This window comes from Bubalus kerabau, chromosome X (assembly GCF_029407905.1).
Source record: "Bubalus kerabau isolate K-KA32 ecotype Philippines breed swamp buffalo chromosome X, PCC_UOA_SB_1v2, whole genome shotgun sequence".
Taxonomy (NCBI): domain Eukaryota; kingdom Metazoa; phylum Chordata; class Mammalia; order Artiodactyla; family Bovidae; genus Bubalus; species Bubalus kerabau.
In genome coordinates this window covers 68,257,429-68,329,517 of record NC_073647.1, presented here as the reverse complement: position 1 = coordinate 68,329,517, position 72,089 = coordinate 68,257,429, and the positions used below count along the sequence as shown (strand labels likewise).

General features: G+C 40.9%; 1 protein-coding gene and 1 long non-coding RNA gene across 2 annotated transcripts; both read right to left on the bottom strand.

Moving 5' to 3' along the window:
* Positions 1-11,718: 11,718 nt before the first annotated feature.
* On the bottom strand, positions 11,719-63,380 carry LOC129640057 (nuclear RNA export factor 3-like). Its single transcript, XM_055565311.1, has 19 exons — positions 63,341-63,380; positions 18,817-18,973; positions 18,443-18,596; positions 17,756-17,839; positions 17,545-17,649; positions 17,341-17,421; positions 16,925-17,044; positions 16,701-16,808; positions 16,447-16,553; positions 15,851-15,890; positions 15,419-15,487; positions 15,281-15,336; positions 15,075-15,182; positions 14,897-14,955; positions 14,678-14,793; positions 14,540-14,582; positions 13,945-14,017; positions 13,267-13,401; positions 11,719-11,752 (listed from the first exon to the last, which is right to left on the bottom strand). Exons 1-19 carry the CDS (start codon positions 63,378-63,380, stop codon positions 11,719-11,721), a joined length of 1,689 nt encoding a protein of 562 aa, XP_055421286.1.
* Positions 63,381-64,423: 1,043 nt separating this feature from the next.
* On the bottom strand, positions 64,424-68,675 carry LOC129638807 (uncharacterized). Its single transcript, XR_008708030.1, has 3 exons — positions 68,523-68,675; positions 65,527-65,585; positions 64,424-64,530 (listed from the first exon to the last, which is right to left on the bottom strand). It is a non-coding gene; the product is annotated as an uncharacterized LOC129638807 (long non-coding RNA).
* Positions 68,676-72,089: the final 3,414 nt, after the last annotated feature.

Here is a 72,089-nt window from a genome sequence, read left to right as displayed (position 1 = left end):
AGGTGTCTGCTGTACAAAAAAGATCTTAATGACTGGATAACTGCGATAATGTCGTCCCTCACCTACAGCCAGACATCTTGAAGTGTGAAGTCAAGTGGACCTTAGGAAGCATTACTAGAAACAAAGCAAGTGGAGGTGATGGACTTTCAGCTGAGCTGTTTCATATCCTAAAAGATGATGCTGTTAAAGTCCTGCCCCCAATATGCCATCAAATTTGGAAAATCCAACAACAGCCACAGGACTGGAAAGGGTCAGTTTTCATTCCAATCCCAAAGAAAGCCAATGCCAAAGAATATTCAAACTACAGCACAATTGCACTCATTTCACATGCCAGCAAGGTAACGCTCAAAATCCTTCAAGCTAGGCTTCAACAGTATGAGGACCAAGAATGTCCAGACATAGAAGCTGGATTGGCAAAGGAACCAGAGATCAAATTGCAAACATCTGTTGGACCATAGAAAAAACATGGGAATTCGAGAAAAGCATCTACTTCTGCTTCATAGATAACGCTAAAGCCTTTGACTGTATGGATCACAACAAACTGTGGAAAATTTGTAAAGAGACAGGAATACCAGAGCACCTTACTTGCCTCTGGGGAAACCTGTATGCAGGTCAAGAAGAAACAGTTAGAACCAGACATGGAACAAAGGACTGGTTCCAAAGTGGGAAAGGAGTACGTCAAGGCTATCTATTATCACCCTGTTTATTGAACTTATCTGCAGAGTACATCATGTGAAATGCTGGGCTGGATGGATCACAGCCTGGAATTAGATTGCAGGGAGAAATATCAAAAACCTCAGATATGCAGATGATACCACTCTAACGGCGGAAAGCAAAGAAAAACTAAAGAGCCTCTTGATGAAGGCAAAAGAGGAGAGTGAAAAAAATGGCTTAAAACTCAACATTCAAAAAAATGAAGATAATGGTATCTGGTCCCATCAGTTTATTGCAAATACATGGGGGAAAATGAAAACAGTGTTAGATTTTATAGTCTTGGGCTCCAAAATTAGTGCTGATGGTGACTGCAGTCATGAAGTTAAAAGACATTTACTCCTTGAAAGTAAAGCTATGACAAACCTAGACGGCGTATTAAAAAGCAGAGACATCAGTTTGCCGACAAAGGTCCGTATAATACTATGGTTTATCCAGTACTCATGCAATGATGTGACAGTTGGACCACGAAGAAGGCTGAACGCCAAAGAATTGATGCTTTTGAATTGTGGTGCTATAGAAGACTCATGAGAGTCCCTTGGACAGTAGGAGATGGAGCCAGTCAATCCTAAAGGAAATCAACCCTGAATATTCACTGGAAGGACTGATTCTGAAGCTGAAGCTCCAATATTTTTGCCACCTGATGTGAAGAGCCAACTCAGTGGAAAAGACCCTGATGCTGGGAAAGATTGAAGCGGGAGGAGAAGGGGATGGCAGAAGATGAGATGGTTGGATAGTATCATGGACTCAATAGACACGAGTTTGAGCAAACTCCGGGAGATAGCGGAGGACAGGGAAGCCTGGTGTGCTGCAGTCCATAGGGTTGCAAAGAGCTGGGCACGAGCAATTACTGAACAACAACAAGGAAGGTACTTCAAAGGTGCTTTCGTTTACCTCTGTTGACTGTTTATGGGGACTTTGAATGATCCTGGGACTAAATTTTCCCTGAAACCTGCCCTTTGAACATTTTCCCCTCTGGATGTTCATGAAGGCTCTCAACCTTTCCCGTCTCTGTGGTGTTCACTGCTTTGTTAACTGGTTGGTTAAACCCACGAGCTTGCCTTCATTTCAAGAGAGTTTATTTGGAAAGGACAGAGTGATGCATGTTGTGAAACTACTGTCAACTCAAGACCTTAGTTAAAATGCTGGGAAGTGGAGACACTTCCTAACTGTTGAATGTAACATTTGTTTAGAGACCGATTCCCTTCTCTTAGCCATGTGATTTCCCTGAGGCTGCTCAGTTGGGATGATCATATGGCAGTCATAAATGATTCCTGGGTCCATAACTATTACCTATCTGTGTGAGCATGTATACCTCATCTTTGACCCCTGGTGTCCCCTTTCCTTGGGGCACCTCCTACATGCTTGATCCTCCTGGCAAGTGTGCTGGGCTGAATGTACCCACATGCAGCATGTGGTCATCTTGTGGTCTGGGGGCCCAAGGGGATGTGTGAACAAATTGTGGCATCAGGTGTTCAGGGGGTTATTGGGGTGTGTTAAGGTGAGGCTCAAACTGGGGGGCTGGTGACAGCTTTCCTTGGCAAAGCCACCTGAGCTGGGGGAGCCAATCATGGCCTGCTGAAGGCTTTGAAGACCCCCGCAGCTCCCCTACTAGGCAATGAGCCCCCTAGGCCCGCTTGCTGGCTTCAATTTCATGGTCCACCCCATCTGGAGCCAGCTGGGATATTTTAAACCTTCACACCCTCGATCTTTGGCCTCACTTAAGCTTCTAGATATTGGGGAGGGGTGCACTGAAATGTACCCTCAATGTCTGAGGGCAAAGGACAGACCCCAGAACTTCCTCTGCACCCCAAGTTTCTGCAAGGCCCCCCAGGCTGCCCTTCAAGACCCATTCCCTGCAGTTGGGCCTGGCCCACCTCTCACAGGCTGCAGGTGGCCAGGCTTGTGGAGGGAAGCTGAGAGTGGGAACAGCAGATGACTCCCGTGTTGGGAGCCTGAGGATTCCCTACGGCAGTTCAGTTCAGTCACTCAGTCGTGTCCGACTCTTTGCGACCCCGTGGACTGCAGCACGCCAGGCTTCCCTGTCTATCACCAACTCCTGGAGCCTACTCAAACTCATGTCCATTACGTTGGTGATGCCATCCAACCATCTCATCCTCTGTCATCCCCTTCTCCTCCCGCCTTCAATCTTTCCCAGCATCAGGGGATTCTCCAATGAGTCGGTTCTTCCCATCAGGTGGCCAAAAGTATTGGAGCTTCCGCCTCAGCATCAGTCCTTCCAGTGAATATTCAGGACTGATTTCCTTTAGGATGGACTAGTTGGATCTCCTTGCAGTCCAAGGGACTCTCAAGAGTCTTCTCCAAACCACAGTTCAAAAGCATCAGTTCTTCAGCATTCAGCTTTCTTTATAGTCCAGCTCTCACATCCATACATGACTACCGGATAAACCATAGCTTTGACTAGACAGACCTTTCTTGGCAAAGTAATGTCTCTGCTTTTTAATATGCTGTCTAGGTTGGTCATAGCTTTTCTTCCACGGAGCAAGCGTCTTTTCATTTCATGGCTGCAGTCCCCATTATAAGCATGAATGTTTTTGATGTTCCAATTGTTCTATCTTTGGTCAGTGGGAGCCCCTCAGGTTATTTTTCTTTTTGATATAATTTCTGTTACGAGAGTTCAGTCCAGACCCACCTTGTACAATCCTTACCTAGACCAGAAATCAGGCATTTCTCCAGGACGCCTGGTGCCTTTCAGTGGGAAATGTGTTTAGAAAATTCAGTGCAGGGACTACAGTTGCTGATTGCTACTAGATTGGTCAATGTTTCTTGCCCCTTTCAGTGAATAGAGCTAATAAACATAAATCTCATAGTCAGAAAATCTACATCATTGTCATGCATCCTGGGTTGCTCTTCTGTCCCCTTATAGGTACACATTTTTATCATCAATTGTATTTACTGCACAGTTTAGAGAATGTAAGAAAAGATAACATACACTTGTTTCTCCTTTCAGATGTAAAAGTTGTCATACTTTATACCAGTGCTATCCAATAGAAATTTCTGTGGAGCTAGGAAAATATTCTGTATCTGTGCTGTTCAACACGGCAGTCATTAACTAACATTTTATTCAGGAATTGACCATTTAGCTACTAAAACGTGGCAACTGTGATTGATTCTTAATGCCATGTAATTTTAATTTAACTTACTGTAGGTAGTTACTTGAGGCTAGTGGCTATCCTATGGGACAGCAGCAGCTCTACACACTTTTCTGCACCTGTTGTTTAGTATCGCTGAACATTATATCCTGGCGATGACTCCATAGCAATAGAGAAAGAGAGTCTTATTGATTTTTTTAACTCTTAGTGGTTTTTATAGCTGCATAGTCCTTTTGGATGTAGATGGACCACAGTTTATTCAACCAGCGCCCCCCCCCCGCCCGCCCCGCCAACAGGGGGCTGGTTGAATATATATGATGTATATGTCTTGTTTCTTATCTTCTGCTGTATGAATTATTCTGGCAGGAATGATTTTGTACTTAAGTCTTTTTTTCTTTTGACATTGTTACTTTAGGGTAATTTCTTAGAAGAGGTTGCTGATTCCAATGGTAAGTCTCCTGGTAATTTTATAAAATCATAACAAATTCCCTGGTTGGGAGTTGTACCATGTCACATTACAACCAGCAACATATACGTCTCCATATTACTTCACAGACTATGCAAATGATGAGAAGAGGCATCTTGTTGTTGTTTTTTTTCTTTTTTCTCTTTGCATCTCTTAGTCAAGAGTTAGGTTAAATAGTTTTTAACATGTTTAAGGAACATATTTTCTGGAAATATTTCTTTGTATGTAGTACACTATCTCCTTCAGAATGTTCTAATTTGCCTTTTATTTTCATAAGCTTTCTGTACAAGGACATAAACTTCGTTGGTTAGATAAGTTGTATATTTTCCCCAATGTGTAATTTTTTCATTTTACTTTGCTTATGTGATTTTTTGCCATGCAATTTTTAATGGAATTGAGTGTTACCATGGTTTTCCCTTCCTGTTTCTGGATTTGAAGTCATCTTTGGAAAACTTTTCTCAACTACTAGCTTCTAGAGGAAACTACTGGGGGTGTACATTTGTGGACAGGAGAAAGAGAGCAAAGGATCATATTAGAGTGTCAGGTGTAAGAGGAACCCAGCAAACAAGTGACCATCATGTGAGAAATCTGGGAAAACCATTTCTTTAAGTCAGTAGAATTGGGCATTTGGACCAGAGTTTCTGTCCTGTGTTTGTCTTGATAGCTCAGTCTCTATTCTTTTCCATCTCTTGTGGATACATACCAGGCTCCCCCTGACTGGCAGAGAACATCTTTATAAAGCAGGAATTCCATGTCACCTCAAATGGACATGTCAGATGACTAAATGGATAGAACCACCCTCTTATCTCCTCAGAGGTAATAAATTCAAATCCAATTCCAAAGTGTACCATTTTGACAGAACAAAAGAAAGGGAAACCTGCAGCTGGATCTGGTGAGAAGAAGCAAAACTGAAACCAACACTGACCACCTCATCCTTGACTCTCCGAGCAATGCCCAGTCAGAAAAGGTGATAAATAGCCTATTAGTCCTATGCAAAAGGACAGAGGTTTGAGTTAGAAGGTGCCACATTGTCCCATGGTACAAGCTCTCCCACTCACCTACATCATTTCTTGTTTCCATGCCAGTTTCCCGGACTCAGGGTCAAGCTTGGACTAATCTTGCTTAGAATGAAGTCTGAAGTCAAAGGGATGAGGGTTGTATCCCCATCCCCAAGGGATGGCCACTAACGTCCATCATGTTTCCTATAGGCATTTCCAGTTATGCAGGTCTGCGGGTGAAGACAGAGAGGCTGAGATGCAGATAAGGAATTGGACTGACAGTTCCTGGCAGATAGTACACCCACAGTACACATAATACCTCAGTGAGAAGCAGGATAGAAACTACACGCATATCCTGTTAAGTCTTTTTACACACGTCTGAATTTTCAAAGAAAGTTAAAGTCCGTTGTACCTACTTCTGTCTTTTAGGAAACTTTTTACTTTGAAAAAAAATAATGTCTTTTCCTTGAGGGAGAGAAAGAAAAATATGTAGACAATGGAGAGTGCTGCCACCTGGTGAACAGAGTCAGAACTGCAGGTGTGAATGTCTGAACTGGGGGTTGGCAAAGGATGGGGGACGGAAAGAGCCGTGGTATTGGTGTGGAATTGAAAGGATTCCCTCCCACAGGCCAAGATTTCTAGACTTCACACCGGCAGCAGTCCTTCTGTGTTTATGCCCATGCTGGGATCTTCAAGCCCGGGGACTGGAAATCCAGCCTCCTCGTGAATTGAGTAGAAAGCTGCACGAATTAGTGTATGGATAATTGATATAAACAATTTGAGACAAAAAACAGATATAAATACACACACATAGAAAACTGTCAAATACATTGTTTTCAACGCCTTCTGAAACAAGGAATATATGAATGTTGTATCTTTATCAGGGTGCAATTTTTTGTATTTTCAACATTTTATTCAGTAAATTACATATTGAAAACACCCTAGTAATGCAACGTTATAAAATAAAAATATCCTCTATCTTTGACAATGCATATTCACCGAATAATCATTACAGAGATCTGTTTAATACCTAAGTCAATGAATGTATTTCTACACCATTATTTTGTGACTCAGCTGTTTTTTTTTTTTTTTTTTTTTTTGGTTAACACCTCCAACATGTATAACCAATGAACATGGCCTAGGTTTTTGTTTTTTATTGGTACTCACTTAAGAAACTTGAATCCACAGATATAAGCAGTATATAACCAGAAAGTTACAAAGCTGTTGATAAACCTGTTTTACAAAACTTTCTCTTAATATGTTGATAAGTCACCAATTAATACTTCTCTTTGTTTAACACATATGGAAAAAATAGAGACATGAGTTTCTCTTAACTTCTTGGTGCCTACTTTCCAGATTTTTCTCTGCATGTAATGCACTAACATATTTAATCACACTCATACACCCATGCTGATATATATTCTTTGCAAAAAATGGCATCATATTTTTGGTACATCATGACAATCCTGTTCACTTAATATGATTTAGTTCTTACTTATTTACATAGTTTTTTTTTCTTTTCAAGTGTTTTTGTGTGCTCTTGATATCATTGACCTAGTCTATAGTTTAAGAAATCTATATGTGAATATAATATCTTCCAGGTGTTTACACATCTTTTAATGTTGTTATGCAGAGGGTATCCAATACTTTGTAATGAGTTTTAGTGTTTTGCATGTTCTTCACATTGTTTTGAAAAGAACAACTGAATAATGATGCTTCCTGGGATGTCGAATGTCAGTTAAAGTATAAAATGGGAAATGCTGAATCATTTTTGTAACTCCCGTTTATGAATCCTGAAGTAGTAGTTAATAATGCTGTTTCCTAGGTCATGTTACTTAACTTTTACATTCTGTTCCCTGAAATGAACTGAGCAAGATAGCAGGATAGAAAATTAATCTATAGGAATCTATTGCATTCCATTACACTAATAAAGAAATATCAGAAAGAGATTGCAAAAAAACAAAACAAAACAAAACAAAACACCAGAAATCCCATTTAAAATGCTATCAAAAATACCTAAGAATAAACTTAACCAAGACATAAAAACTCTAAAACCTTGATAAAATAAATGGGAGAAAATTCAAAGAATTTAAAAGATATCCCATGATCTTAGATCAGAACACTTAATATTATAAACATGTCTATACCTCCCAAAGAGATCAACAGATTTAATGCAATCCTCATCAAAAAACCTATTACATTTTCACAGAACTAGAACAAATATTTCAAAAATTTATATGGAACTACAAAAAGACCCAGAATTATCAAAGCAATCCTGAGTTAAGGAACAAAGATTGAGGCATAACCCTCCCAGACTTCAAGCTGTACTAGGAAACTACAGTCCTCAAAGCAACTTGATACTGGAATAAAAGCAGACATATGTATCAATGGCAGAGTAGAGAGTCCAGACATAATCCCACGAGTGTGTGCCTGCGTGCGAAGTCACTTTAGTCGTGTCTGACTCTTTGCAACCCCATGGAATGTAGCCCACCAGGCTCCTTGCCCATGGATTCTCCAGGCAAGAATACTGGAGTGGGTTGCCATGCCCTCTTCCAGGGCATCTTCCTGACCCGGGGATGGAACCCACGTCGCCTGCATTGCAGGAGGATTCTTCACCTCTAGTGCCACCTGGGAAGCCCAAACCCATGCACCTATGGTCAATTAATCTTCAACAAAGGAGGCAAGAATGTACAATGGAGAAAAGACAGTCTCTCCAACAAGTGGTGCTGGGAAAACTGGACAGCTACATGTAAATCAGTGAAATTAGAACACCCCCTCACACCATATACAAAATAAACTCAAAATAGTTTAAAGACCTAAATATAAACTCTTAGAATTCCGAGAACAGAAGCAATAAACACTCTGACGAAACAATCATAGCAATATCTTCTTAGATCAGTCTCCCAAGGCAAAATAAATTAAAACAAAGATAAACAAATGGAACCTAACTAAACCCAAAAGGGTTTGCACAGCAAAGGAAGCCATCAGCAAAATGAAATGACAGCTTATGGGATGAGAGAAAAATATTTGAAATGTCGTGGCTGTCAAGGATTTAATATCCAAAATGCACAACTCTATAACAAAAGGTAAACAACACAATGAAAAAATGGGGAGAAGATCTAAATATTTTTCCAAAGAGATGCAGATCTCCAAGAGGAACTGCAAAAGAGGCTCAACATAAGTAAATATTAGGGAAATGCAAATCAGAACCACAATGAGCTTATGCCTCACATGGGTCAGACTGGCTATCATCAAAAAGTCTACAAATAAAAAGTTCTGGAGAGGGTGTGGAGAAAAGGGACCTTGAAACACTGTGGGTGGGAATTAAATTGGTGCAGCCACTATGGAGATTGGTATGGAAGTACTTGGGAAAGCTACAAATATAGCTACCATAGAATCCAGCATTTCCACTTCTGGGAACATAGCCAGAAGAAAAGAAAACTGTCATTCATAGCAGCACCATTTACAGTAATCCAGACACTCAAACAACACAAGTACCCATCAACAGATGACTAGCTTAAGAAGATGTGATATGATACACACACACACACACACACAGTCACACAAACAGTGGACCATCACTCAGCCATAAAAGGATGAAATATTACCATTTGCAGCAACATAGACAGACCTAGTGAATATTATAGTTAGTTAAGTCAGTCAGAAAGAGAAAGTAACTATTATATGATATCATTTATATGTTGAATCTTAAACATAACACAAATGAATCTATATTCAGTACAGAAACAGACTCACAGACAGACAAACTGAGCTTATGATTACCAAAGGGGATAGGGAGTGGAGAGGGACAGGAATTAATTAACAGGAATTTGGGGTTAACAGACACAAACTTTTATCACAAAAAGGGTAACCAATAAGGAATTACAGTAAGGTACAGACATTATACTGATTAATTTATAATAATATATGGACAATAATATGAAATACATATATATATATTGCTTTACTGTACACCTGAAAATAATGCTCTACATCAGCTACATCTCAATTTAAAAAATTCACACACATCTGTGTCTCTTTTGCTGTCTCACATACAGGGATGTTGTTGCCATCTTTCTAAATTCCATATATATGCGTTAGTATACTGTATTGGTGTTTTTCTTTCTGGCTTACTTCACTCTGTATAATAGGCTTAGTCTTTTGGACTCTGTGGGAGAGAGGGGGGGATGATTTGGGAGAATGGCATTAAACCATGTATAATATCATATAAGAAACGAATCGCCAGTCCAGGTTCAATGCTGGATACAGGAAGCTTGGGGCTGGTGTACTGGGATGATCCAGAGGAATGGTATGGGGAGGGAGGTGGGAGGGGGGGTTCAGGATGGGGAACACGTGTACACCCATGGCGGATGCATGTTGATGTGTGGCAAAACCAATACAATTCTGTAAAGAAAAAACATTAAAAAATCACACGCAAAAAACTCTCTTTCTCACTGTTTGTGAGTGCATATTGGCCTTGAAAAGAGTAGGGCTGAATGAGATAAAATGTAAAACAGGTTTCATATAGTAGTTGAACATGTTACTATCCTACAATCCAGGTCCTCTTTCCAAAGAGTAACAGCTTGTGCTGCCTCCTGGGTTCAGTTCAGCACCTCAGGAATCAGGCAATCACTGTGGCCCCCACACCCATTCCTCCTGGCCCAGGGAGTAGGACTTCGTCCCCATTATCATCTTCATGTCCAGTGGGGAGCATGACACAACCTAGATTCTACATCAGGTGAATTTTCCACGATCAGTCTTTAAGCCCTGGAAATCCATCATCTAAAATGGAGCTGCTGGTTTGGCCTGTGCAGAGGGCAAAGGGTAAGCATCTGACCCTGGAAATTTTACATTCTCTGTCAGCCTGAGGCTAACCATCTGTAAAACGGGACTGCGGGCGCCTACTTCTAGACTTGTTAGAAGAAAAGGAGAAAACCTCAGAGAACGGCTCATATACAACGGGACTTTGAGATGTATTACTCCTGGCCCACCTTGCATCTTGTGTGTGCATGCTAAGTCGCTTCAGCTGTGTCTATCTCTATGCAACGCTATGGACTGCAGCCCACCAGGCTCCGTTGTCCATGGGATTCTCCAGGCAAGAATACTGGGTGGGTTGCCATTTCTTTCTCAAGGGGATCTTCCTGACCCAGGGATTGAACCTGCTCTCTTATGTCTATCTGCATTGGGAAGCAGGTTCTTTACCACTAGCACCACCTCACAACATTTCTGCCTATGTCCTCTTAAATAGGAGATTTGAAAAAGTATCTGGAAATGTAGCATCAAGTAAACGTTGGTTCCGTCTCATCAATTCCTATTTCCTCACACTTTCTGGTGTCTTGTTTCAAATTCTAGTTTGACCAGAAGTAACTTCTTATTGAACCCCCAAGGAAGGATTAGTACAGGAGAGCAGAGAATAGGCACAGGTCAGCTAGACAGAACTCATCGAGTAAATCTCCAGTTCCAGAGTCATCAACTGACCACAGGACCTGGGCTGAGTCCCTTACCTGTGTTGGCCTCAGTCCTAACGCCTAAGTACACTCACTATAGAAACAGAGGTGATGGGCAGAGCCTTTTCAGTCAGAAGACCAGGATTTGATGCTGTGAACCATTATGTGCTGAATGATTTACCTTGATAAATTAGTAATTTATCTAATATGTGTGCTTGGTATCTTTTATCATTTTTATGGGTTTTTTTTTCAGTTTTATGTGTACTATTATTTTTCTTACTACTCAGCCAAAATATGAATGGTGGAGGTGGTAATCAGCAAGAAGTTAGGGATGAACCCAACTGAGAGTGGAGTACATAGGAAGTGAAGATTGTGGAGTTGAGGGATGCAGACAAGCATTGGGTGCTTGGCCCTGTGCCAATCCTCTAACGACCCAGGGAAGATTCTTACCCAATAGCGTTCCTGGTTCTCAGCTGCAGACAGTGGTGACGTGGGGGCTACCAGGGAGGTGCCTAGCTGAAGCACTCTGCCCTGATCAGCTCCTCTCCACTGAAGGCCACCATAGCTGCCCTTCCATTGCCATCTCCCAGCTCTTTGCTTCTGGGTATCAGAAAAAGTGCCCCTGTGGAAACTTCCAGACTGGATTCTTAAAGGGCTTCCACATGCAAATGATACTCTCTTTTCTCCAGTCCTCAAAAGTTGTCCTGCACACTAGGGAAGGGGACTCCGAGGTGAAGAAGGAAATGTCTTTCTCTCAGAGGTATGTCATCTCCACATATTTACCTGACATACTGTGCTTTTATAAGTAATGATCTTACACATTTCCTACACACAGCCTGATCACACACACACACACACACACACACGTAGATATGCTGGCAATTCACTTTAATTCTAATTCATCTCCTCATGAAACTGAACATAATGAATTCTTTTCTTAGGTAATGAATGCATGTGCACATGTCTGTGCAGTATTATATTCATCAGTAGGGGCTTTTGAGGGAGTACCCCTTGAGCCTGTTATATCACAGGAGAGCCAAGTGACCATTTCTCTAGCCCATAGTCTAAAAGGGAGGCTGCTCCATTGTCCTCCAGAGAGGGCAAGGGACAGAACCTCACCCCAAGTTCCTGCTTATCTGGACAGGTGACAGAAGCTATAAGAGGAGCAGCTCTGTCATCTGTGAAATGGGACTCATCTCTAACACAGAGCTGTCCTGAGGAGTGAGTGAGAAAGCCTGGGGCTAAGGCAGGCACTGTCATTTCTCATGGTTCTCCTAATGAGAAAGTAGATATCATTAGAAAGGAAGCCAAGTCTCTCTGATATGGCTGGAGTTCAAAGTTCTAAAGAGAGAAGGAACTCTAATCTCTTGGGAGACTCAGAAGCTCCTAAGAGGTACCCAACATCATATCTGTGAGCAGACTCTGATCCAGTCCCCATGCTGGGAAGACAGGCTTGCCTTTGACTCACCTGGTGATTTCAGTGAGAGATGGCAACAGGGCAGTAAGCTGTGGTGTTGCCTAACTGCTGCTCCTGAACTGCTCCTTATGTTAACACATTGATAGGAAAATTTTGGACCTGTCTCCCATTCAACACTGCAGGGGGTATCAGATCATGCAACATCCAGCCATGTCACACCAGAATTTCCAATATCTGCTGCCTCCATGTGGGACAAAAAACTAAAACTACTACCATTCTACTGAAATACAATGGTCCATTCTTTCATTCACTAATAACTCAATATATATTGGGCTTAAAATTTACACTATTCCATTTGAAATATCTCTTTACTCTGCAGTAGAAATAAAAGGTTAAGAACGAAAATGAGTACATGGGAAAATTTTAGGATAAAAAATGAGATGGGATGGTTCCTTCACATTAACATTTAATCTTACTCAAGTTTCAAGGCATTGAAGATTAAGTAATCAATCCTTGGACTTCACTTCCCCATCCAGCCACATGCCTCTCTTTCTCTTCGTTTCTGCCTCTGGTTTCCTTTTCTCTCTCTCACGATGAGATCTCATTTTCTGTAGATAAATACACACACACACACACACACACACATATATATATATGCACAAATATGCATATACCTACATAAGCAAACTTCAAGGAAGACATATTGAAGATGAAAACATTAAAGGGGTATCTTTGGGTGGTATGTTGTGGAACAATGATTTTCCCTGCTCCCCACTGGACATCTACTGTGACATACAGAGTGGAATGAACCTCAGGCCCAGTGTATCAAGATAAAAGTGCCTGAAAACCCAACTGTCTGTACAGACAGGCGCAGGATTCACCAAACTCACAAAAATGATTCAAGCCTGCTCAAAACAACTAGTAGCTTACTATGTACTAAGAATGAAATGTTCAGGGTAGAAATAACTGAAATAAACAAGGAAAACAATTTACATTCAAGTTCCCATTAATCACTCGTCCACTCCTCCCAGCTCCCTCCCAACTCAATGCAAACCCAGAAGTCACTTCTGAGACTATTGGAGGTGATTCCACACTGGGAGGAGAAAGCCCACACCATTTCCTGCTACTCAGGGGAGAGGCGGAACATGAACGTGGTCGACAGTGTAGGCACTGGGATGGAGAATGCAGACGCTGAGCTTCACTGGGACTGGCTTCCCTTACAAACAGCTCTTCATTCACTATACAAAGACTGGAGGAAAAATGCACATGTGGACAATTTATGGATGGACCACCTGCACCCCAATCCTGACTGCTCCACACTAACACTCAGCAACTAGATCCCTTCCATACCCTCCTGTGTCTGTCCCCAGGCTCCTTAACTGGTTCCTCTGTGCCTCGCACAGAGCTCACCTTCAGAGAGATTGTCTACCAGCTTCACTCAATGGACGCTCTGTTCCCCAACCCAGGGACAACTTCACATTTACCCTGAACAGTAACTCAGTACATTACAGTACAGGAGTGTACAGTCTGATCCCCATTTTCAGAAGAAGACAGAGTCACAGACAGATCATGAGACTTGACCAAGGTCACACAGAGAGTGAGCACTGGGTCAAGGAGAGAACCCATGTGCTGATTCCAGAGCCCATGCTCTTCCTAACCACTAGGCTAGATTGGTCCTTGGATCTTCCTGCTGGCTTTCCACAATACTGAGTCAGCCTAAGATCTGCATCCACATGCCCAGGACCCTGAGCCCAGGCTGGATGGGCCATCCCGCCCACAACATGGCTCTCACCTGGAAGAGCTGGTGGGAGTAGTGATGAAGGTCCGGGTGAAGGCATGCACACAGCCCTGAGAACTTCCTTCCACTTCAACAACAAACAATAAGCAAGAGTACCCCCTTAGAGCCCCACGTGTTTACAGGCTCCCACGTCATTCCCGAGTCAGGGTTTGACTTGACACTCATGCTGAGGGGATAGCTGTTCACGTGGGGAGTTGGGTGTCAGGAATGGGGAGGGCAACTGTAGGAGATGTCTGCTCCCAGTGACATGCCCCCATGACAACCACTTCACAAGTTCATGGGATGCATTTTTCTCAGTTGCTGGAGAGATGAATATTATGAGGAAACTGTGAGGTTAAGTAGTAGCCCAGGTTCTCAGTGTAAGGATCTGGTATGGGAGCCACCAAACTCCACAGCCTGTGTCCCTAGTGCCCAGGGTGGGCAGGGCAGACATGGACGCAGTTCAGACCTGGGTTGTCTGTGGGAAGACTGAGGGCTGGGGAGGGGAGGGCAGGGGAGGGAATCTGGAAGGAAGAGTTCTGGTGGGAGGGAGCCTGACCAGGCGAGAGAGCAGTGCGGCATCTGGGGGGAGCAGGCTACACACACTCACCTTCCTTGAACACCCCACTGACAGAGAAGCAGAACATCGTTTCCTGATAAGGAAGAGACCAGGTACTCAGTCACCCCCATCCTCTTTCCCAGCTGCGCCTTTCTGCCCCTCACCACCAAGCGAGGAGCAGGTGCTCACCGTCTGGAAACACATGTCCACCTCAAAGGAGCTGAAGTCATGCTGAGTTTTGGGTAATCCACAGAGGGCACGCACAATGTCATGTTTTGTGTGTTTCAGCATCTGGACACGCAGTTCTGTGGGGGAGGGTAAGAAGGGAAGTCAGGGCAGCCACACCATGGACCCTGTGATTGGCCCCCTCACTGCCCTTCCCACTCCGCTTTTCCACCACACACTCACTGGGGTCCTTGAGCTTCTCTGTATTCCTGTTGTCCTTGAAGTATAGGCGCACACTGCTTCTAGAAGACACAGAGGAAACTTGAGTGGTGGTCGGCCAGCATAGGTACCAGCAGGAGCTGGCCTGCATATGATGGGGAGCCACATGGCCTGAGGGAGGAGTCTAGGCTGTGATACTCACAAGCGTGAGTCCTTGGGGTGGAATGGAATGGTCAGGAAGAAGCAGGCCTCCTCATGATAAAAATCCAGCAGTCCCTGGCGATTTCCATAGTCATGAATCAGGTAATACCTGAGGGAAGCAGTGAGTAAAGTCTCTCTCTGGTCTGGAGTTTGGGTGGCTTCCCTTGTTCTGGCCCTCCCCTTGTTCAGATTCCCAGGGGTACTTACTGCTGCAGGAATTGCAAGATTTGACTGTTCACCTGATCAGATCCAAAGAAACTTCCCTGGAATTAAAACAGTCCTCAGGACAAGGGCTGACACACCCTCATGTACCACCTAGGACCCTGCTGGATCCAATGTGCTCACCTTGCACATTGATAAGAACTTGGGAGCTTCAACAACACACTTAGAACCTGAGAGTGTCTCCTGGCCATCCTGGAGGAGGGAAGAAGAAGTCAGCAGTGCAGTCCAGGATGTGGTACTGGATGATCAGCTAAAAGGATGGGCCCAGGATGAGGTGGGGGTCTGAAGTCAGAGGAGAAAGGGTCCTGGAAATGCCAGTGGCAGGACTACATTTTCAATTATCTTCATGGTTTCCCCAAAGCTTGTGGAGTACATGGCTGAAGAAGATCCAGATCTTTTTCAGATTCTCACCGAGAACGGTACACCTCCCTCCCACAGGACATTTAAGGGTCAAGTTCAGAAATGGAATGTGGACAGTTCCTAACATGTTTCAGAGTAGTTTGAGGGCACTGTCGATGCTATTTAGTGGAATCTGTGATCAAGGAATGCACTTACCAAGCTTAGTAACCTAGGGAACAATTCCAGGATGTTTTGCCAAAATCAAGACAAAAGAGAAAAGTCAGTGAAACTGTGGAGATGACCCTCCTCATTGGAGCAAGTCACTTACAGCAATCACAGCCCTGTGTGCCCCCCACAGAACCCAGTATCCTAGCATTCCAGGGCCCTGGTCACCACTCCATAGACTGACCTAGAGGGAAACTGTTCCCTCCACTCCTTCCTACCAGTCCCTCTTCCATCTCCTTTCCCCTGGGTAGCTCCCAGCCAGACTGTCCTGACTCCCTTCTCCAGTGCCACAAGGACCAACACCTCAAATTCAGTCTGCCAGGCCTGTCTCCCCTCCCTTCCTTCCTTCCTCATGGGCTCACTGAAGGCTATGGAGAGAAGAGGGAATGGGGGGAGAGCCCAGTGCTTTGCTACATCACAGGTTGTCCGGCACTCTGTCAAGTAAGGACAAACCTCAGGGATGACCAGGTGTTATGTCAGGGAGGTGACTAAGGTGGGGCTCAAGAGGTAGGGAGAGGGAGAGTGGAGGGAGGAGGGGAGAGATGAGAGAGATATAGGGGCGTAGAGACAAGGCAGAGGGTGACCTTATGTTGGTTGACTTATCAGGGAAGTTGGTGCATACGGCATTTTTGTCTGCACACATCCCTCCTGGTTCCAGCTGCTGACCCTTGTCCATCTGCCCTTCAGCCTTCACCTGGAATTATGGGTAAAACCCACATCTAACAGATATCTCTGCATCCACACCCTTCCTTTCCCTACAAATCCACTTCCCCTTATCTGTTACCACCCCATGAACCCTCCTACCTTCCTTTCAATGGAGGATCTGGGTGCCCCACCTCACCTCAGTGTTGGAGATGTTCAAGTTCTGGGTGTTGGAAGCATTCCCCATAATGGTGGACAGGCCATCCAGCAGGTAGGGTTTATTGTTGCTCAGGTCCAAGGACGAAAACTATGATGAGGAAAGAGAGTGAGGACCCCAAAGGGAATACCTGAGACATATTTGCCTGTTCTACCTAATCTCTCCCTCCCTCACTATTGGTCCCAACACTGGGCCTTGGTCCTTACCATGGGCCTGATCCCTGGATGGATGTGTATGGAAGCAGCCATGCCATTTCTACAGTTTTGTGTCATTCCAATATCACAGGTCATCAAATCTCCAGGAAGCCAGGATGAGGGATACAGAGACTGAGAAGGTCCCAGCTGGAACACCTCCAGCACCAACCCCTCCCCATGATACCATCTCTGAGGGCTCTACCCAGACAGACCCTCTACCCTCACCTGCCCTACAATTACTGCTGTAGCCATACCAGGGCCAAAGCGGAGTCTCTGGATGTCAAGAGATTGCTGGCAGGCATCCTATGGTTTGTTCATGGTCAGCTGCAGGGTTAGGGATGGGCTTCAGTGGTTCTGAGTCTGAGGGTGAGTGGGGGGGAGCAGTGGGTCTGGCTGTGAGTGCACAGTTTATGCTGAGTCTGCATTACCTTTATCTGCTCCACCTTTTCAGACGTCAGCGCCTTCTGCACAGACTGGGGTGACTCACAGGGTTCAACCAAGATAAATATCTGTAGAGAACACAAGAGGGGCTGGGTAAGCTCCAGGAAATCTGTGCATGGGATCAAGCAAGACCATGCCCCTCCCCTGTCCTCTTGTCCCTAGTCAGGCCTGATCACGCCCTTGACACACACCTTTTCATTAACCTCATTGAAAATCTTGCCATTGACATTCTTCAATGCACAGGCAATGTTGGCATTCTCTACAAAGAACTGGGCCTGCATTTTCTCATAGTGAAACTGTAGGGAGAGTGACAGGAGAAGCAGAACATGAGACCAGTGCCATTTCCCTTCTGGGCCCGCAATCTACCCCATTTCGTCTCATCATCTCCATGTCCTGTCTTACTTCGAATGCAGTGAAGGGGACACTGCTTTGCTTCTGAATCAAATTTAGCAGCCACTTCTCATCATATTTTATACCAAAGGGAATCTAAGAGCCAAAAAACAAATGGGAAAGAGAATGGATACAAAGAAATCTACGGTTAACATAAGACCCAACTGTGTCTTGATTTAGGACCTTTTCTTCAGGCTTTAAATTATTTTTAAAGATAGGACAGTATCTATTATCTTAACTTTTTTTTTTTTTTTTACCAGACATGGATTTTCTATATAACTTTCTTTTCATTCAAACACTCTTCCTGAATAGTTGACTTAATATGTTTCACATGTACTTCCTTTTATAAATTTCCAAGAGATCCATAGGAGGTAGACTTGGCCTGTCACTCTGACACAGACCCCAGAGACTCAACCTCTTCCCACACTCAGCTTGAGCCAAACACGTGATCTGGTATTGAGTGCTCCATCTCCCTGGCAGTAGGTTTCCTCCTTTGCTTTTAGTCAACCTCTCCCATACTCCTCCTTGCAGGCAATCAGTTTCCTTTCTATTGCTTCTCTGAACTCACCCTTAGATGATCTAGGAAGATAGCTCCTAGTAAGAACAAGACTGATTACCAACACCACTGCCCCAGAAAAGTTCCCAGCATCTCTACACAAATCCAACATGACTCTGTCTCCATTTAGCCAAGATACTCACTATGATCTTGAACCAGCTCCCAAAGGTCTCATCCTGTCTGTTTCTCCCCATTCTTTTTTCTGGAGGCTTTTGTTTTGTCTCCATATAAATATGCATTTGGTCTTGTTTCTGAAAACTACTTCTCCGGTGATGGGATGGAAGTTCACAGGAAGCACTGTGGGGAAGTGGAGAGAAGAAAGTGGTCCATATAGGCTTGGAAAGTCTTCTCTACATTTTCCCACATGATACCAGAGCTACAATGATGATTGCTCAAGCATTAATCTCATCCCATCATTCCTCAATTTTCCAGGTTGGATAGAAAAATGGCAGGTTTAACTACAAGGTTTTGTTGTTCACTGGTTGGTACATGTCAGCCTTGGTGACTGGTCACTTACTATCTTGCTTGGATGTCCATACAAGCATCACTTTCTTCTGAATCTCTATCTTGTTGCTGCTGGGAAATGACCTGTTCAGACCAATAGATGTATTGCCTTCGGTAAACACCCCAGCTTGGTGCTCTTCTTTGTAAAGGGTTCACTTTATCGGTCTGCTCTAAAATTGACAACAACATATCAGTGGTCCCAGTAACAGAAGAAGTCCTCAGTAAACATCATGGCTAAAGAAAAATTATCACTGACTTTATGATAAACAGCAATGCATCTCCTGCTAAAAAAAAAAAAAAGCTGGAAGACTTCACTCTGGCTCCACTTTTCAGGAAATGAGAGGTAGGGAGCAGTCACAACCAAGAAGAAAACAGGCACTGAGGAAAGGGTCTGGATCTAGAGTGTAGTCTGTAATGTTAGACTTCGCTCTACTTGGTTCAGGCTAAGTGACCTGGGACAAGTGGCATTTCATCCCCAAGTCTCAGTTCTCTGCTCTGCTCTGGGAGGACATTAAAACATACCCTTAAATCTACCATGGTGTGATGATTCAAAGGTCAGAAGTGATCTGCCTCCCTGAAGGAAGAATTAGAGAAATGAATGATAAGTCTGATGAAAAGATCCAGAATTGAGTCTGGAGAGATATAATATGGAGAATATCAAAAGAGAGGTGTAGAGAATTACAGGTGATGCAAGGAGTATACCTAACACACAGTTAATGTGAGTGCCAGAGAGGAGGAGAGGAAGAGAGTGGAGAAATGGTAGCTGATGAGAATTTGGTTGAAAAGTCTCCAAAAGTAGCAAGATATCAACAGAAGATAATAATATTAATCGGATTAAAAGTATTTTTTAAGGAAAAAAATTTTTAAAAGAAACTACGTTCATGTCATCGTCATGCAACAAAAACTCAGAAAATTTGTGGTCAAAAGATTCAAACTAAAAGAAAATTTATATGTTGTTCTTCAGGCAGAAGAAATAACTTCCCAGGTGGAGTCACATAGGTACAGGAAAGAAAGCCTAATGCCATTTGTGAATGTGTGAGTAACTTTAAATGAGTACTGACTATATAACACAATGATACTAATTTCTTCCGGGAATTTAAATGTAGGGAGAATGAAAACGTGTGACAATATGTTTGGAGGGAGTATACAGAATCAAAGGGTCTCAAGGTCCCATACTTCTCCCAGCAGTTTTAAAGAACTAATTAGCTAATATTAGACTATGAAATGGCAAAAATATCCATTGTAATCTGAAGGGTAACTACTACAAGAATGGCAAAAGAATGTTTAACAATCTAGCCACATGCGGTAACAATTTTCATAGTGATAAAATATTAATCATTTCAAAGGAATTTAGAAGAGGAAAATACATATGTATATATACATTAATACAACATATGTAAACCAAATTACATCTTTTTTTACATTAAAAGATTCAGACTAAATATTACTAAAAAAAAAAAAAGCAAAACAACAATCAAACAAAAGGCTGTTATCAGATGAGAGAAGAAACCTTCCATCAAATACTTTTGAAAAAAGACACATGCAAAATTTAATCATCTAGAAAATTTGAAAATAAAAAATGGCAATATGTATACCTTCTCCACATGAACCTACAGAAAGCTGGTATAACCATATTATACCAAAAGAAAATGTAGACTTTAAGAAAAAGAAAACATTACAAAAGAAAGAGAGAAATTTTCTTATGCTAACAGAGGCAATGCTGTAAGAAGATATTAACACAAAATTCTAAATGCATGCCTTAAATCAAAGCCAAAATATTGAAAACTAGTACTGACAGAAATAGAGAATGGACAAAACAAAAGTCACAGTGGGAAACTTTAAAATAGCTCATCTAGTGATGGATGAAGTGGCAAATTAAGGGAAAAAAAAACAAAATTAAGCTAGAGGGTTAAGATTTTTAAATATGACAAATATATTAACAAATTAATTTAATTGATATAGACCCACCCACATACATAGGAACTCTGATGGAACGTTGTAGAATCAATCATATGCTGGAAAATAAAGCAAACTTCAAGACGTGTCTATGGACTAATACAATTTACCCTGGCTAGTTAATAGAAGATTCTATTAGAAGATTCTATCCTTCTAATAGAAGTAGTAATGGTGGATTTTCTTACTCTTCCACCTCTATTATTAATCCAAAGAATGGTAGTTTCTACGAACCCCACCCCTCACCTAGGTTACCATCGCCCCCCTCTCCAAGCCCTAAGCTACATGACTCAGGCTTTTTCCTTAAACAGGGAAAAAATATCCATACGTTGGGATATTTTCCATGTGGAATGAAGATGGGTGTCCGAGCCCATGTGACCCATTTCCTCAGAGTGGAAATTAATCAGCCTTGGCCCTGTCCCTGCTTTCTCTATACGAGGGTCAGCTGGTTGGGGCCCTGTGGGTTGGAATGGGGTAGGGAACCCAGAAATCTTCCTGCTTTGTGAGGATCTGAAGAGAAGGTCTCATGCAGACCAACTCACCCATGGGATGGCCTGAAAGCAGAGATCTGTCACCACTGTCCTCACAGGCTGCTCTAGAAGGGACTGTGTGGGTCTGGAGCTGGAGGTTTGGAGAATATCAAGGAACGCTGGCAAGCAAGGAGACAGCAGGCTCCAAACTCTCAGGGTCATGAAAGATGGAGTCCTTACAGGAAGTCTCTTCCCCAAGGGCATAAAGGAGGAGAGCCCTGGGAGTCAGAGGAGACTTAACTTCCTGTAATTACTGCCCTCTGAGTTTGCTGCTAGCCTAACATCCAAGGAACTCTTTCCAACAGTACCACCCCTTCAGAGGAGGCCAACTAGAATCAGGACGCTTAGGGGATCTTGATACTTGTAGCTACAAACACAGAGAACTCTCTATGCCAGATTCTGCATCAGCTACATTACATTGTGTTCCTTCATTCTGCAGACCCAGAGAACTGGGAGGGCCAGCAGTAGGAAACGTTCTATCCTTTGCTACATTGCATCTGTTCTTCCCTGTATTCCTCACAAGGGGAGTCTGATACCAAAATCATCAACTTTCCGAGGTTGCTGAGGCTTACTGAGGTGCTATACTTGTCTAGGGTCATTCAGATGCTACTGGGAGAAACAGGCCAGAATTGAGCTCCATGGAATGTAAGATGACGTCTTGAAGCATAGCTTTACTAAATACTTGGTGCAATATAGGGGGTTCTCTGAAGTTTATGCAAAGTACCTGACCATTCTAAAAATAATCAAATGGCTAAAATTAAATCTAACACATTCCAGAGGATCATATGAAAACAACAATAACAACAAACAAACAAAAAAACCTTGAAAGTATAAAGAAAATACCAAACAGAGTTTGATGGGTCCCTGTAATGACAGTAGGGGAAAAAAAGCTAAACCATATCCTTTTCTTTAAAAATATATAATCAATGTAGGCAAATATCCCCTAATGCAGTCGTCCCCAACCCCTGGGCCACGGAAAGATACCAGTCCCAGGCCTGCTAAGAACAGGACCTCACAGTAGGAGGTGAGCAGAGGACTGGCAAGCAAGCAAGAAAAGACTCATCTGCACCTCCCCACCACTAGGTTTACTGTCTGAACCATCCCACCTCCCCTTAGAGCCACAACTGTAGCTCTGAAATCTTCAACTCAGATGGGTTTCTAAAGAGAGAAGGAGGGAGAAGCCTGGGCTCCAGTTCATGAACCAGAACTTTCTGGAAATTGTAATATCTTCTGGAATTTTCCAATATTTTCCCCTCCCAGATCTCTATGCCCTGAAAGAAGAATTCTAGGGCCGAGAGAGGTGAAGAAACCCTCACAAGACGGTGTGAACATCTGAGGTGAGGGAAATGTAAGGCAGAAATGCCTACGAATACATAGATACACTGTCAAGTGAAAAGATGAAAATTTGGACTTTTTATGAAACATTATCATATGAATATTTTTCTAACATGTAAATATATGAACTTTTCTGTCAATTAGTTTTTATTTTCAAGTGTTCCTTTTGACAAATTAGCCTAGTCATAAAATTTGAAACATTAAAAATATATTCTTAGAAACTCACATGATTCTGTACCTTACACCTACATGATCCCTTCACTATGACTCACAGATACCCAAGACATCCAATGTAAAAGGATTGGTGCACATTTTCCTGAAGTGTTTCTCTTCTAGTAATGTGTGTTTTGTGTATATGTGTTTTCACAAGGTGGGGGTGGGGTGGGGTGGGGTGGGGGTGTGATAAGTCACTCAGTTCATATTAATGTAATCTAAGTTACTTTTCATTCCAATCCCAAAGAAAGGCAATGCCAAAGAATGCTCAAACTACTGCACAATTGCACTCATCTCACATGCTAGTAAAGTGATGCTTAAAATTCTTCAAGCCAGGCTTCAGCAATACGTGAACTGTGAACTTCCAGATGTTCAAGCTGGTTTTAGAAAAGGCAGAGGAACCAGAGATCAAATTGCCAACATCCGCTGGATCACCCAAAAAGCAAGAGAGTTCCAGAAAAACATCTATTTCTGCTTTATTGACTATGCCAAAGCTTTTGACTGTGTGGATCATAACAAACTGTGGAAAATTGTCAAAGAGATAGGAATACCAGACCACCCGACCTTCCTCTTGAGAAACCTGTATGCAGGTCAGGAAGCAACAGTTAGAACTGGACATGGAACAACAGACTGGTTCCAAATAGGAAAAGGAGTATGTCAAGGCTGTATATTGTCACCCTGCTTATTTAACTTATATGCAGAGTATATCATAAGAAACAATGGCCTGGAGGAAGCACAAGCTGGAATCAAGATTGCCGGGAGAAACATCAATAACCTCAGATATGCAGATGACATCACCCTTATGGCAGAAAGTGAAGAAGAACTAAAGAGCCTCTTGATGAAAGTGAAAGTGGAGACTGAAAAAGTTGGCTTGAAGCTCAACATTCAGAAAACTAAGATCATGGCATCCAGTCTCATCACTTCAAGCCAAATAGATGGGGAAACAGTGGCTGACTTTATTTTGGGGGGCTCCAAAATCCTGGAAGATGGTGATTTCAGCCATGAAATTAAAAGATGCTTACTCCTTGGAAGGAAAGTTATGACCAACCTAGACAGCATATTAAAAAGCAGAGACATTACTTTGTCAACAAAGGTCCGTCTAGTCAAGGCTGTGGTTTTTCCAGTGGTAATGTATAGATGTGAGAGTTGGACTGTAAAGAAGGCTGAGCGCCAAAGAATTGATGCTTTTGAACTGTGGTGTTGGAGAAGACTCTTGAGAGTCCCTTGGACTGCAAGGAGATCCAACCAGTCCATCCTAAAGGAGATCAGTGCCGGTTGTTCATTGGAAGGACTGATGTTGAGGCTGAAACTCCAATACATTGGTCACCTGAGGCGAAGAGCTGACTCATTTGAGAAGACCCTGATGCTGGGAAAGCTTGAGGGCAGGAGGAGAAGGGGACGACAGAGGATGAGATGGTTGGATGGCATCACCAACTCAATAGACATGCGTTTTGTTGATCACATCATCATGATTATCTTGGTCGTGAATATCTTTTTTGTACAGTTCTTCTGTGTATTCTTGCCACCTCTTCTTAATATCTTCTGCTTCTGTTAGGTCCATACCATTTCTGTACTTTATTGTGCCCATCTTTGCATGAAATGTTCCCTTGGCATCTCTAATTTTCTGGAAGAGATCTCTAGTCTTTTCCATTCTGCTGTTTTCCTCTATTTCTTTGCATTGATCGCTGAGGAAGGCTTTCTTATCTCTTCTTGCTATTCTTTGGAACTCTGCATTCAGATGCTTATATCTTTCCTTTTCTCCTTTGCTTTTCGCTTCTCTTCTTTTCACAGCTATTTGTAAGGCCTCCCCAGACAGCCATTTTGCTTTTTTGCATTTCTTTTCCATGGGGATGGTCTTGATCCTTGTCTCCTGTACATTGTCACGAGCCGCAGTTCATCAGGCACTCTATCTATCAGATCTAGGCCCTTAAATCTATTTCTCACTTCCACTGTATAATCATAAGGGATTTGATTTAGGTCATACCTGAATGGTCTAGTGGTTTTCCCTACTTTCTTCAATTTAAGTCTGAATTTGGCAACAAGGAGTTCATGATCTGAGCCACAGTCAGCTCCTGGTCTTGTTTTTGCTGACTGTATAAAGCTTCTCCATTTTTGGCTGCAAAGAATATAATCAATCTGATTTTGGTGTTGACCATCTGGTGATGTCCATGTGTAGAGTCTTCTCTAGTGTTGTTGGAAGAGGGTGCTTGCTATGACCAGTGTGTTACCTTGGCAAAACTCTATTACTCTTTGCCCTGCTTCATTCTGTATTCCAAGGCCAAATTTGCCTGTTACTGCAGGTGTTTCTTGACTTCCTATTTTTGCATTCCAGTCCCCTATAATGAAAAGGACATCTTTTTTGGGTGTTAGTTCTAAAAGTTCTTGTAAGTCTTCATAGAACCGTTCAACTTCAGCTTCTTCAGCATTACTGGTTGGGGCATAGACTTGGATTACTGTGATATTGAATGGTTTGCCTTGGAAATGAACAGAGATCATTTTGTCGTTTTTGAGATTGCATCCAAGTACTGCATGTGGAACTCTTTTGTTGACCATGATGGCTACTCCATTTCTTCTAAGGGATTCCTGCCCGCAGTGGTAGATATAATGGTCATCTGAGTTAAATTCACCCATTCCAGTCCATTTGAGTTCGCTGATTCCTAGAATGTCAAAGTTCACTTTTGCCATCTCCTGTTTGACCACTTCCAATTTGCCTTGATTCACGGACCTAGCATTCCAGGTTCCTATGCAATATGGCTCTTTACAGCATCGGACCTTGCTTCTATCAGCAGTCACATCCACAGCTGGGTATTCTTTTTGCTTTGGCTCCATCCCTTCATTCTTTCTGGAGTTATTTCTCCACTGATCTCCAGTAGCATATTGGGCACTTACCGACCTGGGGAGTTCCTCTTTCAGTATCCTATCATTTTACCTTTTCATACTGTTCATGGGGTTCTCAAGGCAAGAATACTGAAGTGGTTTGCCATTCCCTTCTCCAGTGGACCACATTCTGTCAGATCTCTCCACCATGACCCACCCATCTTGGGTTGCTCCACGGGCATGGCTCAGTTTCATTGCATTAGACAAGGCTGTGGTCCATGTGATTATATTGACTAGCTTGCTGTGATTATGGTTTCAGTGTGTCTGCCCTCTGATGCCTCTCGCAATACCTACCATCTTACTTGGGTTTCTCTTACCTTGGATGAGGGTTATCTCCTCACCGCTGCCCCTCCTGACCTTGAACGTGGAGTAGCTCCTCTTGGCTCTCCTGCGCCCACACAGTCACCACTCCTTGGACGTGGGGAAACAGTGGCTGACTTTATTTTTCTGGGCTCCAAAATCACTGCAGATGGTGATTGCAGCCATGAAATTAAAAGACGCTTACTCCTTGGAAGGAAAGTTATGACCAAACTAGACAGCATATTAAAAAGCAGAGATATTACTTTGTCAACAAAGGTCCGTCTAGTCAAGGCTATGGTTTTTCCAGTGGTCCTGTATGGATGTGAGCTTTGGACTATAAAGAAAGCTGAACACCGAAGAATTGATGCTTTTGAACTGTGGTGTTGGAGAAGACTCTTGAGAGTCCCTTGGACTGCAAGGAGATCCAACCAGTTCATCCTAAAGGAGATCAGTCCCGGGTGTTCATTGGAAGGACTGATGTTGAGGCTGAAGCTCCAATATATCGGCCACCTGAGGCGAAGAGCTGACTCATTTGAAAAGACCCTGATGCTGGGAAAGATCGAGGGCAGGAGGAGAAGGGGACGACAGAGAATGAGATAGTTGGATGGCATCACCGACTCGATGGACATGGGTTTGGGTGGACTCTGGGAGTTGGTGATGGACAGGGAGGCCTGGCGCGCTGCACTTCATGGCGTTGCAAGGAGTCAGACATGACTGAGCGACTGAACTGAACTGAATTGAAGGTACAAAAAATAAATTAAAATAAAATTTTCATTTATATAAATATTTATATGCAAAATCATTGTTTTGTTTATTATGATATCTTCAGATTTTCATTTCCTCAACTAATGGTTTGATATCTTTCCAGATCTTGATTGAAGAGCACTTGCTTTTTAGCTGAGTTGAATTATTTGCAGTCATCTTTTGTCCTTTTCTCTGCTGATTAACAGAAATCCTATTTGTTCTTTCATGTAAGCACAAAATCTGTAATATCCTTTGAAATGTTGTCTTCCATCTTTTCAATTTTTAAATTATTTTCTCCTGTGCCAGCAAAGAAATTGCTGTAATTTTCATGGATTTTCTAAATTTAAATATAGCACAGCAATGACTGAAAAAATAAGTAATACATAGAGTTGCATCAAATACAGGTCCACTGGGAATTCTAGATTCAAACCTTGAAGGCCTCAGAGTAAAATGGAAAAGAGCTTTAGATCATATAATATTTGAATACGTGTTTGCTTATAGGAGATGCCATGTAAAGTGCTTCTGGCCTAAAATAATTCTATAAATGATCATTTCCTTTCCTCCGTAGAAGTTAATTTCCTCTGCTTCGACCTGAGCCCCACACAAATCCCTCAGGACACTTCAGTCCCTGGGGCCCTGTATCGAGGGAGTGGATTTCATCTCCATCATCTTCAAGACCAAGATGTGGGGGAGAGGGTTGTTTGAGTACCCTATCAGCATATCATTGACACCAGGACAACCAAAACTAGATACGTGACACAAGAAAAGCTTTGAACTCTGTTACAAACTTTATTAGAGCTATTGAAGAGAAGTTAGGAAAAAAGGCTGAAACTCTTCCAAACGACAAAGTCACATATAAAGGAAATCGAATTATTGGCAAATTATTTATAATATATTTTAGACCAGATGTTTTATATTATATAATATAAATAAATCTTATTAGTAAAAGTGGGTCATTCAGAGTTATGAAAAAAATTTGGATGAGAACCATGAATCACAAACATATAAAGATTAAACAAAACAAGATTACAAAAACAAGTCTATATGCAAGTACATATGAGTGCACATATATTACCATATGCATATATACATAAACATACATCTATATATATGAAAAACAATATATATACACACTGTGAGCAAAAATTGGAAGAGAAGATATGTCCATGTAAAAAATATTTATATAATACTGTACACAGAGAAATGTATTTGGGGAACATAAGCTAAATTATCAAGAATATACTTCTTGTGATGAAAAAGATTAAAAATATATAAAAATATTTTCTCTGACATACACATTTTTGAATTTCATTAGTTTTGAAAAGATATATATTCATTTTAAATCAGAAAAATAAAAAATGTAAATTGCTCAGTCGCATCCAATGCTTTGTGACCCCATGGACTGCAGCATGCCAGATTTCTTTGTCTTTCACCATCTCCTGGAGTTTGCTCAAACTCATGTCCATTGAGTCGGTGATGTCATCAAAACATCTCGTTCTTTGTCATCCCCTTTTCCTCCTGCATTCAGTCTTTCCCAGCATCAGGGTCTTTTCCAATGAGTCCACTTTTCCCATCAGGTAGCCAAAGTATTGGAGCTTCAGCTTCAGCATCAGACCTTCCAATGAATATGCAAGGTTGATTTCCGTTAGCATTTACTGGTTTGATCTCCTTCCTGTGCAAGGGACTCTCAAGAGTCTTCTCCAACACCACAGCTCAAAAGCATCAATTCTTCATGCTCAGTCTTCTTTACAGTCCAATTTTCACATCCATTCATGTCTACTGAGAAAACCATAGCTTTATTGGCTAAGTAATATCTCTACTTTTTCATATGCTCTGTAGGTTTGTCATAGCTTTTTCTGCAAGGAGCAAGTGTATTTTAATTTCATGGCTGCAGCCAATTTCTGCAGTGATTTTCCAGCCCAAGAAAATAAAGTTTGTCACTGATGGAGACCCTCCACCTTTTCCTTCTCTGTGGTGTTCACTGCTTGGCTAACTGGGTGGTTAAACACATGATCTTGCCTTCATTTCAAGAGAGTTTATTTGGGAGGAACAGAGCAATGTGTGTTCTGAAACTACTTTCAACTCAAGACCTTTGTTAAAGTCCTAGGAATAGGAATTTGTTCCCAACTGCTGAATATGAGGTTTGTTTAGAGATAAATTCCTTTCTCTTATACATATGTGATTTCCCTGAAGCTGCTAAATTGGGATGGTCATACAGTAGATTCATAAATGACTTCTGAGTCCAACCTATTACCAAAGTCTCTTGGCTAAGAGGTGTCCCCATTCTGATGCCGAGTCACTTTTTTAGGAAAAGGACTGGGGATTTGTATTTATACATATTGTTGTGCAATTGCCAAGTCATATATGACTCTGCGACCTCATGGATTGCAGCATGCCAAAATTCCCTGTTCTTCACTGTCTCCTGGAGTTTGCTCAAACTCACATCCATTGAGTCAGTGGTGCCATCCAACCATCTCATCCTCTGTTGCCCCCTACTCCTCCTGCCCTTAGTCATTCCCAGCATCAGGGTCTTTTCCAATGAGTCTGCTCTTCCTATCAGGTGGCCAAAGTATTGGAGCTTCAGCTTCAGCATGAGCCCTTCCAATGAATATGCAGGGTTGATTTCCTTTAGGATGGACTGGTTGGATCTCCTTTCTGTTCAAGAGACTCTCAAGATTCTCTCCAGCACCACAATTCGAAAGCATCAATTCTTCTGTGCTCAGCTTTCTTTATGATCCAACTCTGACACCCATACTTAACTACTGGAAGAACCATAGCTTTGACTACTCTGGCCTTTGTCTGCAAAGTATGTCTCTGCTTTTTAATACACTGTCTAGATTTCTCATAGCTTTTCTTCCAAGGAGCATCTTTTAATTTCATGGCTGCAGTCACTGTCTGCAATAATTTTGGAGCAAAAGGGGGAGGGGGAAATCACCACTGTTTCTTCTTTTTCTTCATCTATGTGCCCTGAAGTGATGGGACTGGATGCCATGATCTTAGTTTTTTGAATGATGAGTTTAAACCAGCATTTTCACTCTCTTCTTTCACCTTCATCAAAAGGCTCTTTAGTTCCTCTTCACTTTCTGCCATTAACGATACCATCTTCATATCCGAGATTGTTGATATTTTTCCCATCAATCTTAATTCCAGTTTGTGATTTATCCAGCCTGGCATTTCACATACGTACTCTGTGTATAAATTAAACAAGCAGTGTGATAATTACAGCCTTGATGTGCTTCTTTCCCAACTTTGAACCAGTATGTTGTTCCATGTTTGGTTATAACTGTTGCTCTTTATGTGCATACAGGTTTCTCAGGAGACAAGTAAGGTGGTCTGGTTCTCCTGTTTCTTTAAGAATTTTCCATATTTTGTTGCGATCCACTGCTTCAAAGGCTTTAGTGTAATCAATAAATCAGAAGTAGCATGTTTCCAGGTGGTGCTAACGGTAAAGAACCCACCTGCCAATGGAGGAGACATAAGAGATGTGGATTCGATCCCTGGGGTCGGAAGATGCCCTGGAGGAGGAAATGTCAATTCACTCCAGTATTCTTGCCTGGAGAATCCCTATGGACAGAGGAGCCTGGCTGGGTACAGTTCATAGGGTAACAAAGAGTCAGATGCAACTGAAGGGACTTAGTACAGGTGCTTTTCTGGAATTCCTTGCTTTTTCTATGACCCAACAGATGTTGGTAATTTGATCTTTGACTCCTCTGTCTTTTCTAAATCCACGTGTACATTTGAAAGTTCTCAGTTCACATACTACTGAACCCTAGCTTGATGGATTTTGAGCATGACTTTGCTAGCATGTGAAATGATCTCAGTTGTACAGTAGTTTGAACATTCTTTGGCATTGCTCTTCTTTGGGATTGAAATGAGAACTGACCTTTTCCAGTCGTGTGGCCACTGCTGAGTTTTCCAAACTTGCTGACATACTGAGTGCAGCACTTTAATAGCATCATCTTTTAGGATTTTAAATAGCTTAACTGGAATCCCATAACTTTCACTAGCTTTTCATAATAATGTTTCCTAAGGTGCACTTGACTTCACACTCTAGGATGTCTGGCTTTAGGTCAGTAGCCACACCACCATGGCTATCTGATTCATTAAGATCTTTTTTGTATAGTTCTTCTGTGTATTCTTGCCACCTCTTCTTAATCTCTTCTGCTTTTGTTAAGTCCTTTCCATTTCCATCTTTTATTGTGTCCATCCTTGCACAAAATGTTCACTTGGTATCTTTATTTTCCTTAAGACATCTCTAGTCTTCCTCATTCTATTGTTTTCCTGTGCTTCTTTGCATTATTCACTCAAGGAGACTTATCCAAGACACTTTATTTTATAAAAAATGAAGCATGCCTTTAGGAAAAATAATTAAATACCCTTAAAACCCTATTATTCATGGAGAAGGGTTCTTAACAGTTGAGTATATATTTGTTTTTGAGACATTTTACTATATACATATAACTGTTCATCTTAGAGCACAGTAATCAGGTGATAGCCTACTTATCATACTATAAAACCACTTTCTTGAAGCAATATCAATATGGGCTTCCCAGGTGATACTAGTGGTAAAAGAACCCATCTGACAATGCAGGAGACATAAGAGACAGGGGTTTGATCCCTGGGTCAGGAAGATGCCTTTGAGGAGGTCATGACAACTCATTTCAGTACTCCCTCCTGGAGACTCTCATGGACAGAGGAGCCTGGCAGGCTTCAGTCCATAGCGTCGCAAAGAGTCAGACATGATATGCACCCATGTAATCATAAAAATGGGATTAGAAACACTAATGGAAAATTAGTGCTATCATGGTGTGATAATTCTAAGAATTGTTAATTATTATTGCTGACTCCCTCAGTTCCCCACACTGTTGTAAGTGCTAAACCTGTACTTGTTCATTAATTCTTCACCACAGTCTATGAAGAGGAACTACTGTTACCCGACTTTAAACATCAGGGAAATCAAGCACATTAAGGGCATGACTGCAGCCATGAAATTAAAAGATGCTCCTTGGAAGAAAGGCTATGAGAAATCTAGACAGTGTATTAAAAAGCAGAGACATTACTTTGCCGACAAAGGTCCATCTTGTCAAAACCATAGTTTTTCCAGTAGTCATGTATGGATGTGAGAGTTGGACCATAAAGAAAGCTGAGCACAGAAGAATTGATGCTTTCGAATTGTGCTGGTGAGAATCTTGAGAGTCCCTTGAACAGAAAGAAGATCCAACCAGTCCATCCTAAAGGAAATCAACCCTGCATATTCATTGGAAGGGCTCATGCTGAAGCTGAAGCTCCAATACTTTGGCCACCTGATAGGAAGAGCAGACTCATTGGAAAAGACCCTGATGCTGGGAATGACTAAGGGCAGGAGGAGTAGGGGGCAACAGAGGATGAGATGGTTGGATGGCACCACTGACTCAATGGATGTGAGTTTGAGCAAACTCCAGGAGACAGTGAAGAACAGGGAATTTTGGCATGCTGCAGTCCATGAGGTCCCAGAGTCATATATGACTTGGCAATTACACAACAATACATATAAATACCCTAGAGAAGGAAATGGCAACCCACTCCAGTATTCTTGCCTGCAGAATCCCATGGACAGAGGAATCTGGCAGGCTTTTCTTAGGGTTGCAAGAGTCAGACCTGGCTTAGCGACTAAACCACCACCATGTATAAATACACATCCCCAGCCTTCTATAGAAAAGTGACTCAGAATCAGAATGGGAATACCTCTTAGCCAAGAGACTTAGGTAATAGGGTGGACTCATTCAGGGAAGAGGCACATTGAGGGCAGGGCTAACCAGTCACAAGACTAAACTGTGAACAGATTCTAGGTGACTGCTGAACCCAACATATAACTAGTTCACAGTGCTGCTTCTCACTTGATAAGACTCATTGTCATCAGGGCACACAACTCTTCAGAAAACCATATGCAAATATAAACTCAAAATGGATTATTGAAGACTTAAACATAAGGCCAGAAAACATAAAAGTCTTAGAGGAACACATAGGCAGAACACTCTGACATATCGCAATAAGATCCTATTTGATCCACCTCCCAGAGTAATGGAAATAAAAACAAAAATAAACAAATGAGATCTAACAAAACTTAAAACCTAACTTTTTGCATAGCAAAGCAAACTCTGAACAAGATGAAAAGACAACCCTCAGAATGGGAGATAATAATTTCAAATGAAACAACTGACAATGGGTTAATCTCCAAAAATACAAGCAGCGCATGCAGCTCAATATCAGACAAGCAAACAACCCAATCAAAAAATAGACAGAAGACCTAAACAGACACTTCTCCAAATAAGACATACAGATGGGCAATAAACACATGAAAAGATATTCAATATCACTCACTATAGGAGAAATGCAAATCAATACTACAGTGAGGTATCATCTCACACCAATCAGAATAACCATCATCAAAAATTCTACAAACAATAAATGCTGGACAGGGTGTGGAGAAAAGGAAACCCTCTTGCTCTGTTGGTGGGAATGCAAATTGATACATCCATCATGGAAAACAGTGTGGACATTCCTTAAAAAACTAGGAATAAAACTGCCATTTTGTTGTTTAGCAGCTCGGTCATGTCTGACCCTTTGCAACTCCGTGGATAGCAGCAAGCCAGGCTTGCCTGTCCTTATGACCCAGAAATCCCACTACTGGTCATATAAGCTGTGGAAACAATAAATGAAACAGATAAATAGACCCCAATGTTCAATGCAGAACTATTTACAATAGCTAGGACATGGAAGCAACATAGATGTCTATTCACAGATGAATGGATAAATAAGTTTTGGTACATATATGCAATGAAATATTACTCAGCTATAAAAGGAAATGCATTTGACTTGGTTCTAATCAGGTGGATGAACCTGGAGCCTATTATACAATGTGAAGTAAGGCAGGAGGGGAAAGACAAATACTGGATATTAATGCATATATATGAAATCTAGTGGAGAAGGAAATGGTAATGCACTCCAGTATTCTTGCCTGGAGAATCCCAGGAACAGAGGAGCTGGGTGGGCTGCCATCTATGGTGTCACACAGAGTTGGACACGAGTGAAGCGACTTAGCAGCAGCAGCAGCATGAAATCTAGAAAGATTGTACAGATGAACCTATCCACAGAGCAGATATGGAGATACATACATAGGGAGTAGACTTTTGGACACTGTGGAGGAGGGAGAAATGGGATGATTTGAGAGAGTAGCACTGAAACAGATACATTATCATAAAAAATACATAGCCAGTGGGAATATGCTGTATGACACAGGGAACCAGAACCCCGTGCTCTGTGACAACCTAGAGGGGTGGGCTGGGGAGGGAGAAGGGAGGGAAGTTTAAGAGGGAGGGGACATGTAAGTGATACACTATATGTGTATCATACACCTATAAGTGATTCATGTTGAGGGATGGCAGAAATCATCACAATATTGTAACTATCCTTCAATTAAAAACAAATTTTTAAAAAGAACCCATTTTACTCTTTCTTATGCAGGCATTTATATATTTATCTGTACACTTACAAACAAAAGGTAAGATTTTATTTTACTTTTTAAACCCTCCTATCACTATAGAGCTTCCCTAGTAGCTTAGAGGGGAAAGCATTCGCCTGCAATGCGGGAGACCTGGTTTCAATCCCTGGGTTGGGAAGATCCCCTGGAGAAGGAAATGGCAACCCACTCCAGTATTCTTGCCTGGAGAATTCCATGGACAGAGGAGCCTGGCAGCCAAAGTCCATGGGGTCGCAAAGAGTCGGACATGACTAAGCAACACACACACACATCACTATAGTGGGTTGACTTATGTCCAGAAAAAGACATGTCCAAACCTCACACCCCAACCTGTGATGAGACCTTATTTGGCAGTATGGTCTGTGGACATGAAACTAAGGATCTTGATTTGAAATCATCCTGGATGTATGGAGGAATCTAAATCCAAGTGTTCTTATAAGAAAAAGTGTTCTAGTGTTCTAGTGACTAGTGTTCTTATAAGAAAAAGGAGAGAGAAACTTGTGACCTCACAAGCCCTTGTAGGATTGCTACCTAACTGCCTCCAAGATTAGCCTTTTCCCACAGACCTCAGAGAGGGGAAGGAGGGCTCAAAGCCCTGAAAAGTGCACAGCCATGACCCCACAGCAAAGGTCAAACAGAAGTCCCTCTGCTGAGGAGCCTGGCATCCCTGAGGAAGCATTGGTCTTCATGGAGTGGCGTCCTGGGGTGTGTGCACCTCAGCAGCCTCAGCTTAAGTGGCCTTAGAGGCTTAGCTGCCCAGGACTAAGGGAGCGTCCTTACCTGGTAAGAGGGAGGAATGGAACTTTGCAAGTGCCTTCTGCCCCACAGAAAGCCTGGTGTCCACCATCTGCCCTACCACAACGGTTAGCAGTCAAAGTTCATTTGTTTCCTTTCTGGATACTTGTCTTTAACACGGACAAATTCACTGCCTTCTGGGGTCGTACTGTATACCTGGCTCACAGAATCTTTTTACTTAAAGACATTTGATGCTTCCAATCTCAGAATTCTGGTATTGACGGTGAATACACCTTATAGCATATTAAAATAGCTGTACCCAAACACACCATCCCTTCCTTGTTGGAATGCCAGTGCCAGATCTGTGTGGAAATCCTCATTGAGCCTGTGACACTGCCTTGTAACCACATACTCTGTAAAACATGCTTCAAATCAACTGTCGAAAAGACAAATTTGTACAGTCTGTTCTCTCAACGCTGGATTGCTTTCTGGACTTGGTTCCTCTTCACTTTCTGCCATAAGGTGGTGTCATCTGCATATCTGAGGTTATTGATATTTCTCCTATCAGTCTTGATGCCAACTTCTGCTTCATGCAGCCTGGAATTTTGCATGATATACTCTGCACATAAGTTAAATAAGCAGGGTGACAATATGCAGCCTTGACGTACTCCTTTCCCAATCTGGAACCAGTCCATTGTTCCATGTCTGGTTCTGTTGCTTCTTGACATGCATACAGGTTTCTCAGGAGGCAGGTAAGGTGTTCTGTTATTCCCATCTCTTGAAGAATTTTCCACAGTTTGTTGTGATCCTCACCGTCAAATATTTTGGCATAGTCAATGAAGCAGAAGTAGATTTTTTCTCTATAATTCTCTTGCTTTTTCTATGATCCAACAGATATTGGCATTTGATCTCTTGTTCCTCTGCCTTTTCTAAATCCAGCTTGTACATCTGAAAGTTCTCAATTCATGTACTGTTGAAGCTGGGCTTGGATAATCTTGAGCATTACTTTGCTAGCATATAAAATGAGTGCAATTGTGCAGTAGTTTGAACATTCTTTAGCATTGCCTTTCCTTGGGATTGGATTGAAAACTGACCTTTTCCAGTCTTGTGGCCACTGCTGAGTTTTCCAAATTTGCTGGCATATTGAGTTCAACACTTTCACAGCCTCATCTTTTAGGATTTTAAATAGCTTAGCTGGAATTCCATCACCTCCACTAGCTTTGCTTGTAGGGCCCACATTCCAGGATGTCTGTCTCTAGGTGTGTGATCAGATCATCATGGTTATCTGGGTCATTAAGACCTTTTTTGTATAGTTCTTCTGTGTATTCTTGCACACCTCTTCTTAATATCTTCTGCTTCTGTAGGTCCATACTGTTTCTGTCCTTTATTGTGCCCATCTTTGCATGAAATATTCCCTTGGTATCTCTAATTTTCTTGAAGAGATCTCTAGTCTTTCCCATTCTATTGTTTTCCTCTGTTTCTTTGCATTGATTACGTAGGAAAGCTTTCTTATTGCTCCTTGCAGTTTTTTGGAACTGCTTTCGGATGTGTATATCTTTCCTTTTCTCCTTTGCCTTTTGCTTCTTTTCTCAATTATTTGTAAGCGCTCCTCAAACAACCATTTTGCCTTTTTCCATTTCTTTTTCTTGGGGATGGTTTTGATCCCTGCCTCCTGTACAATGTTATGAACATCCATCTAAAGTTCTTCATGTACTCTATTAATCAATTTGTCACTTCTGCTGTATAATGTTAAGGGAATTGATTTAGGTCATACCTGAATGGCCTACTGGTTTTCCCTACCTTCTTCAATTTAATTCTGAATTTGGCAATAAGGAGTTCATGATTTGAGCCACAGTTAGCTCCTGGTCTTCTTTTTGCTTACTGTATACAGCTTCTCTGTCTTCAGCTGCAAAGGATATAATCAACCTGATTTCAGTATTGACCATCTGGTGATGTTCATGTGCAGAGTGTCTCTTGTTGTTGGAAGTGGTTGTTTGCTATGACCAGTGTGCTCATTTGTGTGTGTGTGTGAAAGAAAATTCTGGTTCATGAACTAGAGCCCAGGCTTCTCCCTCCTTCCATATTTAGAAAACCTCTGATTTGAGACTTTCAGATCTACAGTTCTGGCTCTAAGGGAGGGGATGTTTGAGAGTAAAGTGAGCAATGGGGAACTGTGGGGAGCAGCAGATGAAGCTTCCCTTACTCACTCCCCCCTCAGCTCACCCTCTGCTGTACAGCCCAGTTCCCAATAGGAGTTGGGGACCCCTGCACTAGGGGATATCTGCCAACTTATTGACTACATTTTTTTTTTTTAAGTAAAGACTACTTTGTTTTTTTCTACTGTCATTGCAGTAACCTACCAAGCTCTGTTTGGTATTTAATTTATATTTTCAAGGTTTTTTGTTGCTGTTGTTTTTTGGTATGATCTCTCTGGAATAGGTTAGAATTAATTCTAGACATTTTATTATGTTTAGAATAGTCAGGTACTTTGCACAAACTTCAGAAAAGCCCCTATATTGCACCAAGTATGTGTTAACAGAAAACCTGAGTATCCTCATAAATATTATAGAAATTGTTTTAAATTAAACAAAACTTCCAACAATGAAAAAGAAAAAAAAAAAACAACAGAATGATCTCTGTTTATTTCCAGGGCAAACCATTAAATATTACAGTAACCCAAGTCTATGCTCCAACCACTAATGCCAAAGAAGCTGAAGTTGAACGGTTCTATGATGACCTACAAGACCTTATAGAGCTAACACCCCAAAATATGTCTTTTTCATCACAAGGGACTGGAATGCAAAAGTAGGAAGTCAAGAGATACCTGGAGTAATAGGCAAGGTTGGCTTTGAAGTACAAAATGAAACAGGGCAAAGGTTTAAAGAGTTTTGCCAAGAGAACACACTGGTCATAGCAAACACCCTCTTCCAACAACACAAAAGAAGACTCTACATATGGACATCACCAGATGGTCAATACCGAAATCAGATTGACTATATTCTTTCCAGTCGAAGATGGAGAAGCACTATACAGTCAGCAAAAACAAGACCAGGAGCTGACTGTGGCTCAGATCATGAACTCCTTATTGCCAAATTCAGATTTAAATTGAAGAAAGTAGGGAAAACCACTAGACCATTCAGGTATGACCTAAATTCAAATCCCTATGATTTTACAGTGGAAGTGACAAATAGACTCAAGGGATTAGATCTGATAGACAGAATGCTTGAAGAACTATGGGCGGAGGTTTGTGACATTGTACAGGAGGCAGTGATCAAGACCATCCCCAAGAAAAAGAAAGGCAAAATGGTTGTCTGAGGAGGCCTTACAAATAGCTGTGAAAAGAAGAGAAGCGAAAGGCAAAGGAGAAGAGGAAAGGTATAACCATTTGAATGCAGAGCTCCAAAGAATAGCAAGGAGAGATAGAAAGCCGTCCTCAGTGATCAATGCAAAGAAATAGAGGAAAACAATAGAATGCGAAAGACTAGAGATCTCTTCAAGAAAATTAGAGACACCAAGGGAACATTTCATGCAAAGATGTGCACAATAAAGGACAGAAATGGTATGGACCCAACAGAAGCAGAAGATATTAAGAAGAAGTGGCAAGAATACACAGAAGAAGTCTACAAAAAAGATCTTCATGACCCAGATAGGCACGATGGTGTGATCACTCACCTGGAGCCAGACATCCCGCGGGAGTGCGAGGTCAGGTGGGCCTTGGGAAGCATCACTATGAACAAAGCTAGTGGAGGTGATGGGATTCCACCTGAGCTATTTCAAATCCTAAAAGATGATGCTGTGAAAGTGCTGCACTCAATATGCCAGCAAATTTGCAAAACTCAGCAGTGGCCACGGGACTGGAAAAGGTCAGTTTTCATTCCAATCCCAAAGAAAGGCAATGCCAAAGAATGTTCAAACTACTGCACAATTGCACTCATCTCACATGCTAGCAAAGTAATGCTCAAAATTCCCCAAGCCAGGCTTCAACAGTAGCCAAACTGGAACTTCCAGAGGTTCAAGCTGGATTTAGAAAAGGCAGAGGCCCAGAGATCAAATTGCCAACATCATAGTAAAAGCAAGAGAGTTCCAGAAAAACATCTACTTCTGCTTTATTGACAATGCCAAAGTCTTTTACTGTGTGGATCACAACAAACTGTGGAAAATTCTTTAAGAGGTGGGAATACCAGACCACCTTACCTGCCTCCTGAGAAATCTGTGTGCAGGTCAAGAAGCAACAGTTAGAACAGGACATGGAACAACAGACTGGTTCCAAATCACTAAAGGAGCACATCAAGGCTGTATATTGTCACTCGGCTTATTTAACTTATATGCAGAGTACATCATGCGAAATGCCAGGCTGAATGAAGCACAAGCTGGAATCAAACTTGCCAGGAGAAATACCAATAACCTCAGATGTGCAGATGACACCACAGTTATGGTCGAAATCGAAGAAGAACTAAAAAGCCTCTTGATGAAAATGAAAGAGGAGAGTGAAAAAGTTGGCTTAAAACTCAACATTTAGAAAACTAAGATCATGGATCTGGTCTCATCACTTCATGGCAAGTAAATGGGAAAACAATGAAAACAGTGATAGACTTTATTTTCTTGTGCTCCAAAATTACTGCAGATGGTGACTGCAGCCATAAAATTAAAAGACACTTGCTCCTTGGAAGAAAAGCTATCACCAACCTAAACAGCATGTTAAAAAGCAGAGACATTACTTTGCCAACAAAGCTCCATCTAGTCAAGGCTATTTTTTTTCCAGTAGTCATGTATGGATACGAGAGTTGGACCATAAAGAAAGCTGAGCACTGAAGAACTGATGCTTTAGAACTGTGGTGTTGGAGAAGACTCTTGAGAGCCCCTTGGACTGCAAGGATATCAAGCCAGTCAATCCTAAAGGAGATCAGTCCTGAACATTCATTGGAAGGACTGATGCTGAAGCTGAAACTCCAATACTTTGGACACCTGGTAGGGAGAACCAACTCATTTGAAAAGACTCTGACCCTGGAAAAGATTGATGCTGGGAGAAGGGGACAACAAAGGATGAGATGGTTGGATGGCATCATCGTTTTGATGGACATGAGTTTGAGTAAGCTCCGGGAGTGGACAGGGAAGCCTGACGTGCTGCAGTCCATGGGATTGCAACAAGTCGGATACAACTGAGTGACTGAACTGAACTGAACAGAGAAGCAAATTTCATTCAGGATATAGTTAAGGATAGTGATAGGAGTTGGTTATAAGGATTGCCATTCTGATAATTTCCTTCCTATCATCTCTCAGCCTGGGTTTAGGAAGGGAGGACAAAGGAGTAGCAAGGTCATGAAGAGGCTGAAAGAAACAGAAGAAAGTGTGGTTGTCAGCGAGTGTGCGCACACACATGCAAGCACAGATACACTGACACTCACATCATACATATTCCTACATCTACCAGGCTGGGTAGATTCTAAGACTCTCACAAGACAGTTGTGCTCAAAGAGGACACATACCAGTGCAAATAGTCACATGAATCCTTATCTGTTCCTTTCTGTGCTGTTCAATGTCATCCACAAAACATTGACAATAGGGCATATAAGAAACATTGAATTCCAAATAATGTGAAGCTGTGAGAATCAATTCTATCACATCCATAGGATGGAATTCTAGTCATGCAGCAAAAATGTTATAATGAAAATAAAAAAGAGAGAGTATTTTCTGCCTTTCAGATTAGCAATTATTCACATTATTTTTAAAATGTATCGAAACAGGAATTTTCATATAGCACTGTTAGAAATACAAAATAGTAATTTTTTTCAGTGTTGTATTCATAAAAAATAGCTTTCTTAGTTTGAAAAAACACTTCAGGAACTTATGAAAATGCCTACTAAGATATCTGCAGGTACATGAACAAGAATGTTAAGTACACTATTATTTGTAATAGAAAACATGGTAAAGGACTTATATGCACATCACTACTGGAAAAGTGAATTTTGGAGCATCCAAATTGCCACAGGCTGGGATCTGGGACCTGTGCTTCAGTGCTTTAACTTGCACCTGGCATACCTTGCTTTGAACAAGAAAATACAGAGAAAATGGATAGGACTAAAAATAACTGGGTGCATGTGCAGTTGTGACAAATTCTGGACAAAAGATCCAAATAGACCAAATAACTGATACAAAAAGCTCAGCTTCTCTGTTCACCTGTGCCAAAACAAATTTTGGAGACAGAATTTTGGGTGAAGTAGAAAGGGAGAGCTTTATTCCTCTGCTAGGCAAAGGGGGACACAGCATGCTAATATCCTCAAAACCAAGTGTCCTCAAATTAGGTAGATCATGACAAGTTTTATAGTAAAAGAGGGATTGATCAGTTCCTGGACACTCTTCTGATGGGTTGGTGGTGAAGTAAATAAGCATCAACATCATCAGTCTTGAGGTTTAACTGGTCTGGGGTCTACATGCTTGTACACAGCATACCATAATTTCAATATGACCTGTCCATCTTGGATGTCATTGCACAGCATGGCTCATAGCTTCATTGAGTTACTAAAGCCCCCTCACCATGACAAGGCTGTGATCCATGAAGCAAAACACCACCTAAGGGGTGGCCAAAACATCAAAGCAACCCCTCTGGCTTGACCCCTGAACACACCCCTACTCTCCTCCCAAATAAAGAATGAGCTGGCCATACCTCTGGGAGCGGGGAGCAGCAAGCAAGGGAACCTGTTGTTTGTTCTCACTTCCCCCTGCAGCTGTAGGGACCCCAATAAAGCCATGCCTGTATTTGATGTCTGGTGTCTAGTCAATTTTATTGATTGAGGAAGGCCTAGAACCCTGGTCAGTAACAATGTGATGCAACAGTTTGTTGATATAAAAGAAAAAGTGACATTTAGCTTTCAAGAAGCTAAAATATTATTGTAGATATTAAGTCTCATGGAAATATGTTCACAATAAGTGATAAAGCAGGTTACAATATTTATTGCTGTTGCTGTTCAGTTGCCCAGTCATGTCCAACTCTTTGTGACTCCATGGATTGCAGCATGCCAGGCCTCCCTGTCCCTCACCATCTCCTGGAGTTTGCCCAAGTTCATGTTCACTGCATTGGTGATCCCATCCAGCCATCTCATCCTCTTATGCGCCCTTCTCTTCTGCCTTAAATCTTTCCCAGCATCAGGGGCTTTTCCAATGAGTCAGCCGTTTGCATCAGATGACCAAAATATTGCAGTTTCAGCTTCAGCATCAGCCCTTCCAATGAGTATTCAGGGTTGATTTCCCTTGAGACTGACTGGTTTGATCTCCTTGCTGTTCAAGGGACTTTCAGGAGTCTTCTCCCACACCACAGTTCGAAGGCATCAATTCTTTGGCATTCAGCCTTCTTAATGGTCCAGCTCTCACAACCGTACGTGACCACTGGGAAGATCATAGCCTTGACTAACAGACCTTTGTTGGCAGAGTAATGTCTCTGCTTTTCAACACACTGTCTAGTTTTGTCATCGCTTTCCTGTCAAAAAGCAAAATATCCTGATTTCATGGCTGCAGCCATCTGCAGTGATTTTAGAGCCCAAGAAGAGGAAATCTGTTACTGCTTCCAGCCTTTTCCCTTCTATTTGCCATGCAGTAATGGGGCCAGATGCCATGATCTTAGTTTTTTTTTTTTTTTTAACAGTTAGTCTTAAGCCGGCTGTTTCACTCTTCTCCTTCACCCTCAAGAGACTCTTTAGTTTCTCTTTGCTTTCTAAAATTAGAGTGGATTATATTTATAACTGACAAGAATCTATTTTTGCTTATAGAGGGGTATACCTCTTTATCCAGAAAGCTTTAAAAATGAAAAAACAAACAAACAAAAACTTTTTGTTAAAATATAAAAATGGTCCTGTTGTTGAAATCACATAGAGTTTTCCACTCAACATAGAAAGAGGCTGCACTTTCTGTCTATATACTTCAGTATCCCTGCATCAAGTCTGCATCCCTTTTCCACACAGACTTCCTGAAAGTTCTCTGGGTTTAGGCCACAGCCCTTCCCTCCCACCTTCCAGCTCAGGGATGTTCAAGCTGCAGTTCAGTGTACTGTCACAAGGTGGCACCATCCTACCGCCACAGTCACATTTCTCTGTAAAGACTCATTCAAAGAGCTAAAAAATCACATCCTCTTCTTCAAATGGACGGAGGAGCCTGGTAGGCTACAGTCCATGGGGTCGCAAAGAGTCGGACACGACTTCATGACTTCACTTTCACTTCTTCAAAAGCCAGCCTATATACCTATGTACACGATGACTCTAATTTTGTCTAAAAACTTGTTAGAGGTAAGAGAAGAGCGTAAAAGGAAATACTTAGCACTTGCATATGAAGACAAAACACCAGGTCGCAATAGCTTGTTGGCTGTGGCCACCTGTTGAAGGGTTTGGTAAGACTGGTGGGAGGTACAAGAGAGAAGGGGATCCAGAGCAGGGTTTTGGCGGCTCTGTCCAATGTCATGGGCAGGGTATGACATACAGGGAGTGGGAGAAGGTCTGAGAAGACTCTACGGGGTGGGTGGTGATGGAGGGTGAACACCCTGCTGTCTGGGAGTGACCCCCATCTTGAAGTGTGGACACTTCAACCTACACTTACAAAGGAAGGAGATACCTCAGTGACTTTGATGTTCTTTTTGGGAAAACTGCAGGTGGTACTGCTTTACTAATATATATATATATATATATATAAACTTTACAAACATAATTAGTCCCTTAGTAAATAAAACATTCCAAGATCATCTTCTGCTTAGCACAGTGTGCTCATTTTCTTTGTAAGAGAAAAATGGAGATGGGAGCCACCTCGTGGTCAGAGACATGATTGCAGTTCTGTGACTCAGAACAGGGGGCTTGGCAAAGGAGAGTGAGGAGGAAGTTAGGGATGTGGGTTAATGGTTTTAGCCAGGGTTTTCCAGAATTTTTCACTTACTGGGAGCAGTTTCTCGGTATTTTCCATTTTCTGGCATATCTAAATCTGAGATCGGAATCAATCTCTAGTCAGACCTGAAGAGAAAGCTAGATTTGTTAAAGTGGCATTTATAAGCTATATTGACATTCAATTGTTAAGTGGCCTCTGACTCTTTGCTACCCCATGAGCTGCAGCAGGCCAGGTTTCTCTGTCCCTCACTATCTCCCTGAGTTTAATTCATACTCATGTCCATTGAGTCAGTGATAGTATCTAAACATCTCAATCTCTGCTATGTCCTTCTATTTTTGTCCTCAATCTTTCCCAGCATAAGTGGTATTTCCAATGAGTCAGGTCTTAAAATCAAATGGCCACAGTCTTGGAGCTCAGCTTCAGCATCAGTCCTTCCAATGAATATTCAGGGTTGATTTCCTTTAGGATGGATTTTTTGACCTCCTTGCTGTCCAAGGAACTCTCAAAAGTCTTCTGTAGCACCACAGTTGAAGAGCATCAATTTTTTTTTTTTGTCACTCAGCCTTCTTTATGGTCCAACTCCCACATCTGTGCATGACTACTGAAAACATCATTGGTTTGACTATATAGAACTTTGTCAGCAAAATGATGTCTCTGCTTTTTTAATGCACTGTCTAGGTTTGTCATAGCTTTTCTTCCAAGAAGCAAGCATCTTTTAATTTTGTGGCTGCAGTCACCATATGCAGTGATTTGGGAGCTGAAGAAAATAAAATCTGTTACTTTTTTCACTTTTTCCCCAACTATTTGCCATGAAGTGATGGGATGAAATGTCATGATCTTCGTTTTTTTTTTTTGAATGTTGAGTTTTAAACCAGCTTTTTCACTCTTCTTTTTCAACCTCATGTAAGGGCTCTTTAGTTCCTCTTTGCTTTCTGCCATTAGAGTGCTATCATCTGCATATCTGAGGTTATTGATATTTCTCCCAGCAATCTTGATTCCAGCTTGTGATTCATCCAGCCTAGCATTTTGCATGATGTACTCTGCATTTAAGGTAAATAAGCAGGGTGACAATACCGCCTTGACATACTCCTTTACCAATTTTGAACCAGCCCATTGTTCCCTATCCTGTTCTAACTGTTGCTTTTTGTCATGCATTCAGGTTTCTCAGGAGACAGTTATCCTGGTCTGTATTCCTGTCACTTCAAAAATTTTCCGCAGTTTCTTGGGATGCTCACAGTCAAAGACTTTAACTTAGTCAGTGAAGCCTAAATAGATTTTTTTTTCAATTCCCTTGCTTTCTCTATGATCCAATGACTGTTGGCAATTTGATCTCTGGTTCCTCTGTCTTTACTAAATCCAGGTTGTAAATCTGGACATTTTCTGTCCATGTACTGCTGAAGCCTAACTTGAAGGATTTTGAGCACACTACCTTGCTAGTGTGTGAATGAATGCAATTGTATAGTATAGTGCAATTGTATATCTGCTTAAGGTGAGGTGTGTAACTTCATTCCAGTCCTGCCATTTACCTGGTGATATAGTCTTGGTGCTATGAGCCTGAGTTTTATTGTCTATCAAATGGGATTCAGGATACTTTTTTCACACATCTATCCCAAGGATAAACTGAGAAAACATGCCCAAAGTATATGACATATAGTGGGACTTTAAGAGCTCCTTAAAAGCCAAGACTCAATAGTAAGTTCTGGCTGAGACAGCTAAGGCAGCATTGCAGACAGATGTTTTTTGTTGTTGATGTTGTTTCCCCTAATGAGAAGATAAATATCTTTATGCGGGAAGCAAATATTTCCCTGATATACCTTGAGTTCAATGTTTTAAAGATGGAAGGATCTCTAGTCTTGGGAGACTCAAAGCTCCTAAAACATGCTCCACATCATACCTGTGTGCTGGTACTAATCCAGTTTCCCACACTGGGAAGAGCGACCTCACTTTGACTCACTTGGTGAGCTCAGTAAGAGATGCCTCCAGGGTACCGAGTTGTGGTGTTTGCCTAATTGCTGCTCCTGGATTGCTCCGTATGTTAATATGCCTATAGGAAAATTTGGGACAATAGTCCCAAATGGGAAAATAGTCATACGTGGATGGGTCCTCAGATTAAGTCACAGCAGCCTTTCAGCCATGTGCTGCCTCCCTGAGAGGCACAAGTCCAAGAATTACTAGCATTTTCCAATACTTAATTGTAAATTCTTACTAATAATTTAAAATATCTATTAGAAGCCATCCTGTGCAGTGAAAGTGTTTCATTAATTCTTTTGTGAAAGAAAAAGAAGATAAAGATGGAATTGAACATATAGGAAAATTCACGGGTTAAACCTAACAGGAGATGGCTCCTTCATATTAATTTTTAAACTTGTTCAAACTTCATGGCATTGAGGATTTTTAAAATATTTATTTATCTATTTGGCTCTGCTGGGTCATAGTTGGGGCATGTGAACTCTTAGTTGTGGTACGCAAAGTCTTAGCTATGGCACATGGGACCTATTTCTCATACCAGGGATCAAACCCGGGCCCAAGCATTGAGTCTTAGTCACTGGACCATCTGAGAAGTTCTGGAATTGAAGATTAAAAAAAAAAAAAAAACCCTTTCAGGGCTTCTAATACCTATGCAGACACAGGGGGCTCTCACTCCTTCCCTCTCTATCCCTCTTTGCCTTCAAAATATAACTTCCCCAGAGAGTTTTCTACATGCTCTATTAACATCAGAAAGTTTTCAGCATTCCCAGTAAACATTCCTCATTCTCACCAACCCCTTACCTCATTGCACTGTCAGTTATACCCCCATGATTTCAGAGAACTTGCTCTCACCAAGGTCACAAGCCACCCATTTGTCCATAGGTCCAGATATTTTGTAGAAGTATTTACATATTATTACTTTAAAATAATTTATTTTTATTGAAGGATAGATAATTGCTTTACAGAATTTTGCTGTTTTCTGTCAAACCTCAACATGAATCAGCCATAGGTATACAATACATTCCCTCCCTTTTGAACCTCCCTACCATCATCCTCCCCATCCCACCCCTCCAGAGCCCCTGTTTCAGTTTCCTGAACCATACAGCAAATTCCTGTTGGCTATCAATTTTACATATGGTAGTGTAAGTTTCCTTGTTATTCTTTCCATACATCACCTTCTCCTCCCCTCTCCCCATGTCCCTAAGATTATTCTCTACGTCTGTTTCTCCATTGTTGCCCTGTAAATAAATTCTTCAGTACCATTTTTCTAGATTCCATATATATGTGTTAGAATACGGTATTTATCTTTCTCTTTTTGACTCACTTCACTCTATAATAGGTTCTAGGTTCATCCAACTAATGAGAACTGACTCAAATGGGTTCCTTTTTATGGCTGAGTAATATTCCATTGAGTATATGTACCACAACTTATTTATCCATTCATCGGTTGATGGGCATCTAGGTTGCTTCCATGTTCTACTATTATTGTAAATAGTGCTGCAATGAACAATGGGATACATGTGTCTCTTTCAATTTTGGTTTCCTCAGGGTATATGCCTAGGAATGGGATTGCTGGGTCATATGGTGGTTTTATTCCTAGTTTTTTAAGGAATCTCCATAACGTCTTCCATAGTTGCTCTATCAACTTACATTCCCACCAACAGTACAAGAGTGTTCCTTTTTCTGCACACCCTCTCCAGCATTTATTATTTGTAGACTTTTTGATGAGGGTCATTCTGACCCATGTAAGGTAATATTTCATTGTAGTTTGATTTGCATTTCTTTAATAATGAGTGATGTTGAGCACATTTTCATGTGTTTGTTAGCCATCTGTATGTCTTCTTTGGAGAAATGTCTGTTTAGGTCTTTTCCCCACTTTTTGATTGGGTTGTTTGTTTTTCTGGCATTGAGTTGTATGAGCTGCTTGTATATTTTGGAAATTAATCCTTTGTCAGTTGTTTCATTTGCTATTATTTTCTCCCATTCTGAGGGTTTTCTTTTCACCTTGCTTATAGTTTCCTTTGCTGTGCAACAGCTTTTAAGTTTAATCAGGTCCCACTTGTTTACTTTTGTTTTTATTTCCATTATTCTAGGAGGTGGGTCATAGAGGATCTTGCTTTGACTTATGTCATCGAGTGTTCTGCCTATGTTTTCCTTTAAGAGTTTTATAGTTTCTTGTCTTACATTTAGGTCTTTCATCCATTTTGAGTTTATCCTTGTGTATGGTGTTAGGAAGTGTTCTAATTTCATTCTTACACATATAGCTGTCCAGTTTTCCCAGTACCATTTATTGAAGAGGCTGTCTTTGCCCCATTGTATATTCTTGCCTCCTTTGTCAAAAATAAGCTACCCATAGGTGCATGGGTTTATTTATGGGCTTTCTATCTTGTTCCATTGGTCTGTATTTCTGTTTTAGTGCCAGTACCATACTGTCTTGATGGCTGTAGCTTTGTAGTATAATCTGAAGTCAGGAAGGTTGATTCCTCCAGCTCTATTCTTCTTTCTCAAGACTGCTTTGGCTGTTCAGGATCTTTTGTGTTTCCATATGTATTGTGAAATTTTTTGTTCTAGTTCTGTGAAAAATGCCATTGGTAATTTTATAGGGATCACATTAAGCCTGTAGATTGCATTTGGTAATATAGTCATTTTCACAGTATTGATTCTTCCTACCCAGGAACATGGAATATCTCTCTGTCTGTTTATGGCCTCTTTGATTTCTTTCATTAGTATCTTATGATTTTCTGTATACAGTTCTTTTGTCTCCTTAAGTAAATTTATTCCTAGATATTTACTTCTTTTTGTTGCAATGGTGAATGGGATTGATTCCTTAATTTCTCATTCTGATTTTTCATTGTTAGTATATAGAAATGCAAGTGATTTCTGTGTATTAATTTTGTATCCTGCAACTTTGCTAAATTCACTGATTAGCTCTAATAGTTTTCTGATACTATCTTTAGGGTTTTCTATGTCATTTGCAAACAGTGAGAGCTTTACTTCTTTTCTGATCTGGATTCCTTTTATTTCTTTTTCTTCTCTGATTGCTTTAGCTAGGACTTCCAGAACTATGTTGAATAATAGTGGCAAAAGTGGACACTCTTGCCTGGTTCCTGATCTTAGGGAAATTTTTTGTTCTAGTTCTGTGAAAAATACCATTGGTAATTTTATAGGGATCACATTAAGCCTGTAGATTGCATTTGGTAATATAGTCATTTTCACATTTTCTTTTGCTTCCCATTTGCATGGAATGTATTTTTCCATCCTCTCACTTTCAATCTATACATTTCTTGAGGTCTGAAGTGAGTTTCTTGTAGACAGAATATATATGGGTCTTGTTTTTGTATCCATTCAGCCAGTCTGTGTCTTTTGGTTGGAGCAATTAATCCATTTACATTTAAAGTAATTATTGATATATATGTTCCTATTGCCATTTTCTAATCGTTTCAGGTTGATTTTGTAGATCTTTTTTTCTTCTGTTGTATTTCTTGACTATATAAGTCTGTTTAACATTTGTTGTAAAGCTGGTTTGGTGGTACTGAATTCTCTTAACTTTTGCTTGTCTGAAAAGCTTTTTATATCTCCACCAATTTTGAATGAGATCCTTGCTGGGTACAGTAATCTTGGTTGTAGATTTTTCCCTTTCAGTACTTTAAATATATCCTGCTATTCCCTTCTGGCCTGAAGAGTTTCTGCTGAAAGGTCAGCTGTTAAGCATATGGGGTTTCCCTTGCATGTTACTTGTTGCTTCTCTCTTGTCGCTTTTAATACTCTTTCTTTGTGTTTAGTCTTTGTTAGTATGTGTCTTGGCGTGTTTCTCCTTGGGTTTATCCTGTATGGGATTCTTTGTGCATCTTGGACTTGATTGACTATTTCCTTTTCCATGCTGGGGAAAATTTCAACTATAACCTCTTCAAAAATTTTCTCATAGCCTTTGTTTTTCTCTTCTTCTTCTGGAACCCCTATAATTCAAATGTTGGTGTGTTTGATATGGTCCCAGAGGTCTCTGAGACTGTCCTCAGTTTTCATTCTTTTCACTTTACTCTGCTCTTCAGAAGTTATTTACACCATTTTATTTTCCAGCTCACTGATTCATTCTTCTGCTTCAGATATTCTGCTATTGATTCCTTCCAGAGTATTTTTAATTTCAGTAATTGTGTTGTTTGTCTCTGTATGTTTATTCTTTAATTCTTCTAGGTCTTTGTTAATTTATTCTTTCATTTTTTCCATTTTGTTTTCAAGATTTTTGATCATCTTTACTATCATTATTCTAAATTCTTTTTCAGGTAGTTTGCCTATTTCTTCTTCATTTTTTTGGACTTCTGTGTTTCTGGTTTGTTCCTTCATTTGTACAGTATTTCTCTGCCTTTTTTTTTAAGTTATTCTGTTTGAGGTCTCCTTTTCCTAGGCTTCAAGGAAAGTTGAATCCTTTCCTTGAAGAAGGTTGAATTCTTTCTTCCTTTTAGTTTCTGCCCTCCTAAGGTTGGTCCAGTGGTTTGTGTGAGCTTTGTATAGGGTGAGATTTGTGCTAAGTTTTTGTTTTTCCTCTGATAGGCAGGGCTGAGTGAGGTGGTAATCCTGTCTGCTGATGATTCGGTTTGTATTTTTGTTTTGTTTGTTGTTTAGATGAGGCGTCCTGCACAGGGCGCTACTGGTGGTTGGGTGATGCTGGGTCTTGTATTCAAGTGGTTTCCTTTGTGTGAGTTCTCACTATTTGATACTCCCTATGGTTAGTTCTCTAGTAGTCTAGGGTCTTGGAGTCAGTGCTCCCACTCCAAAGGCTCAGGGTTTGATCTCTGGTCAGGAACAAAGATTCCACAAGTGGTTTGTTATGACATTAAGTGAGATTAAAACAAATATCCAAAAGTGAGTAGCCAAAGATGAACCCTAGAAAAATTGCAGTTACAAAATCAGGCAAATAATAATTAAAATAATGGAATATACACATATACGTATACACCCATGACCAAAGTGAAAACAGTCCAACAAAAATAAAGTACAGCAGATTGATCCAGATAATATAGGAAATAAAAAATTATATTTACCAGTTAAGAACAAAACTAACTTAAGCACAAACTGGAAAACAAAACTAAAGCAAGGTGCCAAGTGGGGAATAAAGCAATGAGAACAAAACTAACAAATATGTTGAGAGGAAAGGAAAGAAAGAAAGAATAGATATACAGAGTAGAAGTAAATGAAGAAGATTTATATACATTAAAGATTAACTGCAAGGGGAAAAGAACAGTAGGAAAGGCAAACAAAGGAATAAATGTAGAAAAAATATAACAGGTCTAAAAAAATTAAAAATTTAAATTATAAAAAAGAGAAAAGATAAATACCAGAAGAAGAAAGAAAAAAGGGGGGGGGAACTCCACAGAACTGCAAAAGCCCAACTAGAGGCAGAGATTTATAACAACTGTAGAAACTGTGACTGAATATACACATATACATATACATCCATAAGCAAAATCTAAACAGTTCAACAAAAATAAAGTATAATAGATTGACCCGGCAAACAAAGAAAACTGAAAATTATATCTACCAGAACAAAACTTATTAAAGCACAGACTGGAAAACAAAACTAAAGCAAGGTGCCAATTGGGGAATAAAGCAATGAAAATAAAACTAACAAAAATGTTGAGAGGAGAGGAGAGAAAGAAAAGAAATAAAGAATAGATATGCAAAGTTAAACAGAGGTAGATTTATTTACATTAAAGATTAACGGCAAGGGGAAAAGAACAGTAGGAAAAGCAAACAAAGGAACAAATGTAGAAAAAATAATAATAGGTTAAAAAAATAAAAAATTAAAACTAAGAAAAAAGAAAAAAAAAAGAGAGAGAAAAACTTCACAGAACTGCAAAAGCCCAAAGTAGAGGCAGAGATTTATGACAACAATAAAAAAAATGTGACTGGGGAAAAAAAAGCTCAAAAGCTTAATTGGGTTTCTTAGTGCCAATAAAATTGACAACTACAACAGAGGGTGAAAAACAGGAAAAGAAAAAAGAAAAAAAATCCAAAAGAATCTATAGAACAAGTCAAAAAATAAGAATAATAAATATTTTTCTTGAGTCACTGCTGTCAGAGTCCTTTCCTGTGCTGGGAGTCACAGTCCACCTTACCTCCCTAGGATGCCCTCCAACACTGTGCTGATCTCTGGACCTTCTGTGGGGGCTGCTCAGATTCTGGTCTAGTCCTACTCCTGTGTGTTCTTGCCTCCAATGTCCACAGCAATCCGAACTAGTGTGTTTTCTTTTGTGGGCACTCTCAGTGGCTTTTTATATATTCCACAGACACAGAGTCTGCTTAGTTGATCATATGGATTGAATCTGCAGCTTGTACAGCTGGTGGGAAGGTTTTGGATCTTCTTCCTTAGCCACACTGCCCCTTGGTTTCAATTGTGATTTTATTTCCACCTCTACATGTGGGTTGTCCACTGGGGTTTAGCTCCTGAGGCTTCCCTGGAGGACTTGGGTTTGCCCTTGTGAGGGCCAGGTGTGGAGGTGGTGCAGCTGCTTGGGTCACAGGGGTTTTGGCAGCACCAGATACTCAGGGGGGTTGGCGGCTAGGGAAGCAGGAAATATAGTGCTCTAGAAGGGTATGGCAACCATTATTGGCCAATATGCTCCAGTATTCTTGCCTGGAGAGCCCCCTCTCTGACAGAGAAGCCCGGCAGGCCACAGTCTACAGGGTCGCAAAGAGTTGGACGTGACTGAAGCCGCCCTGCATGCATAAACACAAGACATCTTTTTTGCCTGTGGCAGCTCTGCCCCAGTGAGAGTTGAGAGGTGGTGCAGCTGCTTGGCTTTCGGGAACCCTGGTGGCGCCAAGTGTGCAGGGACACGGACTGCCTCTGCCGCAGGAGTTATGGCCCTATCAGAGTCTTTTTTGAGCCTGTTGTAGCTGGTGATCAGAAGGCCTCTTTGGCCAGTCTTTCTCTGTAGCTCGGCCCGTTCAGGCATTTAGAAGGGTCCCTTGCCTGGGGTCCTTCTCTGTTGTTTGGCGCATCAGGCATGTAGAGGGGTCCCTCTGACTGGGGTCCTACTCTGTAGATTGTCACCTCAGGCACTTAAAGGGGCACCCTGGGTGGGGTCCTAATCTGTACTTCAGTGTGTCAGGCATTTGATGGGCCAGCCTCTCTACTGTTCTGCCAATGCTGGCTTGTGGGGAGAGAAAGGCTATGGTGATGGCTCCACCCGCTATGCTGACTCAGCAGTATCGCCTTGCTTCCATGGCTGCCTGGCTTTCCTCCACCGCCATTTCCCACCATGATCTCCTCCCTCACATCCCCTCAATCCATCTCTCCACAGTCAACAGCAGCCCTCACCCTGGGATTGCTCCACAATCCCTTGACTCCAGCTCCCAGCCATTGCCCCTTCCAGGAGACCAGCATTCCTGCCCAGGGTATGTATGGTTGAAGCTTGGACTGTCTGATTCTCATTCCATTTAGGCTGCTACAGATCAGCCATTTCACTCTCAGCCTTAAATCTTTCTCCTCTGACTCAGACAATTGCCCCACTGTGCTTCAGTTCCCCCACCTGCCAAGGGCAGGTCCAGTCCTACTAACACTCTTGTTTTTTCCCCTAGTTCCTTCATCCTACTGAGTTTTGCGTGGGTCTATATATTCTTTTCCACTGGTTAGGTACTCCTGTCTGCTCTCAGCTGGTGTTCTGCATGCACTTCTGTGTCTGAAGGTGTATTCCTGATGGAGAGAGATGTACTCCACATCCACCTATTCCTCTGCCATCTTGTTCTCCCTGTCCATAATATTATTTTTAATGACCACCTGACATAAGCATGTTTGAGCAGACTGCTCTTGTCACTTAACAGCTAATCTTTGACAGTTTCCCAGACTCTGGAAGCAAAAGGCAAAGGAGAAAAGGCAAGAACTCTGAATGCAGATTTCCAAAGAATAGCAAGGAGAGATAAGAAAGCCTTCCTAAGTGATGAGTGTGAAGAAATAGAGGAAAACAATAGAATGGGAAAGATTAGAGATCTCTTCAATAAAAATTAGAGATACTAAAGGAACATTTCTTGCAAAGATGGGCACAATAAAGGACAGAAACAGCCTGGACCTAACAGAACCAGAAGATATTAAGAAGAGGTGGCAAGGATACACAGAAGAACTCTACAAAAAAGATCTTCATGACCCAGATAACCATGATGGTGTGATCACTCACCTAGAGCCAGACATCCTAGAATGCGAAGTCAAGTGGGCCTTAGGAAGCATCACTATGAACAAAGCTTGTGGAGGTGATGGAATTCCAGCTGAGTTATTTCAAATCCTAAAAGATGATGCTGTGAAAGTGCTGCACTAAATATGCCAGCAAGTTTTGAAAACAGCAGTGGCCACAGGACTGGAAAATGTCCATTTTCATTCCAATCCCTAAGAAAAGCAATGCCATGGAATGTTCAAACTACTGCACAATTGCACTCATCTCACAAGCTACCAAAGTAAAGCTGAAAATTCTCCATGCTAGGCTTTAACACTACATGAACTGAGAACTTCCAGATGTTCAAGCTGAATCTAGAAAAGGCAGAGGAGTCAGAGATCAAATTGCCAACATCCATTGGATCATAGAAAAAGCAAGAGGATTCCAGAAAAACATCTACTTCTGCTTCATTTACTACACTAAAGCCTTTGACTGTGTGATCACAACAAACTGGAAAATTCTTCAAGAGTTGGGAATACCATAGCACCTTAACTGCCTCTTGAGAAATCTGTATGCAGGTCAAGAAGAAACAGTTAGAACCGTATGTGAAACAACATACTGTTTCCAAGTTGGGAAAGGAGTACATCAAGGCTGTATATTGTTACCTTTCATATTTAACTTATATGCAGAGTACATGATGGGAAATGCCCAACTGGATGAACTAACTGACAGACTCTGGAGCATGAGGTACTTAAAGTTGGCCATTAGTGTTTCTACTCTCATTTTTATTATTAAGTTGGCCTATATTGATATTTCTCCATAGAAAGAAGTTTTCAGTTCAGTTCAGTCACTCAGTCATGTCCGACTCTTTGCGACCCCATGAATCACAGCATGCCAGGCCTCCCTGTCCATCATCAACTCCCGGAGTTCACTCAAACTCATGTCCATCGAGTCAGTGATGCCATCCAGCCATCTCATCCTCTGTCGTCCCCTTCTCCTGCCCCCAATCCCTCCCAGCATCAGGGTCTTTTCCAATGAGTCAACTCTTCGCATGAGGTGGCCAAAGTACTGGAGTTTCAGCTTTAGCATCAGTCCTTCCAATGAACACCCAGGACTGATCTCCTTTAGAATGGACTGGTTGGATCTCCTTGCAGTCCAAGGGACTCTCAAGAGTCTTCTCCAACACCACAGTTCAAAAGCATCAATTCTTCGGTGCTCAGCTTTCTTCACAGTCCAACTCTCACATCCATACATGACCACTGGAAAAACCATAGCCTTGACTTTATGAAGCTATAAATAGGCTATTACTTCATTGCTATTCTTATATATAAACAGTTATGTTTATATAGTAAAACAGCTCAAAAATAAATGTTATAGATACTGAGCTGTTAAGAACCCTTCTCCATAAGTAATAGGCTTTTATGGGTTTTTAATGATGTTTTCCTAAATGCATTTTTCAATTTTTCTACAATGACTGTGTCTTAGATTTGGAAATTAAAATCACCCTAATGAATAAATATACATCCCCAGTCCTTTCCATAGAAAAGTGACTCAGCATTAGAATAGGGACACCTCTAACCTAAGGGACTTAGGTAATAGGGTGGACCCAGGAGTCATTTATGAATCCACCATATGACCATCCCAGTTGAGCAGCTTCAGGGAAATCACATGGGTAACAGAAGGGAATCTGTCTCTAAACAAATGTTCCATTCAACAGTTAGGAAGTGTCTCCACTTTCTAGGATTTTAACTAAGGTCTTGAGTTGAAAGTAGTTTCACAACATGCATCTCTCTGTCCTTTCCAAATAAACTCTTGAAATGAAGGCAAGCTCGTGGGTTTAACCATCCAGTTAGCCAAGCAGCTAACACCATGGAGAAAGGAAAGATTGAGAGTCTCCAATGAAATCGCCCAGACCCACAGCATCCAGAGGGGAAAATGTTCAAAGGGCAGGTTTCAGGGGAAATTTTAGTCCCAGGATCATTCAGACAAAGTCCCCAGAAACAGTCCACGCAGGTAAATGAAAACACCTTTGAAGTGCCTTCCTTGGGCAACTAAAAATAATCAAAGGAAAGGAAAATATACACATGCCCAACACTTGTAATACAAAATTAGATCACATTCACGATATGAAACATCCATAAAGTCACCAAAAGGTTTAGGTGTTAGTCTGGACACAGAAAAACTCTCTCTCTGTATCACTGCCTTTTTTGACCAGGTTGTGGCTGCATCAGATTTTAGCTCTGCAGAAATGGAAAGTGCACAAAAGCAATACATAAAAGAGTGTAGGTGAATGCTAAATTAGGGGTTATCTTGTCATGGCTGTGCTGTGTTGTAATACACCTCACTGAGCTGATGAAAGGCATTGAGACAACAAAGGACGAGAAAAGTCTGAGTGATCTCAGGGACGATACAGAGATGGAACAAACCAGAGTGTGGGGGGAGCTAACGGGTGGACAGAGTGTTCTGGTTAGGAATGTGACCCACAGGAGGCAGGTAGGACCTCACTGGCAGATGAAGTCCATGGGACCTGGGGGTCAGAGAAACTAAAGAGGGTGTATGGTCTCCAGAAAGTGTGGGGGAATCCCTTAGTAATGAATCCTTACCCTTTATGTCTGCTTCCTACTTTAAAGGAGGTTTAGGGAACTGAGTATCAGCTCAACTTCCCTGCTCTCAGTGGACCTGGTCCTTCTCTGCCCTGTAGACCAGTGACAGAAACACAGAGCACTTTACTCCTTACCAACGTTGTACACCATATCAGTGTATAAAGGAGCTGTGTAGTGTCCCATGGAAGCAACTATGGTCCTTCCCCAATCAGTCCTACACCCAGATGGCCTCAGATCCCTGGAGTGCCCCACAGTTACCTCTGAGCCTCCATTCTTCACTGCAGTCAGGGTGGACTCCAAACGAAAAGATACTCTTCATCATATGTCATCAAGGAAGTGAAAATTAAAACAGTGAGATACCACTACACATCTATTAGAATGACCAAACACCAGAACTCTGACAATAACAAATACTCACAAGGATGTGAAGGAACAGGGACTCATTCATTGCTGGTGGGAATGAAAAGATGGTATACCCACTTTAGAAGACAGTTTGGTGGTTTCTTAAAAAACGAAACCTCCTCTTACCATATGATCCAGCAATCTTGCTCCTTGGTATGTACTCATGGGAGTTGAAAACTTACTTTCACACAAAAACCTGCACATACTGCAGCTTTATTCATAATGGCCAAAACCTGGAAGCAACTAAGATGACCTTTACTAGGTGAATGGATAAATAAACTGTGGCACATCCAGACAATGGAATATTATTTATAACTAAAAAGTAATGAGCTATCAAGCCATAAAGACATGGAGGAAACTTAAATGCATACCACTAAGTAAAAGAAGCCAATATGAAAAGGTCACATACTGTGTAATTCTAACTATATGACATTTTAGAAACAGTAAATCTATGGAGACAATAAAAAGATCACTGGTTGCCAGGGGCTAGAATGGGCAGAGGGAATAACTGGTGGAGCATTTGGTGGAGGGACGCTTACCTGGTGGCTCAGGTGGTAAAGAATCTGACTGCAATACAGGAGTTCCAGGTTCTATCCCTGGGTTGGAAAGATCCCCTGGAGAAAGGAATGACTACCCACTCCAGTATTCTTGCCTGGAGAATTCCATGGACAGAGGAGTCTGGCAGGCTACAGTCCATGGGTTTGCAAAGAGTTGGAAACTACTGAGTGACTAACACTTTCACTTTTCAGAGTAATTTTAAGGCCTACTACTCTGCATGATACTACAATAGTGAAGACATGTCATTACACATTTCTCCAAATCCATAAAATATACAAGAATGAACCCTGATGTAAACTATGGGCTTTGTGTGATAATGATGTGTTAAATATAGGTTCATCAATATAACAAATGTGAGTGATGTTGATAATGAGGCTACAAATGTGTAGGGGCACTGGGTATATGAGAATTCTCTGTACTTCTCAGTCAGTTTTTGCTATGTACTTGAAACCACTCTAAGAAATAAACTCTATTGAAAACAATACATTTTAAAAATATAATACTTTTTCACTGGTTCCATGCATTGAAAAGATCAAGAAACAGTGCCAACCTAGTCTCAATGTGTACCTCTACCACCATGACTTAATCCTCTAATATCATTTCCCACTCAAAGGAGCCAGACTTTTCTGAAATGTCTGAAACCATGTCTAGGGTAAGGAACGTATCATATATCAATTTGGACCAAACTATCATATCAGAAAGCATGTCAAAAAGACTCAGAAGCCAAGACAAAGGAACTCTCACTGGCCAAACACTGAATGTTCTCAGGAGCAGAAAGATTAATGGCTTCAATGTATTAAAACATGTCAAATATAAGCATATATGAGTTCATGATGGCATGCTAACAAAGAACAAAACTAAACTAACTCAGTGCTCAGTTTTGGAGAATCCTAGGGAAACAAACTATTCTTTTAAATAGTAGAAATGCTGCAAAAGACTTAAGCATTCATTCATCCTTTTTTGTGCATACCATAGCTCAGCATCACCTAAAAGTTGCTGAGGTTACATTTATTTGATAGAAGTCTAGGTAATGAATGCAGAGGAAATTAGAATTAGAACATCAATAGGTTAGATAGGGTCATTGACTCAATGGACATGAGTTTGACCAAACTCCAGGAGATAGTGGAAGACAGAAAAGCCTGGTGTGCTGCAGTTAGTTCATGGGGTTGCAAAGATTCGGACAGGACTTAGTGACTAAACAACAATTTTTCAACCTTTACTGAAATGCAGAATTAGGCAATGATCTTCAGAGACTGCATAAAACATGAGGTGAAAAGCACATGGGAAATTTTATAATGGATCAATCAGGCTGAGAGAGAGACAGTGCACTAAGTCATGTCCGACTCTTGCGACCCCATGGACTGTAGCCTGCCAGGCTCCTCTGTCTATGGGATTCTCCAGACAAGAATACTGGAGTGGGTTGCCATTTCCTTCTCCAATCAGGCTGACAGTACTCCAATTCAGTGATCAATTTTAATGTCACAAGAGGAGAGATGACCAGACACAATGAATCTCATGGTGGAATACTATAGGAATAAACAATAGCACAAGGAACTTTTGCCAAAAAGCCTACTCTTAACAAGCCTCTAAGCCTAATTATCAACTTAAAGACTACAGAGGTCAGAGGAACAAAATAAGCAATAGCATAAATATATAATTAGCAAAATCCAAAATCCACACTCTATAGGACAAAAGATCCAGTTTATTCAGCACATAAATTAGAAGGTTGAAAAAATGGGGATAGACCTTCTTTAGATTAAAAGACTTAATACTTCAGAGAGACAGTTAAAGAGAAATTAAAACAGAAATTAAAATTAAAACCACAACAAGATACCACTAAGTGCCCTCCAGGACAACAAAACTGAAAAAGATGAAAAATACCATGTGTCAACAAGGATTTGCACAAAGTAGAATTCTCTCACACTTAACTAGGGGTATAGATCTGAACAACTTTGAAAAACTGCTTGAGTTCTACTGAACTCAAAATATTCATATTCTATGACTTATAAATGCCACTCTCTGATATATGTTCAGAAGTGAAAATATTAATAAATGTTCATAAAAAAGATGTGCAAATGAACATTCATAGTACTATTATTCATAATAATTAAAAATATGTAAATCCCCTAGATACATGTATTGTAAAATATCCACATGATATAATACTATACAGTAATGAGAATGAATGATCTAGAACTGTAGACAACAATAATGTAAATCACACACATGTACATTATGTTGATTAAAAAGAGCCATACTCAAGAGTATATGCTGTAGATTTCCAGGAATTTTTCCTCCGGCCTCACCTATCAGACCATCCCTGCCTCCTAACCAGTAAAACCCAGAGCACAGAGCAATGTGATTCCCATCTAAAAAGCACCTTGAGTTCATAAAAGGTGAAATAATTTATCTTGGATGTCCAAGTAATTATTTTAACATTCAAGCTATCTAATGCATAGGAACTACAGTGATTATTCCCTTTTCACTTGCTGTTATAATTATTTCCCTTGACAGAAGACATAAATAGGCATTTCTCTAAAGACATAGAGAGGGTCAAAAAGCACATGAAAAGATGTTCAACATTGTTAATTATTAGAGAAATGTAAATCAAAACTACAGTGAGGTATCATCTCATTCTGGTCAGAATGGCCATCATCAAAAAGTCTACAAACAATAAATGCTGCAAAGGGTATGGAGAAAAGGGAATCCTCCTACACTGTTGGTGGAAATGTAAATTGGTACAGCCAATTTGGAGGTTCCTTAAGAAACTAAAAAAAAAAGCTACTATATGATCTTGCTATCCCACTCCTGGGCATATATCCAGAGAAAACCATAAGTCAAAAAGATACATGCACCCCAATGTTCTGCTGCTGCTGTTGCTAAGTCGCTTCAGTCGTGTCCGACTCTGTGCGACCCCATAGATGGCAGCCCAACAGGCTCCCCCGTCCCTGGGATTCTCCAGGCAAGAACACTGGAGTGGGTTGCCATTTCCTTCTCCAATGCATGAAAGTGAAAAGTGAAAGTGAAGTCGCTCAGTCATGTCCGACTCTTAGCGACCCCATGGACTGCAGCCTACCAGGCTCCTCCATCCATGGGATTTTCCAGGCAAGAATACTGGAGTGGGGTGCCATTGCCTTGTCCGACCCCAATGTTCATTGTAGCACTATTTACAATAGCCAAGTCATGGAAGCAACCTAAATGTCCATAGACAAATGCATAGATAAAGAGGATGTGGTACATATTACAATGGAATACTACTCAGTCTTAAAAAAGAATGAAATAATGCCATTTGCAGCAACATTGATGAACCTAGAGATTACCAAACTAAGTGAAGTAAGTCAAACAGAAAGACAAATGCCATATGACATCACTTATATGTGGAATCTAAAATATGATACAAATGAACTTATTTACAAAACAGAAACAGACTCACAAACATGGAAAACAAACTTATAGTTACCAAAGGGGATGGGGGTGGTGAGAAAGATAAGAGTGTTTGATTAGCAGATACAAACTACTGCATATAAAACAGATAAACAATAAGATCCTACTATATAGAACAGGGAACCATAGTCAATATCTTATAATAAACCATAATTTATTGGTTTATGAAATGGAATATGAAAAAGAATATACATGTGTGTGTGTGTGTGTGTGTATATATATATATATATATATAATCACTTTGCTGTACCTCAGAAACTAACACAACACTGTAAATCAACTATATTTCAATAAAAATATAAATAAATAATGATGGTTCCTGTAAAATATTCTCTCCTTGACCAAACTCTAGTCAGATTCCTCTGAGCTCTCCTCTGAACCAGGCCTGAACCTGGACAATAGTTGCAAACAAAAAACTGACATAGTTTCTAACTAACGGCTGCATTCCTAAGATGACCTTAAATTCCCTTAAAGTGATTGCCTAAGAACACTCAAGTCTTTCAGAACAATTTACTGTTTGTTGCAGCCAATGCCTGAGGAGAGGACCTTGTCTCCCAGCCTTTGTGGGAGGGTAGAAATCTAACTTGAATAAGTATGCCTTAGAAACCCAGATGGGTTTCACATGAACACCTCCCTTCCTGCTTTTTTGTAAATTTTTAGTTCCATGGCTATACTGGCCCCTAATCACCCCTCTCCCTTTTTCCCTCATATTCCCTTTGAAAAGACTAGTCACCTCTGTACAAATTGAAGTTGGAGTCAGCTCACACTGGACTCTTTTCCCTGTCATAATAATATATTACTGATTAAAATATGTCCTTACCACTTTAACTAAGGTCTGGCTTTGTTTATCTTTGTCATGTTTTTTTTCGTATAATCATTACCTTTTCATTAAATAAATACCATCTGGTACATAGCAAAATGCCTAATGAAGCATAGTTTCTACCCAAAGAAATATGGATGGCTCTAACCTAACATCATCCATTGTGGGCTGACATGGTTCAACAAATATTTTTCTTCTCCCTAAGAGTATTAGCTAGAAGTATGGGCTTTGGAGACAGGCTAGGTCCAAACTGCTATTCTGCCACTTACAAACTGTGTGAGTTTCAATACTTTTACTTCACCTTATAGTCACTCAATTGCCTCATGTATAAAAACTGGGATTGTGCAGTACTTACTGTAGAAGACAAAATGTTTCTAAAGAATATTGCTTTGTGTTTTGGTCTTTACAAGCATAAATGGTCCCTAATACCAATATTTAAAAAATTCTACTGGGCTTCCCAGATGGCTCAGCAGTAAAGAATCTGCCTGCTAGTGCAGGAGATGCAGGTTCAATCCCAGAATCAGGAAGATCCCCTGGAGAAGGAAATGGCAACCCACTCCAGTATTCTTGCCTGCAAAATCCCACGGACAGAGGAGCCTGGCGGGCTACAGTCTGTGGGGTTGCAAAAGAGTCAGACATGACTTAGCAACCAAACAACAAGAACAACAACAACAAAAATACTACTGCAGAGATATTGGGATACCTGACTTTCTGTGATCTTAGTAGATTGAAAGAACCACTCAGCACTTCAGTTGTTTTCCTCATTCTATAAGATGGGTAAACAATCATCGCTACATCAAACGTTTCTGCTTTGAGAACTGAATTAATATATAAAAATCCTTAAAACAATGCTAGGCACACAATAACAGCTCAAAAAATGCAAGCTGCTTTAAAAAATACTCACAATACAGATCTTTTTATAGTTTCATCATTTACATGTATATTTAATAAAGTTTAATAGTCTTACAACTGAATTCTATTCATCAAAAGAGATTTTGTATCTCATTAATTTTCATTGTCACCAATGTTGGATACCTAATTATCATAAGAATGTTTTCAAGTACTTGGAATAACTGACCTCAGGAAACACCATCACAATTTCTGTACATGACTGAACATAAATCCGAGGCCTCATTCAGGATCCTGCGTTATCCTCATATACCCCACCACCCCAACACACAGCCACTGCAGGTCCCTCCTACCCTACCTCCGGCACACCCTGTCCAGGCCACCTTGTCCTCTGCATACCACTGCAGCTCAGGGCCAATCCACCCTCATCTCTGCCATGGACCCTGCAAGATTCTCCTAGTGGTTATTCCCTTCATCTCTTCTATATCTGTCCAGTTCATTCCCCACACAGCAGCCAGAGTCACCTTGTGAGTGCATGAATCATAGCTTGTCACTCCCTCCCTCTAGCCCTTCACCCTCAGGATGAACTCCAGACTCCTTACATGTCCCACACCATGTGGCTGCTGTCTGCCCTTGACCTCATCTCCTCCCATCTGCACTTGTCTGCCAGGCTCCACTCACTGGGCCTTGTCTTCTGCTCCTGGAACCAGCAGTGCCACATACTCGACAGGGTGAGTGACCCAAAGGCCTGCCCAGGCCTGGTTTCCTCTTGTCATTCAGGACTCAGCTCAAATGTCACTTCCTGAGAAAGAGATTCACTGACAACCCCTCCATTATAATCCCCATGCCACTCATTTTTTACTCTATTTATGTGTTTATTTTCCTCAAAGCACTCATCCCCATATGGAATTATCCCACTTACTGGTTTACCTGATTACTGCCAGTTTCCCCAAACTAGAATAAAACTCTAGGGACCTTGCCTGTCTTGTTCTTTTTGCTGTGTCCCCTATTTCATTGCTTCACATATAAATCTCTGCATAAATATTACTTGCATGAAGGAACTGTTACCTATTTAACATACAGGAGGAGGGGCAGATATTTAAGACTGAGGTACAGGACAAGTCGGCAAAGGCAAAAGACATTAAATGATGCAGAATTTTAAGAAGTGTTTGTTGCAAATCTGCAGCAGAGCTGTTTAAAATTGGATGAATACCAGAAACACTGGAAATATTCTTCAAAATGTAGGCACCTCCCATTCTATCTCCCTGGGTTTAATTCAGCAGACCTAGAGTGGGGTACAGGAATCTGGAATTTTAAAAAGTACCCCCAAGTGAGTTTAATGAAGTGCTTTGAGGATCCCGTTTGGATAATTCCTGATCCAAACAGCTAACATCTGTGTAGCATTAATTTAATGCCCAACATGGGACTTCCATGGCAGTCCAGCAGTAAAGCCTCGGTGCTTCCAATGCAGGGGATGTGGGTTCAATATCCAGTTGAGGATATTGATCCCACATGCTGTATGGCTTAAAAAAGATAATTTAATGCCTACCATGCAAAATTCTAATATATCTGGGGTGTACCTGTTAATGTAGTACACTGGTCCTTCCCTCCCACCTACAATCACATATTGCTTTCCCACATGGGTTCATACCTAAACCCCTGGGTGGTCGGAAGCATTGGGTACTGTTATCCTGTTGTATAGAAGAGAATGGAGGGAAGAGTGGTGACTTACCTAAAGTGTCCCAATGATGGGACCCAATCTCTTCACTCTTGCTCCAAGAACCTGTCTAGCAGACTCAACATCACAACTGGTTCTTTCTACTGGATCTTGTTTCTGGGGCTCAGTGTCCACATCCTTCTGTGATGTCCTACTTTAAGGAAGAATAAGGAGATAAGACAGCACAAGGAATAGAGAGGGAAGTGAGAAGAGGGGAAAGCACATGAAATTCAGGGGAAGGGGCTCAGGATGTGTTTGCCTGCTGACCCCTCTCATTTCCCTGGAAGCTGTGCAGTGATGCTTTTCCTCCACACACAGCAGTGACACTGAGGCTTTCACATCATGGACATGTACCCTTATCCCTGTTTATGTTACATGTCCAAGTATTCTCTCCAGTAGTCATGCTATTATGGAAATGTCAAAGGCATCACACTAAACAGAATGAAGGAGGTAATGTTGGAGTGGAGAAATACAATTTGGTGAGGGCCTAATAGATGCCACATGCTGAAGGTTGTAATTATCGGACTTTTCAGTTCTACAAAAGGATGCTCTGAGGTGGAGAATCATAATTTTCTTTCTACAGATTTGGAGATACTCAGGCTCAGAGAGCAAAGTACATGTTCAAAGAATTCTAAGGAGGCATCAAATGGACACAGAAGCCAACTTAAAGGGGCCTCTGCTGGCCAATTCTGGGACAAATTGAGCATCAAAATAAATAATTACAGCACCAAATGGTAGACCTCTGAGCAAAATAGGATAATCTATGAGTCATACTTACATAAATAAAAAAATAGAGAAAAGAGAAAGCTCTACCTCCAGTCAAATTTCAGTGAACAAATCTGAAAGGAATGAGCTAATCAGAAAAGCAACACTTGACAACTATAATAGTAATAAATAATTCAGGTTAGAATTATAAAATGATGTTCAATCTGCATCAAATCCCACAGCAGTCACTAAGTCACCATGGTAACCATGCTTGGCAAGTGAAGCCAGCAAACAAACAGCAACCAGTTTGGTTCCAATTATGTGACAGGAAGTTAAAAGGACTGACATGACCACAGCATTAACCTCAAGTTTTCCTTCCAATAAAGATTCCTGGCAGCTTCTCCAATATACATATATATACAAACATACATGTTCATATACATACGTGCTTTCTCCTGTCTGTTTCACCACTGGAGAACCCAGTAATTCACTGAGGAAGACTTGCTGGGGCACAAAAAAGAAAAAACCCACAATTAAATTGGTTCAATTCTAACCACATGCATGAAATTGAAGGCTGCCATAATTATTTTATTTCAGTCGCTGATTTTTCTGGAGATGTCCTGTAGAATTATCTCTGACATCTTCCTCCCTAGTTTCGGCACATTGCCAATAACATCTAAAAGCTGATAAAGAAACACAGTCAAAAGCATGTTACACATCAAATAGTTTTTACATCCTAGAGTAGCCTGTTCTTTCAACCAAAAAGTTCCTGCATGGCTATTATTAAACATTTGGCTGCTGACAGTACAGTGAAAATACAATAACTGGAAATTTATTTACAAAATAGTGTTCTTTAGAATAGCATCAAAAAGTCTGAAATACTTATGAATAACTTGTCCAAAAATGTGCAAGATCTGTTCACTGAACACTATAAAACATTGCTCAGAAAAATTAAAGAGAACTTAAATAAATAGAGAGACAACTGTCTTTATGGGTCAAAAGATGTAGTATTGTTAAGATGGTACTTCTCCCAAATTGGTCTATATATTCAGTGTAATACCAATAAAAATCCTAGAAAATATTTTTAAAAAGAAATTTATGGGCCAATTCTGAAGTTAATATGGAAACACAAAGATCATGGACTATGAAAAACAACTTTGAGAAAAGAAGAATAAGGTTGAAGGATGAAGACTCCAAGATTTCTGAAGACTCACTATGCTGCTGCTAAGTCGTTTCAGTCGTGTCCGACTCTTAGCGACCCCATGGACTGCAGCCTACCAGGCTCCTCCGTCCATGGGATTTTCCAGGCAAGAGTACTGGAGTGGGGTGCTCACTATAAACCTACAGTAATCAAGGAAGTGTGGTATTAGAATCAATGTAGACAAACAGATTGAAGGAAAATAATAAAGTATCCAGAAATAGATGCAAACAATAGATGCAAACATATATGGAGAACTGATTTTTGAAAGCAAAGGCAGTTCAGTGGAGAAATGATAGTCTTATCAACAAGAGGTGCTGGGACAAGTGGATATCATACATACAAATATAAAGAGTGATTCACATATCACATAATACACAAATGTCCACTCAAAATGCATCAGAGACCCAAATATAACCTAAAGTTTTCAACCTTCTAGAGGAAACATAGGAGACAATCCTTGTGACCTTGTGTTAGGTGAAGATTTCACAAACACTGAAACTATAATCCATAAGCAAACTAATACATAAAACTGGACTTCAAGTTAAAAACTGCCCTTCCTAAAATACTATTCAGAGAATGAAAAGTCAAGGCATTGACTGGGAGAAAATATGTGCAAATTATATATCTGACAAAGCATCTGTATCCAGAATACAGAAAATCTAACAAAAGTCATTTAAGAAGCAAAAAAGATACTACAATAAATAAATAGGGAACATTTTTGAATAAAAATTTCACCAAAGAAGATACAGAAACAGCAAATAAGCACATGAAAATATGCTAAATATCATTAGAGAATTATAAATTAAAACTACAATCTGATACCACTATATTCACATGAGAATGGCTAAAATTAGAAAGACTGACCATCCCAAGCACTGGCAAGGTTGAGGAGAATGGAACTCTCACAAAGTGTTTGAGGGAATGAAAAATGGTATAACCAGTTTGGCAGTTTCTTAACAATGTAAATCTTAAATCTACCATATTATTCAGACACTGCACTCTTTAAGTATTTACCTGAGAGAAAGTAAACGTATGTCCATGCAAAATTCACTGAAGATTTAATTTAGAACACAACAGCAAATTTCAAAGAAATCACAGTATATCTGTATACTGGGATGTGTGCGTGTGTGCATGCTGTCACTTCAGTCATGTCTGACTCTTTGCAACCTGCCAGACTCCTCTGTCCATGGGATTCTCCAGGTAAGAATACTGGAGTGGGTTGCCATTCCCTTCTCCAGAGGATCTTCCTGACCCAGGGATCGAACCCACGGCTCCTGGCATTACAGGCAGATTCTTTACCACTGAGTCATAGAGGAAGCTCATACTAGGACACTACTCATCAATAAAAAAGAATGAACTATTGACACATGCAGCAAAATGGATACATCTAAAACAAAAAGGCTGAATGAAAGAAGCCAGATCAACCAAAACCAATTGACCAAAAAAAAAAAAAAAAAAAAAGAAAATCCTTTATGATTCCATTTGAATAAAATTCCAGGATATGAAAAGTAATCTATAGTGAGAGAAGATCAGTGGTTGCCTGGGTACACTGCAAGGGGGAGGAGGAGGGAGGCCAGGTAATAAAGAGCTGAAATTATTATGTACTGGGAAGGTAAACATATCTACATTTAAGATTACATGGTTATTTTAGCAGATCAATAAGACACTCTAAAGTAATTATTTAAATATATAAATTTTTAAAGCTGAGCTGAAAGCTGAGGATAGCACTAAGTTGTGTCCAACTCTTGTGATCCCATGAATTGTAGCCTGCCAGTAAAAGATATTTTTAACTAACATTTGGAAATTTTCTGGCATCTTAAGACTTTTCATTATAGAATAGATAAAGAATGCAGCTTCCAGGGAATAAACTATATTACAATCTCAAATCACTAGGAAGAGTTTCTAACCAAATGCATATTTCAACAACCACCTGAGAGAAACATGGTGATCACTGAATAATATTTACCCAGTGAGAACAATTTAGGTATATTTATTCCAAATGCATGCTAAAGATCAAGTTCCTCCCTCAGCTTGGGTAAATAATTGCTTTCAGACAAAAGAAGACATCTTTAATAGACCTCAAGGGCTACTATAAAGCATTAGCTGATGAAGAAATTAAATGCCACCTGCTAACCTTTATCTTCCATGATGAGATCAAAGTAGCTTCTTTACTTTTAGGCTAGTTTGTGAACCTTACAGGGATATCCCACAACGTGCTTTTATCAGATCTATGAACTCACTTGAGTCAGGTGTCATATCCAACTGAAGATGTGAGGTGCTGGGGTCTCCTGAGGACCGTTGCCCTTGAACCTGGAGTAGAAGCTCCATCAGTCAACAGGACACTGATCCTCAGAATCTGTCTCCTTCAGACATCTGATGAGAAAGGCCACTGGCATGAGGGCTGCACAGGGAGAGACACATCCAGCAATCACCACGGTTTACAGGCGTAACTGCGTGCCCTGCACCATACTAGGCACTGGGTTAGTGACAATGACATTGAAACAACTGAGTAGTGATAATAACAACCAGATGTTACAATGAGCTTCACACCATGGCCTTTTTATTCTCCTTTTATCATCTATCTCTTAACAACAAAGAGGAAAAGCAATAAAAATTGCCAGAATCCATACAGACGTTCATGATCCCACAATAACTACAGAGCCATTGGCTTGTGAAAGTGAAAGTTGCTCAGTCGTGACCCATGGACATGACCCCATGGACTATACAGTCCATTGAATTCTCCAGGCCAGAATACTGGAGTGGGTAGCCTTTCCCTTCTCCAGGGGATCTTCCCAAACCAGGGATCAAACCCAGGTCTCCCACATTGTGGGCAGATTCTTTACAAGCTGAGCCACAAGGGAAGCCCGAAAGCAGAGCACTTTTGCTCTTTATGTGGTCACCAGAGAAATAAAGGCAATATAGACTGGGAGCTGGGTGGTGGTGGAACTCTGCCCAAGCTATTCTCATAAAGCAAATGCCTGTCATCAGGAATTTTGCATTCTTTAAAATGAGACAGGGTGAAAGTATCATCAATATAATGAAATCCACGGAGGATTCTTGGAGGTGAACTAGCCCTTGCAGGGTGAATGTGTAAAACCACAGCTAAGCAGTTAGCCATCTGTGGCAGAAAACTAAGAGACTGACTGTAATCATGTGACTGAATTATCAAGGAACACACAAAATAAATGTCATTAGGCAATTTAGGAATTATTTCAAGAAAGCAGGCCTAGAATATTAGTTATTTAGTAGGCAGAAACTTGGGCTTCCCAGGTGACCCTAGTGGTAAAGAACATGTCTGCCAATGCAGGAGATGTAAGAGACAATGATTCAATCCCTGGAGAATCCCAAGAACTGAATAGCCTGGTGGGCTACAATCTACAGGGTTGCAAAGAGTCAGACATGACACAAGTGACTTAGCATGATGCACAAGGCAGAAACTTAGTCTATCGGGCCATACATTGGTTTGTCCTGGGGAATTCTGAACCTCCATTCTCATTAATTTCTTCCATATGATGGGTCATCCATGACCAAAGCACTTCTAGCCTTTCTGTACACTCATTTCTTCTCTATTACAGGAACAACTTACCTAATTAGTGAGATTAGAAGGAGAACTAATTGCACAGCTCAGGTCGGCTTCCTTCAAAACTCTTGGTGGTGAGTTGCCCTTATGGAGCTCACATTCTGTTCTGCCCAGTTGTAAGGTGTTCTTACAACTGGCCCACAGTTCTCCCCTTTCTGTGTCTGGCTGGCTCCCAATTATTCCTATGGCCTTGCTCTAAAATGCCTGGGCTTTGTGCTTCTCTGGGTGTTTATGTTTATTGAGCCACAAGATGAACCCACATACCCAGTTAGAGGGCATTCCTGTGTTAACTTTCCAAGATGGCCCCATAAGAGCTCAGTAATGACACACTGATTTCCTGGAAATGGGGTGACAATTTTTCCCCATAGCCCACTTCCATTATACATACAACACAAAAGTGGAACCAACTCTTATACACAAGTTGGGTCTGTATGAGCTTATTTTCCTTCTTGTTGTTATAGTTCCAGAAGCCCTTCAGGACATAGTTATGTTGTGTAGGGCTACATCTTTTAGGTTAAAGTAATCTTGGAAGCAGAAGTTAGGAAGTGGGGTGGGAAGGAAACTAACAAATCAATGGCCTATTACTGGCCAGACACTGTGTTAGGAACTCCACATACTGTTTTTACAACTTCTTACAACTGTTCAGTAAGTTGAAAGTGAAAGTGAAGTCGCTCAGTCATGTCTGACTCTGCGACCCCATGGACTGTAGGTATCAGTATTCCCTGTTATAACTCATTCCTCTTTTTTAAAAATTTTATTTATTTTAATTGGAGGCTAATTACTTTACAATATTGTAGTGGTTTTTGCCATGGTACACTCTACAAAGGCTCAGAGAAGTTACATACATTTTTCAAGGGCATGCCAGGGAATAGGCAGCATAGTTATTCTAATCCAGGGTTGTTAGATTCCAAAGTTGGGTTCTACCCTGTATCTGTGCACACAGGGTGGGTAATAACATTTACCTTTCTCTAGAGAGCTTTGCCTCAATACTGTTGACACTTTGGTTCAGAGAGCTCTTTGTTGTGAAGGCTGTTCTATGCATTGTGAGATGTTTAGCCTCTACCCACAAAATTTCAGTAGCACTCCAAGTTGTGACTACTGAAAGTGTTTTCAGATATTTCCACATGTCTCCTGGAGCCAGGGAATGAAATCAACACCATTTGAGAACTATTGCTCTAGGTATAAAATTTCTGACAGGTAGTTGGATACATGGATCTGGAGCCTAGAAGAAAGTTCTGAGATGAAGACATGATCTGTAGGCTTACCGAGCCTGGGATGTAACAGATACCCCCAAAATATTTGTTAAAAATGCAAATGGCTTATAAAATTGAATCATCAAGTCTTTCTATCCTTATACCAGTTCTACAAACTAAAGCAGGATCATTCTCATAAGCTTTATCAAAATCTGCATTTTCAACCCAACAATTATTAGCTTTTTTCCTCTTTCCGAAAGGAATGTATTTGAAATGGTAGAACATGTTGAAATGGGTTATACTACCACCAGGTAAAGCCAGAGCAAGAACTCAACATTAAGATGGAAGAACAAAAGAGTGAAGGTCCAGTGTAGCCTACATTTCTATGCCAGACACCATATTAAGTACTTTGATGATACTAACATATTTGATCTTCAAACATCCTTTTAAGGTTTTATCACCATTTATGAATCAGAAGTTAAGGCACAGGGAGGTTAAAAAAGTTGTCTAGCTCACATAGTAGGAGACAGAGGGATGGCCCTTCCCAGGTCTATATGGTATTAAATAAAGCCCACTGATACTAACTATGAAAGTACCCTATCATGAAACAACAAATGTCTCTATAATCTCACCCAGAGTCTGGAACTCAGTGAATTTTTAACTGAATTGAAATCATATATAGAGACTGAATGTAGATGTAGAGCCTACAGCACAAGTCTTAAAATAATTCCTTGGACTTACATTGAAAAATATCTTCCTTCTAGAAACTCAAAGTGTTTTGCTGGATGGAAATGACTTTAGTCTCTGGCCCAGACCTAGCTGGCTGGGAGAAGAGGCTGATGTGATCCTCTTTGACAGGAGAGACCACCTCTTCTTTGGGCAATATTTACCCAATGTCATCCTAGAGTTATGAGGTGAGGTCTGTCACTGGGGCCCAGGGAGAGCTCTTGGCTGGTACTGTGTGGTCTCGTACAAAATACACAAATAGCCTTTGATCCTATGTAGCACCTTACCTTTCAAAGGTTCAGCAGAGA

What these genes read in the sequence shown, in the direction of transcription:
- LOC129640057 (XM_055565311.1), bottom strand. Translation starts at nt 63,380, where the DNA reads ATGTGGCACTGCTGGTTCCAGGAGCAGAAGACAAGGCCCA. An exon ending in CCTGATAAGTCAACCAACAT is followed by an intron (nt 15,891 to 16,446) that starts AAGGTCACCCTC and finishes GTCTTGATTTTG; the next exon opens with GCAAAACATCCTGGAATTGT. An exon ending in CAGTGGGGTGTTCAAGGAAG is followed by an intron (nt 14,018 to 14,539) that starts GTGAGTGTGTGT and finishes TTGTTGTTGAAG; the next exon opens with TGGAAGGAAGTTCTCAGGGC.